This window comes from Chiloscyllium punctatum, unplaced genomic scaffold (genome assembly GCF_047496795.1).
Source record: "Chiloscyllium punctatum isolate Juve2018m unplaced genomic scaffold, sChiPun1.3 scaffold_91, whole genome shotgun sequence".
Lineage (NCBI taxonomy): Eukaryota > Metazoa > Chordata > Chondrichthyes > Orectolobiformes > Hemiscylliidae > Chiloscyllium > Chiloscyllium punctatum.
Window position 1 is genome coordinate 203,853 of NW_027309825.1, and position 68,208 is coordinate 272,060.

The window sequence follows — 68,208 nt, forward strand, 5'->3', positions numbered from 1 at the left end:
CCAATGAAACGAACCTTTCATTCTTTCACAAATTTCTGCTGTGTGTGAATCATACAACGATCCATCATCCAGCGTGATCACTGACGTTGCCAACTATATAAGATCGAGCAACTTCCTTCAGCAATCACAGCTTCTGTACACAGCCACCTGTGCTGTGCCCAGTATCATTTGTTGCCCCCAGGTCGCAGCACATTTTTTCTTCCTGAGTTTATGAGCTTTGTTCCTGATCTGTCTGATCTGTTTAATAAACCTTTTCTGTCACTTCATCCCATCCCCTCACACTTCTGAACTTATGAATAAAATAAGGCGTTAGACGAAAAGTTAAACCAAATGGAAGTATGCTATTCAGCCCAAGGAGTCTGCCCCACCATTCAACGAACTCGTGGATGATCTGATTTGGAGATGCCAGTGTTGGACTGGGGTGTTCAAAGTTAAAAATCACACAACACCAGGTTATAGTCCAACAGGTTTAATTGGAAGCACTAGCTTTCGGAGCGATGCTCCTTCATCAGGTGATAGTCACCTGACTATCACCTGATGAAGGAGCGTCGCTCGGAAAGCTCGTGTGCTTCCAATTAAACCTGTTGGACTATAACCTGGTGTTGTGTGATTTTTAACATAGTTGCTCTGCTAGTCTTGAATCCCTTTCTGCTCACTTAGCTCGACAAAGTTTCATCATCTTTCTGATTAACTATCTGGCACAGTTTGAAAATACCCAACCACACAGTCTCAACAGCGGTTATTGGAAAATGCCACAGATTCTTTGACCCCTGAACGAAGGAATTACTCCTCAGTTCTGAATTGAATGGGCAATATCTAATTCTGAGATTATGACCTCTGGTGCTCTCCTCAGAGCACAGAGCAAGCCACCTGCCCGTATCTACCCTGTCAAGGTCCCATTTATAATTGTTATTATGTGATTATAAAGTTCCCCTCCTCGTCCTTTGTTTGAAGGAGAATAATCCCAGCCTCACCAATCATTTCACGAAGTTCTACTGTATACAGAGTTAGCAACATGTTAGTAAGTCTGTGCTGTACCTTACATATTATTAAGACAGGTGGAAAAATTTCGGCGAGGAAACGGGTTGATATTTCAGGCGCCGACGGGAATTGGAACTTGAAATCAGAAAGTGATTAGAATTGGATTGACCCACAGGACCAAATACAGCGAAGATAACTCTGACAAATGAGAATCTAATCATATTTGATTGACATTCAATGGCTTCAATGTAACTGAATTCCTCCGTGTAATCGTCCTGGAAGCTAGTCTTTAGGAGAAATGGAACCTGACCGCCCATATAAAGAAGTTGAAGACAAAAACCTGTCCGTGGGTCGACTTTGTTTGATTATTAACTCAACTCTTGTCTCCGTGAAGCCTACATCGTCTGCAACACACAAATTAGATGTTGAACAGAACTCTCTCCATTTGCCGAGGGGCGTGTAGCTTCAATACCACTGAAGGAACTGGGCACCCTCCACGACAATGCAGTCACTGAACTGTATATTGTTCAACACCTGAATATTTCATCCATTAACTGCTAAGGCACAATTGTAGCAGAGTGCACCACATAGAAGATTCACTGGAGTAAGTCATCTAGGCTTTATTGACAGAACCTTCAAAGCTCAAATGTTGTACTGACTATAAGGACAAGGTTGAAGATGCACTGAACCTTCACCATTTGCAAATTACCCTCTAAGGTACATACCAGCATGACCTGGAGAGGAATGAGTGGTAAATTCATTGAGTGGTGCAGTAGTTTGATGGGCAAAGATTGATACTTCAGCCCTCTATCTTTCATCTTTCAATGTTTAAAAATGTAGATTATTGCATGGACCAGACTTGTGCTCGTTCCTTTAGTTGCTTCCTAAACTGGCAGTTGCTAAAGATCGAATATCATCCACAGTCTGTGGTCAACAGCAGAAAATATCCAAAAAACATCCCTAACAACTTATCTCCCTGTCTAACATTCTTCAGGGATCTGTGAATGTCCACTCCAAGATCTCGTTGTTCCTGTACACCACTCAGAATCCTCACTGTTATTGTTACAACTCCCCAAATTCACTACCACTCATTGGTCTGGATTCAATTCCATTCACTATTTTTCCTTTCCACCTGATGGATACATCCCTGCGGCCCCTGACATTACCCATCATAGTCAACTACACGACTATGTATCATCAGTAAACGTCTAAATCATTACTCCCAAAAAACAGTTTGAATGATTGATCTACATCAGGAAACAGTGGTACTTCACTGGGAACAAGCATCCAAACATGGTTCCTTGCTGCATGGGATGAACAACTGCCATGTTCCAATCTCCAAGGGTTGCTAGCCCAGTATCTCACCACTACATTTGCAGATGACACAAAGATTGGTGGAGTAGCCAGAAAACAGAGGGGACTGTCAAAGAATGAAGGGGAATATAGATAAACAGAAGAGTTGAGCGGAGAAGTGGTAAATGGCGTTCCATCCAAGCAAATGTGAGGTGATGATTTTGGGAAGTCAAATTCCAGAGCCAGGTATACGATAAACGGAAGAGCCTTGGGTAAACTTGATGATAAGGAAGATCTGGGAGTTCAGTTCCTTTGTACCCTGAAGGTGACTGCACAGGTGGATAGAGTGGTCAAGAAGGCATATGGCATGCTTGCCTTCACCGGATAGGGCATTGAGTATAAGAGGAGGCAAGTCCTGCTAAAATTGTACAAGAGTTTGGTTCGGCCGCGTTTAGAATACTCTGTACCGTTCTGGTCGCCAAATTACCAAAATTATTTGGACGTTTAGGAGAGAATGCGGAGAAGGTTTACGCAGATGTCGCCAGGTATGGAAGATGCAAGCTCTGAAGAGAGGTTGAGTAGGTTACTTCTGTTTCATTAGAAACAACGAGATTGAGGGGACCTGATTGAGGTCTACAATATCATGAAGGGTGAGAGAGATAAGCACAGACAGGATGGATAGAGATAAGCTTTTTCCCAAGATGAAGGATTCAATAATGAGGGGTCAAGCATTCAATGAGAGAGTTGAAACGTTTAAGGGAGATAGACATGGAAATTATTTTACACAGAGGGTGGTAGGTGCTGGAATGCATTGCCAGCAGAGGTAGTAGAGGCAGACATGGTAGATTCATTTCAGGTGCGCCTGGACAGATGCACAAGTAAGTGAGGAGCAGAGGGATATGGATGCTTAGAAATTGGACGACATGTTTAGATAGTTTATTTGGATTGGCTCAGGCTTGGCCGTCCAAAGGGCCTATTGCTGGGCTGCACATTTTCTGTATTCTTTGTTATTCTTTGTTCACTACACGACCAACTGTGCATTACAGGTGAAGTATTGTTACTTCTGCAATCATAATTACTTATGCAAGGTAAATGAATTCACAGCAGTGCACAATTGTTTCAATCAAGAGCTGAGTCCACAAGAATGATACCTATGTGAAGGAAATATATAATTGTTTTCATATTAGCTAAAATGTGCATACAAGAATGAAAGGTGCCTGCAAACAATGGTAGATGGTACAGACAAATAGTTAAGGTGCCGTGAGGATATAGGTTAAGCCAGATATGCTTGTACAAGCAGTAGTTACAAGCATTTGTTTCCCATTTCTGCAAAAACAGAAAACAAACCCCAATTAAAAAGTCGTAAGATTCAATATGTTTGGGGAAAGGGAGGAAATGTCACAAGTGGGTGAAATAGATCGCAGTGAATGAGGATATACCTAACAGTAGACCACAGCCAGGATGTGGTGAAAAGGCCAAGTAAAACCTGTACTTTGTTATGCACAACGCCGGATAAGGCAAGAGAGAAGCAATAGTAATGGGCACCGGGTTTGGAGTAGTGACTCCTATGTACTTGCTAAACTCTGCGTGTCTATTTCAGGCACCACGATTGCAAGCATATAATAAACATACTGATTGCTTCAGATCTTGTCTCGCACTGAGATTATTGAAGTTTCTCACAACTGGGGGATTGTCCGGGATATTCTTCCATCCCCGGGAGGAGTGGCTGGCCCTGGACACTGGGAAGATGCCCACCATTCACAATTGAGGAGCAGTTTCTGGTCCCGGTTTTGTCCGCTCCCTTGGGCGACTGGTACGAATCCCACAAGAGAGATATCTGAATCAGACAGTGAAAGGAGGTCGATAAAAAAACTTGAGAAAAAAGGGGCCAGGCAACTCTGTGCACAGACAACGTCAGAAAACTGACTTTTAAGTATTGCCTTGGTGGCCGGGAAAAGGGGTATTTAATCGCTGAGGGACTGGTGAGGGCCCCGGGAAATGGGGGGTAGACAGAGTAAGTCGAACTGTCATGGAGTAAAGGAAGAAAACGTCCCTGGTAACATTCCTCCTGAAAGTCCGTTGGGGAGGATGTTGCGGGAATGGACAAGTAAGACTTGTACAAGGGAAAAAGATAAAAAGAAAATGATTAAATATTTTTGTTTAGTATGGACCAAAGAACCAATTCTTCATCCGGCTGTCTTCTGGCCAAAGTATATTCGGATGACGATTGTGTATTTCAGAATTTAGATTTGCATGCGAATAAAAAACAAACTTTTAGTCAAGAGGAGGCGGACTATGTGTCCTGTTGGAAGGGCAGTTTGGGAATGATGGTAGTAAAGACAAAGGATTCCCCCTCTGCCCCACCCAGTCCCTGGGATCCATTTGCCTGCTTGCACTCTCCCCCTCCCCGCCCCCCCACGTACCATAAAATCAGATGAGGTGAAAATGGGGGAGGAGGAGAGACAGACCGACAGGGACAGGTAATGGATGACCCTCAAGAGGAGGACGAAGGGGCGGTGGACGGGGATGTTGTTTTTCCCGACCCTCAATCCTCAGCAAAAGAAAGGGAAGATAAAGTAGATGTAGAGAAGGCCTCTGGAGTATCTGAACCAAAGCCTAAGGGGGAAAAACAAAAGCAAAAAAAAGGGGAAGAACGGGAGGTACCAATAGGGTACAAAGAGGTTGGGTTTGTAAGTGCCCCCTTCACCAGTGGGGAGGTCAGAACGTTTAAAAAGGAGATGAAGGTCCTGGTTGAGTATCCGGTCAGGTTGCCTGAAAAAATTGATCAATTCTTGGGGCCCTGTCTGTATACGTGGACTGAGTTAATGTCTATTTTGAATATACTATTTACTGGGGAAGAAAGGGGACTTTGCCAGGAGCAGCCATTAAAATATGGGACAGGGAACTTCCCATTGGGGATGGGGATACTGGACAGGAAGAGACGGAGTTTCCCCTCAGAGACACCCAGTGGGAAAATAAAAACCCAGAGCATAGGGAAGAAACGAGGGAATTGAAAGACCTGATGCTAAAAGGTATAAGAGTGTCAGTTCCGAAGTCACAGAATTTGAATAAAGCCTTTGAAGTTACAGAGGAGAAAGATGAGACTCCCTTAGCTTTCTTACAAAGATTTAGAGACTCAATGCAGAAATACTCTGGAATGAATCCTGAGGACCCAGTGGGTCTTTTCAAAGTACATTTTGTGACAAAGGTATGGCCAGACACAGAGAAAGACACTGAAGATAGAAGGGAGGAGCGAAACACCATTAGATGAATTGTTAAGAGAGGCACAGAAAGTGTAGATTGGATAAATTACATTTTCTATAATCAACAGAAATTTATAAATTATACAAGTGATGCAGTTGAAGGAATATCAGAACAGCTTGATGTGACAAGTAGGATGGCATGAGAAAACAGAATGGCCCTTGGTATGATTTTAGCAGAAAAAGTCTGTGTGTGTGTGATGTCAGGAGGAAGCTGTTGCAACTTTATTCCTAATAACACTACACCTGCTGGTTAAATTACTCGGGCATTAAGGGGATTGACTGCCTTAGCAGAGTAACTGGCTGAGAGTTCAGGAGTAGACACATCTCTCACGGGATGGATTGAATCATGGTTTGGAAAATGGAAGGGGGTGGTGGTTTCCATCCTTACTTCCCTGATAGCAATAGTCGGGGTATTGGTAGCCATTGGCTGTTGTATCATGCCCTGTATACGAGGACTTACCCAAAGACTGATTGAGACAGCTTTAATAAAACAAATGCCCCGAAAAGGCAATCAGGCAGAGGAACTTTGTCGATTAAATAATGAGGGATGAGTGAGACCAAGATGGATGAAATCTCCGGAATGATGCTTGTGAATTTTGGGGGCAATGCTTAAAAGAAAAGTGCAGAAGATAACAAATGGTAATTAAAGAAAAAGGGGGAAATTGTAGGATCTAGGTAAAGCAGTGTTACTTCTGCAATCATAATTATTTATGCAAGGTAAATGCACTCACACCAGTGTATAATTGTTTCAACCAAGAGCTGAATCAACAAGAATGAAAATTATGTGGAGGAAATATATAATTGTTTTAGTATTAGCTAAAATGTGCATACAAGAATGAAACGTGCCTGCAAACAATGGTAGATATTACAGACAACGAGATAAGGTGCTGGTGGGATGTAGGTTAAGCCAAATATGCTTGTACAAGCAGTAGTTATAAGCATCTGTTGCCCACTTTTGCAAAAACACAAAAGCAAACCCCAATTAAATGGTCATAAGGATCAATATGGTTGGGAAAAGGGAGGAAATGTCACAAGTGATGGATTTAGATAGAGGTGATGGAGGATATACCTAACAGTGGGCCGCAGCAGGATCCGGTGAAATGGCGAAATAAAACTTGTACATTGTTATGCACAAGGCCGGATAAGGCAAGCGAGAAACAATAGTAATGGGCACCCGATTTGGAGTAGTGAATCCTATACAAGATATGTATTTGCTAAACACTGTGTGCCTTATTCCAGGCACCACGCTTGCAAGCGTCCAATAAACATACTGATTGCTTCAGATCTGGTCTTGGACTGAAATTATTGAAGTGAGTGAGCTGTGTTTCTCACACTCTGTAATTTAACTTTACTGTGCTTTCTATTCACTCAAGTTCTCATATTAAATGCTCCTCGTTTTCTTCTTAACTTTGAGACAAATCTCAAAATTCCAGGCACAATAAAAGCGATATGAATTAGAAATTATTATCTGGGCAAGAGAACCAATAAACAGCTATATTGACCTCTTGAACATCCGAGATATTTGAATGAAAAAGCAATGCCTTTCAAAAAAATCTTTGGATGTCTGTATCCTTTTTCAATTCATTAATCCTGCAAATAGCTTATAATTGTCAATTGATCTCTCTTAATGAGTATCTAATCAATGTCATTGCAAACCACCGAAAAAATTGAAACTTTTATTTGTTGAAATGAAAAGATTCATTCTCAATTCGTTATTAAAACAATAAGTGAACCATATTTTACCTGTCCACTAAGGTCAAGTGACCTATCGCCCATAATTGAACATTCTAAATATTCCTACAGCTGGAGAAATCGGAGCTAAAAAGGCCAAACTAAATCAAACATTAGACAAAATAATCAGGTCTAGAAAACTGTGGAAAGCCCAGTCAAAGAGGTCACAAAGGTTCGAGAGATCCAATCACAACCAGCCCGAGAGTTGTGCTTTGGAGAGTTTGAAGCAGACTTCCGGACACCTTGACTTGCATCCAATGTCTGAGCGTTATACACCTCGCTTGAAAATTATGACAAGTGAAGGGTGTTTTGTACGAAACCCATTGAATGCTTAGAATCCAGAATTTTGGTAAAATGTTGTGAAACATTTCCCTGATCATGGAAATCAGCTCAACATTATTGAAGTCAAAGTACTCCTAATGGTCTTCAAGACCACCTAATTACTGTTCAGTGAAAAACACTTTGTACGTGTCTAATTGTTCTCAGGTTTAATTATCACAGCAAACATCACAGTCTCACCAGATCCAAAGATATGTAAGAGAAACCTTATTATAATTTAAACACTAGATCTTTTCCAGACCCATGATGACACCTTATTTCTTCTGACTGAGGATACTACGAGTAACATTTATCGAGATGAAGCTAGTCCTGAATATAGGATTTTTTTTCTGATAGATTTCCAATCCAAAACTTATGATAACAATGTAATTGTGGCTCATTCATTGTCAACAGATTCCCATTAAACGTATTTATCTGTTTATTCAGAGACACTATTGAAACAAATACGTTGATAAATGCTGTTGACTGTATGTTTCTGTAAAAATAAACCTTCCTTATTGACTTATTTTCTTTATAATTCTGACTCAAATGTCTAAATATTGATGATATGAAAAATTGCATGAATTAAATACAATGCAGAATTTGTTCTTGTTATATATTATAGTTCTCCAGAAGAAAAGTAGAGAAACCAAGTATAGAAATCTTGAAGATCTGATAATTTTGAATGACAAACCATTTCTGATCAACATCCACTGAATGTCTAATGTCTTTCCATATCATCATGCCAGAATTTGCAGTCTCAGCTGACAGATTAAGAAATATCTAGTCAACATCAAAGCAAATCCATTTAGCAATATTGAATCATTTACTTTGCCAAAGTTCTAAAATTAATTATCAATTCATTGTCATTCCAAAAATCACACAGCAATTCAGTTTAGGTTTTGTAACAAACATCGTCAAATTCACATTTTAATTTATTCCAGTATTTCTTAGTGTCAATATTAAAAAAAAGGATAGTAGTTCCCTTATTCCAGGATAACACAAACACAACCTAATTAATGATTCCCTATCCAACACTCAAAGATAATATCTGGTCCCTTCTCATTTGAATGTTCACAGAAATTATTGGATTAATATTCGTCCTTACATATTAAGAGACGTCTGATTATTTTACACTCCAACAAATGCTGTTCATTTTTACACATGACGGGCAGCTATATGAGATTTCTAATCATTTTTAAGTTTGCTATGAAATGTTTCTAAGATTAATTGTTGCTTATATCTAATATTTAAGAATTGATCAATTCCAGTATATCCAGCTTTAAGTGTGAAATTAAGGCTCAGTAACGTAAACGTATTGCATTGTACAGAAACCAATGATAGCGAATGGTGATTTTTATTTCAATACTTGAATCTTAGTTAATTTGCTGTCCTGGGCATGGCTTGCCCCAACCTGGAATAGAATGGTCCATATTGGCTCATACAAAATGCCTGACAATCAAAAACAGGCAGCCTACCTTAGAACTAAAATACAAGGTGTCAGGGGATGATAAACTAGACTAACATTCTGTTCCAGCCTTAAATTAAAAGAAAGCACACTACCAATTGACCTACTCCAACGCCAGGACAACAGCATTCCAGACATTTCTTAATAAGAGCATGCCGACCTGCAGACAAATGACCAATCCTGATCTTCATAAATGAAAGGATTATTGTCGCAGGAAATGAATACACAGCAGCTGCAGGGTGCAGCCCAGTTACCTCACTAAGCAGCTATCATGACAACAGAAGAGTTCATTTGTCAGATATAGTTATTATTTTACAGTTACTCAGAATATTAAACAAAGGTTCTAATTACAGATTCTTGAGTATAATAGGGGAAATTTGCAACATAAGTTTGATACATGTAACCAATGCCTACTAAAAACATTATAGAAAAGCATTTAGACTGAGATTTGAAGTTAGCTAGTTTTAGGAATTAACTTCACGGTATGATGTTGACTGCCCATTAATTATAAAGTCCTGACAGAAAGAGTAGCTGTATAATTTTGCACAATATAACGAACTTTATAACATAAGTCATATTACTAATCTTATGGCAAGTAAGCTAAAATTAACTGTCTTTTCTATTTGTTTGTACATATATAATTAAGACAGTGAACAATATGAGGAGTAATTGGCTTTCATAAAATAAAATATGATGAATAGCAGAATTCAAAATGTCCCAACTGATAAGGTATCCTGAGAGGCGCGAGGGAGTTCAGGAATAACTTTGGAATCTAAGTTAATAAGATGCATGGAAAGATCCCAATAGGAATCTGGGGATGTCCATTAGAATGCCCATCTGCGATTATGTATTTCAATTGGGTGGCTGGATGAGGAGAGAAGGGCTGTAACCACATTGCATGTGGCCTTTGTGATGCAGAAAGTGCATAAAAATGCTGCTTTTTTACTGTGCATGTTACAGTGTGTTATGGATCTCCCTTCCGAGATTGGCCTCGGGGGATGATCCCTTCATTAACTAGTTGCTGCATGAGTAAACATCTTCCACATGCCTGAGCTCAGCCTGCCTCCTGAGTCCTCATTCTCTGTCAGGGAAAGCACTTCTACACTATGATGACATTTCAATTCAATACAAACTTTTATTGTGTGTGAAATGATTACATTCAGAGTGATTTAATTTTCATGATAAAATTGCTTTACATTTACTTTGTTTGGTGTACAAGAAAACGTTTTGATTATATCCATTTGTTCTTTTGTTCAACCAACACAAAGTTTTAAATTATTGTAAAGACTACAATGGGGGAAACGGGAACGAGTCTTCAGCTCAAATGTCATATGAAATGACTGTTTCCTTTTTTCAAACAATGTGCCCTCCAAAATGATTTTTATTTTCATTATAAGAAAAAATTGCTTGGACAATTGTTGACAATTTTCCTTTTCCTCCCATATTAGGTGTCAGTGAACAATAATCACAAAATTATGAGAATTCCTTTCTGTATCAAATGTCAGTGACTCTATATTTTGTTCACAATAATAGTCACTTTTATGGCCTAATTCTTTTCCTCCTAATTCTGAAATAAATATCGAAGCATTTATTGTGGTAAAAATTACATCAACAAAATTGGCATGACTCTTCAAGAAAACCATTGGAAGCATATAAATCTTGCATTGCCTGCATTTTTAAATAAAATCATTTTTTTTCAATTGTTGCTGAATGATTTTTTTTACATCATACAGCTAAGTGTTATGCTTTAATTTTCAGTTTCTTAATCTTAATGAATATCCAATCAACATCAAATCAAAGTGTTTTCAAAATATTAAGTCAATTTATCTGTCAGGATTCTAAAATCAATTTATCAATTACAATAATTGCACAGAAATTTAACATAGACTTTGTAAAAATGCAGTTTTTTTAAAAATTTCATTCATTATTTTTTATTAATACCAATTTGTTCAGGCCCATACACATACCAAACGACCAATAATATCCCTTGCAAAATTCTTTGTAAATGTCTGATTTTTGCTCAGGTGAAATATAACAATTATCTCAGCTTTTGAAATTCAGAGAGCTCCAATTGCTTTTCCCTGCAATATTACTCTTCATTTCTACATATTACTCAGTCTAATATCAAGATGGGATATCTCATTATTCTCAAATTCACGAATATGATTTTTAAAATCCGTTTGTTGCTAATATATCTTATATCTAATAATTGTGCAATCCAGTAAGGGCTACAAATGTGGAATTATGCTTCAGTACAATAAATACTGCAAGGTCATTACAAAGTACAATCTCTCAATCATTGTGAAAATTGTATTTATTTTAAACTTGCAAACATTTTTTAAATGATTTGATTATAATTTATTTCGATGCTGACACTTACTGTATATACAATCACAATATCAGTAGATTATTTGGAGGTATCACCGTCCATTCCAATAATCACAGTATCTGCTATATTCTTTCTTCTGGTCACTCATAGCAAAATGTATCTAATTCCACTCAATCAATATGCCTCAGAAAATATTTGAGAATGTTGTGGTCATAAAGCTGAAATATACAAAGTCACGATAGTCATTAATTTTCTCTTGTTCTGTAGATCTTAGTTAAAACAACACAGAATTTTATGTTCCTGTGCTATAAATATGAGAAAAGATCACTTACATATCAGTAAAGTAAACAAATGTCACTTTCTATTATTTATCAATTAATAATTATTGGTCAGTTTATGAATTGTGTGAGATTTAATTTTAGTTTTCCAGTCATCTATTTACATTGAATGTGATATTGAAATGGTGAGAAAATATCAGGGTTTGTTCATTTGAAAGTTCAATTTGCATATCTCTCACTTATCCCGTTGATTGCATGATGGTTTAAGAACGTTTCACTCAGCAATCCTCGAAAAAATCAAAAACTGTCTGATTTTAAATCAGATCATTTGCACCCAATTATCACTTTGTTCTTAATTCATACAAATACCTCAATTTTATCGAACCCAATGTTAACACTATACAATACACACAAAGCAACACAAAGACTTCCATCGCCATCTGATTATTTTTCAGTAGAATAACCTGAGTAAGTACCTTATTGCTCCTGAAACCAATGACAACAGTAAACATTTGTTTACTATTCCATGCAACAAGTGCAATTGATATCTTCTATTTCAGTTCAGTAGTTAAAGATGATTTATGTTGCTTAAAACAATGCTTCTACTTTATTACGGATATTGACTGTAATACAATCATGCAAACAACAAACGTTTGTCATTCTAAAAATCTTTAAGTTTACTTATTTTAAATTTGTTTGCAAGAGATATTTCAAATTACAACCATTGTTGTTGCATAATTCAGCAATCCTAAATTTGAATTTGGGAAAGTCTTCATTTTTGCAAAACGGAAGTAGTTTTCAGTTTATATAACACATTAAATAACTTTTTTTTTCCAAATCACGCGCTCTGCAAAATGATTATTGGTTTCATTTAATTGTAAGAAAATAACTGTTTTGAACATGTCGATTCTTTTTGTCTTTTCTATACCAACATTATTCATCACTGTACAATAATGAACAATTATGATAATTCCTTTATGTACCAAATGTCATTGACTGCATCATTTGTTCACTTTCATGCTCACTTTCATTATCTATTAACTTGCTTCCAAATTCTAACACAAATGTCTGAACTCTGATCATAACATTAATCATCTAAATTAAAATAATATGTCTGTATGATGAAACCATTTGATAGAAATTCATATTTCTTGTGTTACCTTCATTTTTTAGCAATGAAAGAAAAAAAGTTTCCATAATCACTGAATGGCTCATTTTTTCTTCAATTCATAAAGCTAGTTACTATATTTAATTCCACAATTTACCAATTTTAATAAATATCCTATCAACATAACAGCAAAGTGTTTTTGATATAATGAATCATTTTAATTGCTCATATAACAACATTATCAAGTCATTGTCATAATAATAATTGCACAATTGTTTGAGAAAATCTTTTGAACAAGTAAAGTGAGATTCACATTTTAATTTGACCAATTGTTTCTAAGTACCAACACTGCAATATGAAACTTTATTTTCAGGTCAAGTTTCCCACAATGGATCCAATGACTTCTCATCCAACATTAATTGTGAATGCCTAATGTTTGCTTATTTGAATGATCTCCGTAACCACAGACTTTAAATTCACAAACCGGCAATTACTTTTCATTGCAATAATTCCGGTTTGTTTGCACATATTCCTCAGTCACATAGCAAAACGAGATTTCTCATTGTTTCTAAATTCATTTGTCGAATTTTATAATTCAGTTGTTGCTCAAACCTAAAAATTATTCAATCCAGTACATGCTATGAATGTGGAATTATGGTTCTTTACATGAATAACTATTGTAAGGTGCAATCTCTCAATCATTGTTAATATTAATTCTTATTTTACCTGCGGAAACATAGCTGAATTCATTTAAATATATTTCACTTTGATGCGAACATTTACTATATTTCTAACCATAATAAGATTTAAGTATTTTTCATGACACAATATCATGTAAAATTCCTGCGTTTTGTTAAGTCAAATGAAAAAGAATTAACATTTCTATTTTGTTTCATTAGCAATGACAATGCATTTTGCATTTTTCGAAGTTGAGCATTTTTGCAAAGAAGGGATATTGCCTTCAGCTGAATAATAACATTGAATGACTAATTCACAGAATCTGCTGTTTATTCTCTTCGAGTTCCCAAGCAACCAAATGAATTAATTCTGCTGGTTCTAAATTCCTGGAAAGTATTTGATATTGTTGCAGTCTTAAAGCTGAAGAAGTCAATCTAATTTTATTGATTTTTTTAATTGGAAAAAGCTAATTCAAACATTTCAGGCACATCAATTTCTATTCTGCAGTGTTACAAAGATGAAAAGCAAGTAAATTTCTTCATCAGTGAAATAAACAAATGTCAATTTCCATTATTCTAAGTTAGCTAATTCCCAAATTTTTAATTAAACAATGCAATTCACGTAAATATTGTTGTGCCCGTTGATCACATTAATTTTCTCATTATTGTACATTAATGCTTTGTCAGGGGTTTTTATTTTTTGTTTTCCATTCACCTATTCATATTGAATGCAAGATTGATATGCTTTGGCAACATCAGAGAGTGTTCATTTGAAATTTGACTTTGCACGTCTCTCACTTAACTCACTTCTTGCATGGGGTTGGGCATTGAGAACAGAGGATCAGTGGTTAGTACGCCTGTCTTACAGTGTTATGCACTTGGGTTTGATTCCATCCTCGGCCACATGTTTGCGTGGAGTTTGCATGTTCTGGTTTTCTCCCACAATCCAAAGATATGCAGGTTAGGTACATTGGCCATGCTAAGCTGCACGTTCTGTTCAGGGATGTGTAGGTTAGGTACATTAGTCAGGGGTAAATGTCCAGTAATCTGAGAGCAGAATGGTGCTGAGTGGATTATTCTTTGGACCGTCAGTGTAGACTTGTTGGGCCAAATGGCCTGTTTCCACACAGTAGGGATTCCATATAATTAGAATTGTGTTTTGCTAAACAAAACTGACAATTTTTTTAAATGTTGCATTTAAAACTTATCTTTAACTGTCACTTGTCAATCTTGTAAAATATCTCAATGTTACTGAAATCAATGTTCAAACAAAACACTGCACATAAAGCCACACAAAGATCTTCACGACCATCTAATTACTGTTCAGTGGAATAATCACAGTAAAATTTTATTGTTACTGAGATCAATCCCCACTATCACAGTAAGGATCTGGTTATCATTCCCTTCAATAAATGTAATAGTTGTCCTCTGGTATTTCAGTTCAGTCGTTATACACCATACTGGTTGTTCAAAGCATGGTTATTCTTTATTATGAATGGCCAAGGGTTCTAACGGCAAGAGATGTTGTTCGATCTGATTTGTTGCATGTTCTCAAACAAGTTTTCACGATAAATATTGTAAAAAAATTTGCATTTATTTGGTCTTGTTTAACTGCTGATGCTAACATTTTCAGTTCATGTTCATTAAGCATATTTGGAGAAAGTGAGGAAAGCTGTGGTGTTGGAAAAGTGAGGGCACATTCAAAGAGCAGGAGTATCGAAAAGATTCCTGATGAAGGACTTATGCCCAAAACGTCGATTCTGCTTCTCCTTGAATGCTGCCTGACCTGCTGTGCTTTACCGGCACAATGCTCGTGCCATTAGAAATATTTGACTGAATATTCAGAGACAATACTAAAAGTTACCTCTGTCAATTTAATTTACTGTGCTTTCTATTCACTGAAGTTTTCATGTTAATTGCACCTCTTTTTCTTCTTAAATCTGATACAAATTTTAAAATACAGAACACATTAAAATTCACATGAATTATAAATTTACATTCTCGACAACAAAACCAATGGAAGGCGTGAAAGAATGCTTGAACAGCCTACATATTTGAATGAAAAAGCAATTCCTTCTAAAAAATGTTTCCACGTCTGTATCTTTTTCTCAATTCAATAATCCTGCAAGTAGTTTATAATTGTCAGTTGATCTTTCTGAATGAGTACCTAATCAATGTCAATGTAACAGCTGAAACATTAACAACAGATGGATAACTGGATGTTAAAGACCTTATTTGAAGCCAACAAATGTTTGGTCTTTACTAGAATTCCACCAGAAAACATTCTTGAATCATAATAAAAGAAGTGAGATATGTGAGAGATGTGCAAACCTTATTTTTAAATGAACAAACTCCAATATTTTCAAAGCATTTCAATCTTACGGTCAAAATGAACAGGTGAATGGGAAAATAAAAACAAGTTTCTGACAATTCATAAACTGAACAACAGTTACAAATTCACTTTCATCAAAGGACAGAGTAATATTTAGATGAATCACAACATTTAGTTACAAAGTAGATAATCAGCTGACTGACAAGTAATAGGTGGTAGCATTCGTTAGTTTACTGAAGAAGATATCAACTTTATTTCAAATTTATAGCACAAGAGAATAATGTTTAAAGTGTTTCAATTGTTTGGACTTGCCCCTTTGCAACAAAAAAAGATCAATCTCATTACTTAGACATCGTAATCTTTAATTCTGCAGCATTTTCAAATACTCTCCAGGAATTTATAAGCAACAGAATTAGATACAGGTCTCCCCACTATCCGACAGTAGAGCGTTATTATGAAACCTTACACAAACTGAAAAGGGGTAAATCGAAGAAGCATTAATTTATATGGGAAACACCTCCCCTTTTTTCGTAAAAGTGAAAATCCTCTTCAGATTTATTTCAGTCAGAGAAAACAGGGACAGATGTAAGTCTTTTGTAAAAGCAAAGTGGCTAAAACGAATTTTCCAACACATATTTCTTGGTAACCTGACTCAAATAAGTATCAGATTTTGTGATTATTGATATAATAGATAAAAGCAGATCTAATGTTGGATTGAAAAGCAGTTCAATCTGTGCTTAGTTACTCTCTAATCAACATTCAGATAGCTCTTGATATATTTGTGGTGAAGGTGTGATTTGAAACCTTCCCTCGGGTCTAGTAATAGAGACACTGCCACAGCTCCACAGGCTCCTTTCATAATGTTCCCACTCAGGACGGTCAGAACTGCAATATTATGTTTAATGTGGTTACACAAATGAAAACTAATCAGCTGTTTATTGTAGTAATTCGATTGGGAATTAATTCGTTGGTTTCTGTGTGTAATGGACTGGAAATTAAACAATATTTTACAATAACAATAGAATAAATGAATGATAGTCTTAAATAAAGAGGAATCTCATGGCAATTCTTTGAAAGACAAATTGACAAAACTGCATGATCATTGTACTTTAATTTTAAATATACATCAGTCATTCAATGTGAATTTTCAGCTGACGACAAGTTCCCTTCCTTTCAACAATGTACAACTTCCACAATTTCAAAATGAACAGTCATTGATAAAGGAAGGAACAAGGAGATGTTAATTCTATTTTCTTCACATAAACGTGTGATTAATTTAAGTAAGTTTCATATATGTAAAAAGGAAACTCTTATTGTTGTCCTAAATGCAATAAATGTTAGCATGAAGTGAAATATAATCAAATGAATTCAACTGTGTTTTCTCAGTTAAAATACCGTTCAATATTCAAAGTAGTCGAGTGATTGTACACTGCAATATCTTTACAGTAATTCAGTGCTGAGACATAATTCCACATTTATACGCATCATAGTGAAGCAAACTTGTGCCAGGAGTCTGAGCAGGTTGGGGAGGTCTTTAATGAGTACTTTGCTTCTGTATTCACGAGTGAGTGGGACCTTTTTAGTTATGAGGACAACATGAAACAGGCTGATATGGTCGAACAGGTTGATGTAAAGACAGAGGATGTGCTGAAAACATTTAAAAATAATGGGGATAGATACGTCCCCTGGGCCATAGTTTGTTATGAGAAGGGAGGCAAGTGATTGCTGTGTTTTGGCAATGATCTTTGCATCCTCACTGTCCACTGGAGTCATAACAGATGATTGGAGGGTGGGAAACGTTATTCCCTTATTCAAGAAAGGAAATTGAGATAATCCTGGGAATGATTGATGAGTCAGTCTTACATCAGTTGTGGGCAAATATATGGAGAGAATTCAGAGAGACAGGATTATGATTCTTTGGAAAAGCTTAGATTGATTAGAGATAGTCAGCATGGCTTTGTGAGTGGCAGGTTATGCCTCACAAGGCTCATTGAATTATTTGATGTTGTGGCAAACACATTGGTGAGGACAGAGTAGTGGGTGTGGTGTATAAGGATTTTAGCAAGGTGTTTGATAAGGTACCCCATGGTAGGCTCATTTAGAAAGTAATGAGGCATGGGATATAGGGAAACCTGCCTGGTTAGATAATAAATTGGCTGACCCATAGAAGACAGGGTGAGATTGCATAGATAGTTTTCAGCTTGGAGCACGGTGACCAATGGTGTTCTGAAGGAATTAGTTCTGGGATCTCTGCTCTTCGTGATTTTTACAAATGACTTGGATGAGGAAGTGGAAGGGTGTGTTCGGAAGTTTGCCAATGACACGAGGGTTGGTGGAGTTGTGGATAGTGTGGAAGGCTTTTGTACGTTGCTGGAGGACATTGACTATGCAGAACTGGGCTGAGAAGTGGCAGATGGAGTTCAACCTGGGAAAATGTGAAGTTATTCATTTTCGAATTTCAAATTTGAATGCAAATTTTCAGATTATTTGCAGGATTTTTGACAATGTGGAGGAACAGAGGGATCGTGGGGTGCACGTCCATACATCCCTCATAGCTGACATCCAAGGTGATAGGGTTATTATGACGGTGCATAGGGTGTTGGCTTTCATTAGTGGCGAGATTGAGTTTAATAGCCACGAGGTTATGCTGCAGCTCCGTGGATCCCTGATGAGACTACACTTGGAATATTGTGTTCTGTTCTGATCACCTCATAAGACATAGGATGCGGAAGCTTTAGAGAAGGTGCAGATGATATTTATCAAGATGTTGCCTGGACTGGAAGGCATGTCTCATGAATAAAGATTGACAGAGCTGGGGCTTTGGTCATTGCAATGAAAGAGGATGATAGTTTACTTGATAGCTTTGTGTAAGATGATGAGAGGCATAGATAGAGTGGATAATGAAAGACGTTTCCCCACAAAGTGGCATAATTTTAAGATGAATGGGGGAAGTTGTGGGGAGATGTCAGAGATAGTTTCTTTATAGATAGTGGTGAGTGTGTGGAATGCACTGCCAGTGGTGGTAGTACGTTCAGATTCATCAGGGACATCTAAGCGACTCTTGGATAGGCACATGGATGATAGTAAATGAAGGGCATGTTGGTTAGTTTGATCTTAGAGTATGATAAAAGGTCTGAACTACATCGTGGCCAAAGGGCTATGCTGTACTGTTCTATATTCTATGGATTGAAATGAACAATTATTATATATTAGCAACATAGAGATTTTCAAAATTCTACTGGCATACTTAAGAATAATGATAAATTTCATCTTGCTATTTGACTGTGCTATCTGCAAAAAATGAACAGGAATTGTTGCAGGGAAAAGTAAATAGGATTTTCTAAATTTATAAGGCTGGGATTACACAGATCATTCAAATGAGCAAAAGTCATATTTTGAACAGTGCGCATTGCATCAGAAATAATGGATTCTTTTGTAGGTGTGTTGATTGGAAATAAAATGGAGTTTTATATTACTATATAGGTACTATGGAAGATTGGATTAAATTCAAATATAAACATCACTGTCGTTGTTAGCAAAACTAAACTAAAGCATACTATAATTATTGTCGTACAAATGCCTTAACAATTACTGCTAGAATCCTGAAAAAAGGATATATTGTACCAATTTTCAAACAATCAATAAATTAAATTGTAAACCTCAGTATACTTGTTACCCAGACCAATTATTCTGCAATTGTTGTAATTGTAATGACGTTATAACTAATGCTAAAACCTAAACAGATAAATTGTTTCAATACTTTGTCAGCATGTTGCTCTGAAATTGATTGGATATTTATTAAGATCGGTAAACTGAGGGACAAAATATAATAGCTCACTTGATAGAATTGAAGGAAAAAATGAGACAGTGTTTATTGAACACAATGGATTTTGTTTAAAAATGCAGTTGATGCAAGAATAATATATTTTCCTCGATTGGTTTTCTAATAGAGACATGTTTTTTTTAAAAAAATTGTCATGATTGTCAGAGTCTGCAAAGGGGAGAGTGAGAGAGAATGAAATTCTAAAAAAACAAAAAGGAAAGGAATTGGCGAGCAGAGGATCTCCAACTGTACTGTCTCACCCTGCCAACATCTTCTTGGGTGAGCTGGAACGCAGACAAGTCAAGCAACAAGCCGACACAGTCATACGCACAGAATCATAGCTTACAATGTCCTAGACACCATCGTCACCATCCGTGTATGTCCTGTCCCACCGGCAGGACATGGATGTCACTGAAATACTGGAACATGCAGGGTAATGGACTAAGATGTGCAGAATGTGATCAATGTGATTTATTTGACATTTCTCCAGAAATTTAAACTCCAGTCCAAATTGAAAAGTTACTAGCGTCATCAGACTTGAACTACAAATGCCAGAAAAAAAATTATCAGAAAATGACAGCACACTTGGCCAATCCTGGGTAAGTGTTGGCTGAAATACAACTCCCCAGGCGTTACAGCTTTTTTACTCATCATTGAGAGCAAAGATTTCAGACTGAACTCTGCCCTCTATGCTTTTATAATCTGTTTTTTAACATATTCCTTTGGCAGCTGCACACCTTATTTCCTTGTTTCTTTCCCAGCTCTAACTCCATTCTCCATGGCCTTGAGGGACGACCATTTCTGCTGTTGAACCTCTCCTGCCTTCCCCCGTGTGACAGACTGTCTTTGTGTCCTTGTCTCACCCCCACCTTGCTCACAACCTCTTACATTTCTGATGGTTCCGAGACCTCTGTAACTTTCACTGCGCCCCCTGGGTCAGTGGCGTGAGTTTTGAATTCTCTTCCTCCTAAGAAAATCAGAACTTTTTCCGGTTGCAGTGTCCCCCAGATTTTATTTTGAAAAGCAGAGCTTTTGTGTCAGAGTCTAGTATTTGTGAGCCATCTTCCACAATTCTCAGCATTTGTATGTAATTTGTGACCTTCCCACAGATGTGTAACGTCACTGGATTGGCCATGCTAACATGGTCGCAGTGTGCAATTTAGGTGGGTTGGGCTAGCCATGGTTAATGTGGGGTTATGCGGGTAGGGTGGGTGAGCAGGTCATTGCAGACTCGATGGGCAGAATAAACTCTTTCTGCACCCACGGGATTCTGTGATTCTAACTAGTTTTGATTGTTGTTCATTCAACTCAGATACATATGATTCCTTTATGATTCTGTGGGTGCTCACTCACTCATTTCCTTCAGTTTTACATCAATTTCACACTGTATGTGAGGGTGGGAATGGATTTGTAAATATAAATACTCCAATCAAAACCCCTCACAGGTCAGGAACTGTTTCTGCTACTTTCATCACTCACAAGGAAGAGGAAAATAAAGGTTCAGTCACAAATCTCACAGGAACATAGCGATTATAATCACCAGGAAAGGCTGAACAGGTCGAAACGCTTTTCACAAGAAAAGAGGAGCCTCAGAGACAGCCTGGTACAAACAGAAAGCATTGTGTCTGTGTTTTCAGAGTTTTGAGGTTGAAATCTTTGGGTTGGAAGCATGTTTCATTGCCCCAGATCATCAAAGGTGATATCTAAATGTGCATCTTTCTTTCTATCTGTCTGAGTTAACAATCAGTTGGACAGGTCAATGTCTGAGTGTCTTACCAAATCCCTGATTGAAACTGTCTCCGCCCACAAACTCAGCTGCCTCACCACTCACTGGGTCATGGAGAAACTCTGCTGTTACAATGAGAACTGTCTTTGCTGTCACCGCTCCTCATGCTTCCACCTAATCCCCACTTCCCTTCATTAAATCCCAGCTACCTCTAGTCCACCCATGTGGACATGTTGAAGAGCATGACAGGAGATTGGATTGAAACCAAGAGTTCAATAGCCAGAATGAAATAGGAAGAAGTCAATAAAAGGTGATTGTGGATCCTAGGGGATACAGACTCCAGGATTAGTCTTTGTGGGCATTCCTGCAGTAATACACGACAGTATTCAATGATGAGAGTTAAACCCGGGTGGCAGGAGAGGGAGTCACTGAACATTAGTAAGTTTATTTCAAACACAGGAGGTTTGTTCAGTCAGTAACAATGTGTTCGATATGGAGGTGAATTGAGCAGTGACGGGAAATGTTACCACAAGCTGACAATGGAAAACTTTCCTTGGAACAGGAGGAGGCCATTCAGCCCCTCGACTTTGCTCTGCCATTCATGATGATCATAGCTGATGTGTGACATAACGTACAATTTTCAAAACCCTCTAATTTCATCAATAAACTCCTCTGCAACAGACAAGATGAGAATTGGAAAACGAAACATCTGCACATGCTGGGAAAAACTGAAAAAAATAAAAGAAATTGCTGGAAAAATTCAGCAGATCTGGCAGCATTTGTGGAGAGTGAACCTTTCAGGACCAGTGACAAGTCAGGTGACCAGCCGCAGCTGACCATTCTGCCTGTTCTGGAACACTCTCTGGAACAAGTTCTGGTGTGAGATTGTCAATGATAACTGAGAGAAACAGGAGGACGGGCTCAATCAGAATAAGGAATTCACTTCACCCGAACAGTGGGACACTCACCGACACAGTCACACTGCAGAGAGGCATTTCACCTGCCCCACGTATGAGAAGGGATTTACTCGACCTCACAATCTGCTGAGGCAGATCTCATTCAGATGCTCAGTGAAGAGAAGGGATTCAGTTATTCATCCCACCCCCTGAGACTCCAGCGTGTTCACACTGGGTAGGAGCTGTTCACCCCTCTGTGTGACAAGAGATTTGCTGCGTCTTCAACACGATTGAGAGCCCAGTGAGTGCTCACAGGGAAGTGGTCATCCCCCTGCTCCATGTGGACTGCAGGACTCTGATTCTGATGTTACTGTCCATCAGAGTCAGGAGTGGACCTTGTACATGATGACACTGTTGGAGTATTGATGTTGTTATTAACCACATTAACTGGGCTGGAGGTGACTGAACTTACATTGCCACTTTCTGAACCTCAGGATGTCTCTCTGGGCAGTAAGTCCCCACAAACAGCAATGTGACAATGAGCAGGGATCATCTGTTTTGATTTAAATTGTGATTGTAGCACAGCTGCTTCACAGCATCAGGTACAAAGTTGGAGTCCAGCCTTGTCCAACGGCCTGTGTGGAGTTCCCACATTCTCTCCATGATAGTGTGGGTCCCCTCCAGGTGTTCTGGTTTCCTCCCACAGTCCAAAGATGTGCAGGTTAGGTGGATCAGTCGTGCTAAATTGTCCACAGGATCCAGAATTGTACAGACTAGGTGGATCAGCCATGGGAAATGCAGTGTTACAGTGATGGAGTGCTCTGGGCGTGATGTTCTTCGGATGGTCGGTGGGGTTTGATGGGCCAATGCTCTCCTTCCACACTGTAGGGATTCTATTCTATGATTGAGGATAAAGGCTACACAGAAGGGTGTCCTTGGAAAAGGAGCATGTGGTGTGGATCAATGCTCTCGATGCCTTTAGATAGAAGTGGGCACCGCAGGGGATATAGTGCTTTATCTCCATCGCTGCCCCCTCCCCACAACTCTACTTTGATTTAGTCCCTTCTCATTCTGACACTTGTAATGGTTTGCTTGGCCCGAAATGGGCTTTGTTTGGAAATATTCAATTGGTTACACAAATGGTTGACTGCTGGTGATTATATGTCTAGATTAGAGTGGTGTTGGAAAAGCACAGCAGGTCAGGCAGGATCTGAGGAGCCGGAAAATCAACATTTCAGCAAAAGGCCTTTTCCAGCATCCCTCTAATCTAGGCTCTTGTTTCCAGCATCTGCAGTCCTCACATTTGCACTGCTGGTGATTATATGTTAACCAAAAGCAAAATGGCGTACTGATGATTTTGATGGTGGGTAGATTGCTGTGCTCACATTTCTGGGTCGGAGAAATGGGGAAAAAGAATGCTTCACAGCTAACAGAACGAGAACTGAAAAGCAGTTAAATCAAACCAAAGGTTCAGACAGGGAGGGAATATTTCCCTGGAGTTTGAGTAGCTGGAAAGTGATTGTGTCCAGGAATAGACAGGATTTTGTTTTACAAGGGTTGAAAGTTTTAAAACTGTTATATTCAGACAGTTTACGTTATTTTCTTTAATTTTATTTGCTGCAAAATAACTTTTACAACATTTTAAAACCAAAATTTACAAACCTTTTGTTAAAGATAAATGTTAAATAAAATCCATCAAACCATCCCTCACTGAAAACTGTTGTGGAAGTGCAATCTCCTGGAGAATCCCTGCGAACTCCTTCCTGCCCAGGCTCCATGACTATATACAGACCTGGGGGATAGCAGCAGGAGGAGACCATTCAGCCTTTCAATCCTGCTCCACCATTCAATGGGAAACAGCTGACCATCCAGCTCAGTCTCCTGCTGTGTTCCAATCCCTTTTCATGACTTTACCTTGAAGAACTATATCTAAGTCCTCCTTTGGCTTCACTGCCTTTTGTTCCAGTGATGTTGCTGTGTTACTGTGTGGTTGTAGGCAGGGGTAATGTGATGGTGCTACCTCCTGGAGGATGCACTCAGCGTCCCTCATCATCCTGCAGGAACATCAACTGGGGTTCAGCAACTAGAGATAGAAACCATTTCCAGGATATGGGCATCACTGGCTCAGCCAGCATTTATTCCCCATCTCTAGTTACCCTTGAGAAGATGGTAGGGAGCTGCTGTCTTGTACAATTCACAGTCCATTTGGTGCAGAGAGATCGAAAATGCTGCGATGAGAGTGTTGCAGGATTTTGGCTGAGTGATTCTCTGTCTTTGCTTCTTCAAATGCTGGTTAACTTAATCATGATCTGCACATGACTTTGAGATTTCAGTCTGCAAATCTTCACCATCTAGCACCCTGTATAAAGGAATATGTACATGTTAGAAATTCAGAGCAGACAATTCTACTTACTCTTTTTCCCTTTCTTCCCTCAAAGCTGTAACCCTCCAGCCCACTTACTCTCTCCCACCATTCTGACTCTGCTACCCCCTAATGTACACCCTCCCCATTCCCATGGAGTAACTGATAAACAGATCCATGCCACCACTTCCCGTCCCTGGTTAGACTCTGCACCCTTTCTGGGTTCACTTCCTTTCCCTTCAGTTGCTGCAAGTGAATAATGTAACAGCAGAATGAAACAAAAGGAAAGAAAGGGAGGTGGCAGATCCTGGACAGAAGAGGAACCTTCAATCTGGGAGAATGGATCAGATCCTTCTTCGTTCCCCATTAGTTGATTCCGACCATTACAATGAATTGGGGATGGAGAGTGGTCCTACATGGATGTAGTGATACTTTGACCCCCTCCCCCAACAGATCAATACTATGAGTAAATACGTTCCTCCTCCAGCCAATCACAATGTGAAAAACTTTCCGCAAAGCATATTTACCCAAAGCACATGCTCCAAAACCCGCACACATTTTGTACATGTACAGTGCCGTGTTTCCCCACACACGTGTGGTCCCTGCCTCAGGGATTGTGGGAGTTGTAGTCCCCATGACGCCATTGGAGCCCTGTCTCTGGAAAGTCAACGAAAAGTGTAGACTGGAGGGTGTTGTGTATCTGATCCCCATTCAGACACACATAACATTTGGATTGTCACTGGGTTTTATTGAAACATCTGCTTCCACAACCTGATTTTCTGATGTAAGGAATATAGATTCAGCCAACTGGGGTGTGGCGAGAATAATAGGAGCAGGAGATTTTAAGCAGAGGTGACTCAATGGTTAGCATTGCTGACTCACAGCGTCAGAGACCTGGATTTGGTTACAGCCTTAGGCAACTGTGTGGAGTTTACACGTGCTCCCTGCGTCACTGCGGGTTTCCTCTGGGTGCTCGAGTTTCATCCCACAGTCCAAAGATGTGCAGGTAAAGTGGATTGGCTATGCGAAATTCCCAGTGCCCATACCTGTGCAGGTTAAGCCATTAACCATGGGAAATACAGGGAATGGGTGAGTGTGAATGGGATGCTCATGATAGGGTTGGTGTGGACTCCATGGACGATTACCCTATTTCTGCACGGTAGGGCTCCTATTCCATTCTCATATAGAAGAATGTACCTATCTCAATGTGCTGTGTATCTGTGGAATTCCCTATTCAAAATGCGGTAGATGCTAGGACAATGAGCAAATTTACTGAAGAAATACAGATGTTGAATTTGCAATGAATTGAAGGGTAAGAGAGAGCAGGCAGGAAAATCCAGCTGAGACCGAGGTGAGCTCAATCAGCATGGTATTAAATGGTGGAGCTGCATTGCCTCTCCTGTGCCCAGTGCTTATCTTCTTGCGGTAATAACGGAAAAGCTGAATCCAAAACTCACCACCTTCACCAAAGGAGATTTTTGGAAAAAGCAGGATAGTCAGGTGGATTAGCGTTTCAAACTTCGAAAGTAAGGAAGCATGTGGGAGAAAATGATTTTTCAATTTTAAACTGAGGTGAGTTAGACCGGTTATAGTCCAACTTATTTAATTGGATCATGATGAAGGAGCAACGCTCCGAAATCCAGTGTGCTTCCAATTAAACCTGAGGGACTATAACCTGGTGTTGTGAGATTTTTAACTTTGTACACCCCAGTCCAACACCGGCATCTCCAGATCATGTAAACTGAGGGGAGACAGTGATTTATGGTTTTAGACTGTTCAGTACATTCACACCGTCCAGAATACTCTGTTTTGAACATCTATCCTGTACTTTATTACAAAGCCAAGGTCTCTGACAATGAAAACCAAAACATCCAGGTAACATGGCCTCACCTCGTAATCTGATAAAAGACTTGTGATAAATCTGGTTGAATTTAGAATACAGTTGGAAAGCGGGAAGATTAAATCCAATCCCAAGATCCTGTGTTTAAACAAAGGAGACTACAATAGGATGAGGCAGGAGTTGGCTAATGTAGACTGGAAGCAAAGACTTTAGGGTGGGACAGTTGACAGACAGTGCGGGAATATCAAATAATCTTTCAAACTGCTCAGCAAAATTATATATCAGTGAAAAGGGAGGACTGTAGGAAATGGAATAATCTGCCGTGGGTGGATAAGGAAATAAGGGAGTCTATCAAACTGAAATAGAAAGCATTCAAATTGGCAAAGACCAAGAAGAAACTAGGAGATTAGAAAAACTTTAAAGATCAACAGAAAGCTGGATGGGATTGGGGGAGAAAAGTGATGAGTAGCTATCCCCAGGGCTGGAATAGCAGTTTACACTGCTAGAGGGGAACCTATTATTTGGGGAACATATGGCCTCTGTAATTGTTGAAGCACTTAACTGTTACCATAGAGATAATCCTGATCAAGTGCAAAATCTCAGCACACTCCAAAAGCTTGTACTTCCAAATAAACCTGTTGGACTATAACTTGGTGATGTGTGGCTTTTAACTTTGCCCACCCCACTCCAACACCAGTTCTTCCACATCAGAATCCTGATAGACAGCCCCACGGAAACTGAAGTGCCTGTCAGATACCTGGCTGAGCCACAGGGCCGTGAGGGAGGGGTATGTGGTTTAACCACAAAGTGCTGAGCTGAACTCGACTTTTTTAACTGCCATTGCCATGGAGATAATATTGAGAGACAGCGTCCATTCAAAACACAAACCACAAAGGTATAAGAATGGGAGCGGCACATCGGACAGGCGGGGAGTTACCTGATGCTGCCTGGAGGTGTTCTGCATGTACACTATCCAGGTAACTGCCATGTCTCATCAATAAAGACTCAAAGAAGACCTCTCAGAGTTCTGTGCCCAGTTATTCCTATCCAGCAGGGTTCAGGAATATGAGTACACAGCAGTCAGTCTTCACAGTGGAGGATACGAAGAACATGCCAGTAATTGATAAGGAGACTGAGGAAGGTGAGGACCAAGGAACAACCATTATCACGAAAGTGTTAGAGCTGGGCAAGCTAATGGAGCTAAAGGTAGACATGTCTCTTTGCCAGGATGGAATACATCCCAGGGTACTACCAGAGGTGGCGGGAGAAATAGAAAATATATTTGGAGTCAGAGTCCTACAGCAGAGACAGGCCCTTTGGCCCAATCTGGCCCATGCCGGCCAATATGTCCATCCACGCGAACCCATTTCCCTGCACTTGGCCCATCTGCATCTGACCCTTTGCTATCCATGTATTTGTCCAAATGTCTTTTACATGTTGTTAATGTACCCACCTCAACCACTTCCACTGGCAGCTCAGTCCATATACATACCACCTTCTATGTAAAACAGTTGCCCCTCAGGTTCCCTTTCATAATTTCTCCTCTCACCTTAAACTGATGCCCTCTACTCCTTGATTTCCTGGGAAAAAGACTGAGTGCATTCACCTTACCCAAGCCTGTCACAATATTATACACTGCCAGAAATAGATCTCCCCTCTGTTTCCTCTGCTCTAAACAAAAAAGAATCCTCGCTTGTCCAACCTCTCCCTCTAACTCAGACCCCTGAGCCCATTTCTTCTGCACCTTATCCAGTTGAATAACCGAAATCTTCACTGCATTCATCACATTTCCAGTGTCTCCCCACGGCGCTGGAACAGACGTGACATCGCCAACGGATTACAAGCCATGATCGAAAATTAACCCCATTACAACAATCCCGTTTTCATTGTATTTTCCATGGTGCAGGTATCCTTCTGTCTTTCTGGTTGCATGGTTAATTAAAAACTTGTCCTCATACAAAACAAATCTGTAACTTCATTATTCCTGGGAAATGTGACATGTATTTTCAGACTTTTAAAAACAAATGAAAGCTCTCTCCACATTCACCACGCTGACATGGACTTGGCTGTGTCTCAGTAATTTTTCCAGTCACATTGACACTTGAAATATTCGCCCACGGACAGAATACACACCTTTCTTTCCACATGAAAAGGCCAATGATATTCAGATCGGCACGGATTAAGTAACTGTCAAAACTGAACATGAAGTTCAATCTGAATTTCTCATTCACAAATCTGCCCTTTCAGTACCCTACAACAGAGAAAACAAGTCACCACCATTAACACAGGATGGAAATTCATAAGACAATTATAGTATTAAATTGTAGTTTCTTTGTTCCCCCAAAGCTTTAATTCTCAGTCTCACAATTTCTCCCTTCTGTGAACTGAAATCCAAACCAATCTCCTCACCCCTTTCCTCCACACCCAGTTCTAATGCTCTCTCCTCTCGTTGAATTCAGCTTCTTAGCTCCTGCCTGCAGACTAAGGACCAAAACAAAGGTGTGGCACGATGGCACTGCTGCCCCACAGCGTCCGTGTGGAATTTGCATGTTCTCTCCGTGTCTGCATGGGTTTTCTCCGGGTGCGCCGGTTTTCTCCCACAATCCAAAGATGCATTGGTCAGGTGAATCGGCTAGGCTAAATTGCCCATAGTGTTATGTGCATTAGTCAGAGGGAAATGGGTCTGGGTGGGCTACACTTCCGAGGGTCGGTGTGGACTGGCTGGGCCGAAGGGCATGTTTCCACACTGCAGGAAGTCTAATCTAATCAAATCAATGAATCTGACTCGGAGTCTCCTGGGTGTTGGTGAATCCTCCCCCCACCTCCCAAGGTTTCCTAGTCAGACCAACATTGATTTTTTTTTTCCAATCTGGAACCTCTTATTTATTTCCTCCACACCAACCCTCTGATAAGAACCATCCTGCACACACTGGACAAATCACATCTGGTTGAACTAAAATGAACCAAATTAGAACTTTAATTGCAGGCCTACCTTTGTTCCTTTCCATAACATTCCTGAATCTTCACCTGAGTTCTGATAACTTTCTGCAAAATGCTCCCCCCACCGATACGCCGACCACTTGTCACGATACCAGGGCAGGGACCAGTCCCCTGGGTCCTGTTCTCAGAGGGAGGAAGGGAGGGAGCAGCCAATGACAGATTAATCCCACACATCCAAAGCCTCCCTCGCTGGCACTGACCCATACTGCACATACGCCAACAATTGGCCAGCACTGCGCCCGTGCACAGGTCTCCCCTCCTACAGAGCATGCTCCAGATCACACAGGTGCCTGGGTGATTGACAGCAGCTGTGCCCAATAGAGTGGAGGGGGAGGGGCTGCAGGACTGGAACAATGGGATTGTAAACAACGAATGAATGTGGAGGACACTTGGGGATGGACAGGTCAGTGAGGGACAGGAGCAGTGCAGCAGCAGGAGGGAATACTGGACAAACTGAGCAATGGGAGAGCCTGACAGGAGAGAAACTACAGGATAGTTCTGTTTGGAGACTCAGGCAGGGACAGCTGGGAGACAGTATGGCCTGGTGGCTTGGGCATGATTTCCAATCAGCCTCTTCAAAGCCGCTGTTACCAAACTCTGAACCCGATTCTCTTGGTCCAGAGGTAAGGACACTACCGCCATTTCTTGGTGGGCTAGTGGAAAGAAGGGAAGATTTTCTCAATCTCACTCACATGGAAACTCCATGAGCTCCTCCCACTTACTGTCTACGGTGGGAATGGAGGAGACAGAGCAACTGGAAGGGGGTTAGGGATATAGGGACTGCCTTTCAAAAGGAACTCATCTGTGTTGGTGTTATTAACAAGACTCAGTACACAGTCACCAACACAAAGCTGGTGTATGTGAAATTTATCCAGAATATTAACACCCATAACTGGGTGACGCAGACCCCAATGTACAGAGTTAAGTCCGGGATATTAATAACGGCTTTGTGTGTGAGAAATCACGTCTCATGAACTTGATTCAATTTTTTTGAAGTAACAACAAAGAGGATTGATGACGGCAAAGCGGTAGAAATAATCTACATGGACTTCAGTAAGGCATTCAACAAGGTTCCCCATGGGAGACTGGTTAGCAAGGTTAGATCTCATGGAATACAGAGACAACTAGCCATTTGGATACAAAACTTGTTCAAAGGGAGAAGACAGAGGGTGGTGGTGGAAGGTTGCTTTTCAGATTGGAGACCTGTGACCAGTGGGATGTCACAATGTATCGGTGCTGGATCCTGAAATGTTCATAATTTATATAAATGATTTGGATGTGAATATAGGAAGTAATGTTCGTAAGATGACCCCAAAATTGGAGGTGTAGTGGACAGTGAACAGGATTACCTCAGATTATAATGGGATCTTGATCAGATGGTTGAATGTGCTGAGGACTGGCAGATGGAGTTTAATTTAGATAAATGTGAGGTGCTGCATTTTGGAAAAGCAAATATTAGCAGGGTGAATACACTTAATGATAAGGTCCTCGGGATTGCTGCTGAGAAAGAGACTTTGGAGTACAGGTTCATAGCTCCTTGAAATGCAGAATCACAGGTAGATAGGATAGTTAAGAAGGTGTTTAGTATATTTTCCTTTATTGGTCAGAGCACTGAGTATAGGAGGTGGGAAGTCATATTGCGGCTGTACAGGGCCTTGGTTAGGTCATGCTTGGAATATTGCATGCAATTCTGATCTCTTTCCTATCAAAACAATATTGTGAAACTTGAAAGGGGTCAGCAAAGTATTACAAGCATGTTGCTAGGGTTGGAGGATTTGAACCAAAGGGAGCGGATGAATACACTGTTTTCCCTGGAGCGTCAGATGCTGATGGGTGACCTTATAGAGGTTGATCAAATCAGTAGGGGCATGGATAGGGAAAATACACAAGATCTTTTCCCTGCGGTGGGGAGGAGGCATGATGGGGGATGGGAGACAGAGGGGAGACACCGAGAGGGGGAGGGTGACCGTTATTTTGTAGATTACAACACAACCCTGTTCCTGTTCTCTCCCTATCCCCTTCAATCCCTCTGAAGGGCTCAGAACAAGTGTACAGTCCCTGGAAAGTAGAGCTTCAGGGTGATCAAGTGCTGAAGGTCAGCTACCTGACCTGCTGTGCTTTTCCAGCGCCACACTTTAACACAAGCTGGAAGAACAACACCTCATTTTCTACTTGGACATCCTGAACACCTCTATCAAATTCAATAATTTTAGGCCCTGAACTCTCCAATGTCCTAGCGCCCTAGCCTCTTAACCCACACACCAGTCCTTGTTATCATAGAGCATGCCATTACACACTACCTATGGTTCGCCACTAACAGTCCTCATAAACAGCTATTCACCCTCCCCCAGCCAGTTCGTTATCCACTCCGTTGTCCAACTGCTCCCATCTCTTTCTTTGGACTCTATCCCCACATATCATGTACTCCTTAACCCCTACCTTCTGCATAAAAAGCGACATTTCTTTCAGTCACATCGGCTCTGAGGAAGGCTCAGCGAATCCAAAATGTTAATTCTGATTTCTCTTCTCAGATGCTGCCAGACCTGCTGAGCTTTTCCAGTACCTTTTGGTTATTGTGAGATTTACAGCATCCGCAGCTCTTTTGGTTCTAATTTACCAGGAATTTCTAATTCAGGTCTAGCCACCTAAAACCGTGTGTTTATCAACATTCCCAGTCCATACAAACTCAATTTCTCTCCCAATCTCTGCTGTCTCTCTCATTCCCTTCACACTCACGGAGTACACCCGCACCATAGTGACAGTGCACCTGCACAGTTTATGGTCACATGTTGGCCCACTGGACCCACCCCTCATTCACTCCCATTGTCTGGAGGATCACATCAACTCTCCTATTGGTCTGAAGCTGCCATCAATCTCACCGGCCCCATTGTGACACGAGTTGTGCGCTCCTCCCAGGAGTATTGGAGGCTGAAGGGTGACCTTATAGAGGTTTATCAAATCATGAGGGGCATGGATAGGATAAATAGACAAGGTCCTTGCCCTGGGGTGGGGGTGTCCAGAACTAGCGGGCATAGGTTCAATGTGCGAGGGGAAATATATAAAAGGGATCAGAGGGTCAACTTTTTTCACAGCAGGTGGTGTGTGTATGGAATCTTCTGTCAGGGGAAGTGGTGGAAGTTGGTAAAACTAGACCATTTGGCATCTGGATGGGTGTATGTATTGGAAGGGTGTAGTGGGATGTGTGCCAAGTGTTGGCAAATGGGACGAGATTAAGTTCGGATATCTGGTCAGCATGGACTAGTTTGACCAAAAGGGCTGTTTTCATGCTGTATATCTCTATGGCTCTGCACTGGCATGAGCTTCAACATTCAGTGAAAGGGGGCAGTATCACAGAGTAGAGGGACTGGGGGCTATTCAGCCCATTGGGGCTGTACTCTCTCTCTCTGGAGATGGTGCCAGTCTGTCCCAACTCACCTCCCATTTGCCTGTAAGAAATCTGCTCCTAGTTGAAATCACTGCTTAACTTTCTGAGTTCCAAGGAGAATTATCCGACCTTCTGCTAACTCTCCACATAGAGAAACGTATCTTATTTTAATGTTTCAGTGTTATCGAGATGTACAGCACAGAAACCAACCGTTTGGTCCAACTTGTCCATGCCGATCAGATATTCTAAATTAATCTCGTCCCATTTGACAACACTTGGCCCATAACCTTCTAAACCTTTCCTAATCACTTACCCAATCTTTTAAATGTTGCCTTTTAAATGTTGCAATTGTTCCAGCCACCACACTTTCTCTGGCAGCTCATTCCATACACATAGCACGTTCAGCTTGAAAACAATGCCCCTCAGATCCCTTATAAATTGTTTTCCTCACTCCTTAAGCCTGTGCCCCATAGATTTGGACACACCTAACCTGTGAATAAGATCCTGGTTGATCACCCTATCCATGTCCCTCACAATTGTATCAACCACTGAGGTCATCTGTCAGCATCCGATGCTCCAGGGAAAACAGCCCCAGCCTATTCAGCCCATCCCTATATAGCTGAAACCCTCAACCCTAGTAACATCTTTGCACATCTTTTCTGAACCCTTTCAAGTTTCACAATATCATTCCGATAGCGGGGAAACCAGGACTGAAAGCAAAATTTCAGAAGTGGCTGAATCAATGTGCTGAACAGCCACAAAATGCCGTCACAACTCGTGTACTCAATCCACTAACCAGTAAAGGCAAGGATACTAAACGCCTTCTTCACTACCCTGCCTATCTATGACTCCACTTTCAGGAACTATGAACCTGCACTCCAAGATCTTTGTTCAGCAACGCTCCTCAGGACCTTTCCATTAAGTATATTAGTCCTGCCCTGATTTGATTTTCCAAAATGGAGCACCTCACATTTTTCTGAATTAAACTCCATCTGCCACTCCTTAGCCCATTTGTTTGAAGTCCCATTGTAATCTGAGGTAACCTTCTTCCCTGTCCACTGCACCTCCAATTTTGGTATCTATGTAAAGTCACTGACCATGCCTCCTATATTCACATAGAAAACATTTACATAAATGAAGAAAAGCAGTGGACCCAGAAACGATCCTTACAGCATATTGCTCATAGAACATAGAACATTAAAACACAGTACAGGCTCTTCGGCCCTCAATGTCGCGCCGACCTGTCATACCAATCTGAAGCCCATTTAACCAACACTATTCCATGTACGTCCATTTGCTTGTCCAATAACGACCTAAATGTACTTAAAGTTGGTGAATCTACTACCGTTGCAGGCAAAGCATTCCATACACGGACTACTCTCTGAGTAAAGAAATTACCTCTGACATCTGTCCTATATCTATCACCCCTCAATTTAAAGCTATATCTCCTCGTGCTCGCCGTCACCATTCTTGGAAAAAGGCTCTCCCTGTCCACCCTATCTAACCATCTGATTATCTTGTATGTCTCTATTAAGTAACGTATCAACCTTCTTCTCTAACGAAAACAGCCTCAAGTCCCTCAGCCTTTCCTTGTAAGACCTTCCCACCATACCAGGCAACATCCTAGTAAATCTCCTCTGCACCCTTTCAAAGCTTCCACATCCTCCTTATAATGTGGGGAACAGAACTGTACACAATACCGTGCAGCCTCACTAGAGTTTTGTACAGCTGTAGCATAACATCATGGTTCCGGATTTCGATCCCCCTGTTAATAACAGCTAAAACCCTGTATGCCTTCTAAACAACCCCGTCAACCTGGTGGCAACTTTCAAGGAAATGTGTACCTGGACACTGAGATCTCTCTGCTCATCTACACTACCAAGAATCATACCATTAGCCCAGTACTTTGCATTCCAGTTACTCTGACCAAAGTGAATCACCTCACACTTGTCCGCATTAAACTCCATTTGCCACCTCTCAGCCCAGTTCTGCAGCTTATCTAAGTCTCTCTGTAACGTACAACATCCTTCGTCACTATCCACAACTCCACCAACCTTCGTGTTGTCTGCAAATTTACTAATCCATCCTTCTACGCCCTCATCCAGGTAGTTTATGAAAATGACGAACAACAGTGGACCCAACGCCGACCCTTGCGGTACACTACTGGCAACTGGACTCCAGGATGAACGTTTCCCATCAATCACCACTGTCTGCTTTCAGCGAGCCAATTACTGATCCAAACTGCTTTATCTCCCACAATCCCATCCTTCCGCATTTTGTACAATAGTCTACTGTGGGGAACCTTATCGAACGCGTTGCTGAAATCCATATACACCACATCAACTGGTTTACTCTCACCTATCTGTTTGGTCACCTTCTCAAAGAACTCAATAAGGTTTGTGAGGCACGACCTACCCTTCACAAAACCGTGCTGACTATCCCTAATCAAATTATTCTTTTCTGGATCATATCTCTTATAACCTTTTCCAACACTTTACCAACAACTGATGTAAGGCTCACTAGTCTATAATTACCAGGGTTGTCTCTACTCCCCTTCTTGAACAGGGGAACCACATGTGCTATCCTCCAGTCTTCTGGCACTATTCCTGTAGACAATGATGATTTAAAGATCAATGCCAAGGCTCGGCAATCTCTACCTTGGCTTCCCAGAGGATCCTGGGATAAGTTCACTGGGCCAAATGGGTTTTATCTATTTTCACACTCTGCAAGATTTCTAATACCTATTCCTCATGAGCCTTAATCCCACCTAGTCTAGTAGCCTGTATCTCAGTAATCTCAACAACATTGTCATTTTCTAAAGGGAATACTGTTGAAAAATATTCATTTAGTGCTTCCCCTATCTCCTCTGACTCTACACACAACTCCCCACTACTATCCTTGATTGGCCCTAATCTTATTCGTCATTCTTTAAATACCTATAGAAAGCCTTAGGGTTTACCCTGTTTCTATCCGCCAACAATTTCTCATGTGTCCTCCTGGCACTTCTGAGCTCTTTCTTTAGGACTTTGCTGGCTATTTTGTAACCCTCAAGCGCCCTAACAGACGCTTCACATCTCATCCTAACATAAGCCGCCTTCTTCCTTTTGAAGAGAGATTCCATTTCCTTTGTAAACCACAGCTCCTGCACTCTACAGCTTCCGCCCTGCCTGACAGGTATATACTTATCTCGGACAAATAGGACCTTTTTCTTGATCTTTGAGGGTCCCTATTCTCTGCCTGGTTACTCGTTTATCCTTAGTGTATTTCTGGAATCTCTGGATTCTCTGGGAACCTATTTCCCAAAGCTCTCTCATGTCCCGTTTTTGCTCTCCTGGTTTCCCTCGAGGAGACTCCGACTGCCCCTATACTCCTCCAGGAATTTACACAAACCCAGCTGTCTGCACCTGCCGTATCGCTCCTTCATTTTCTTGACGAGACTCTCAATTTCTCTCGACAGGCAGCATTCCCTACACTACCTATTAAGGCCTTAACAGGAACATACTGTCTGTGTACTCTCGTTGTTGCAGGCCTATGGACGCAATGGCAGATGAGGACAAAGAAGCAATCATTCTCAGTAAAGAGGTGGTGTTGGGAAAGATAACAGCCGAAAGGTAGATGGGTCTCCTGGCCGTGATGGAGTGCATCCCAGGGGACGTTAACAGATGGCAGTGGGTAAATAGCAAATGCACTCGTGATAATTCACTAAAATTTGCTGGACTCTGGGACAGATCTGACAGATTGGCAAGCTACAAATGTGATGCGAATATTTTAAAATGGACCTGTTAGCATAACTTCTTTGGTGGGGAAAATGCCCGATCTCTTAAGGAAGAAATAGTGAGCTATGTGGATAGAAATTATCTCATTGAGCAGACACAGCATCGATTCATGAAAGGTAGACTTCACTAAGATGAGTGGTAGAGCAATGTGTGCCGAGGCCACTGTAAGTCTGCACAGGGATACAGATAGGCTATGTGAGTGGGTAAGGATCTGGCAGATGAAGGACAAGATTGGGAAACGTGAAGTCATCCATTTTGGTCAGACTAACAGCAAACTGATGATGAAATGGTGAAAACTTGCAGCATGCTGCTGTGCAGAGGGAGCTGGGTGTCCTTATGCACGAATCACAGCAAGTTGGTTTTCAGGTACAGCAGGTAATTAAGACAGTGAAGGGAATATTGTCCTTCATTGCTAGAGGGATGGTTATGCTGCAGCTGTACAGGGTGCTGGGGAGGCTACACCTGGAGTACTGTGTACAGGTTTGGTCCCCTTACATTATCAAAGATGTACTGACACAGGAGGGAGTGTAGAGGAGGGTCACTAGTTTCAGTCAGGATTTCAGAGGGTTGGCGTATGCAGAGAGATTGAGGAAACTGGTAGTATGCTCATTGGAATTTCGAAATATGGGAGGTTGGATGGGAAAAAAAATAAAATTATGAACGGAGTAGATAAGATACAAGCAGGGAGGTGATTTCCGCTAGGGGTCGCTTAAACTAGGGAGCAGAGCATCAAAATAAGGGGGTATCAGATTTAGGACTGAGTTCAGGATGGACTTCTTCAGCTAAATCTGTGAATCTGTGGAATTTGCTGCTGAGTGCAGCAGTTTAGGTTATCGACTTGACTATCGTTAGGTCAAAAGGTAGATTTGTGAACAGGAAAGGAATTAAGGGTTATGGTGAGAGAACAGGAAAGTGGAGCAGAGGCCATGAAAAGATCAGCCCTGATCTTATTAAATGGAAGAGCAGGCTTGAGGGGCCATGTAGCCTACTCCTGCTCCTCTTTCTTATGTTCTTATGTTCCCACTTTCCAGCCTGGGAATAGCAAAGGAATACCTTGTACTGTCAAAATTCGCCTTTGTCCAATTTAGAACACCATTTAGATCTGGTCTATTATTTTCTGTAACTATTTTAAAACTAGTAGAATTATCAAAGAACCCTGACAGTGTGGAAGTAGGCCATTCAGCTCATCACAACCACACGGACCCTCAGAGACTCCTACCTTACCACTGCATTCCCCATGGCTAATCCACCTAGCGTGCACATCCCTGAACAATATGGGCAATTCAGCCTGGAATATCCACACAACCTGCATATCTTTAGATAATGGGAGGAAACCACAGCAAACAGACGAAACCCACGCAGGTAATAACAACAAGGTGATCATCCCTTTCTTATTTCCCAGTTCCACCAAAATAACTTCACTGGACGTACTCCCAGGAATATCCTCCCTCAGCACAACTGTAATGCTACCTCTAATCAAAAAGGCCACTCCGCCCCCTCTCATGTCCCCCTTCCTATCCTTCCTCTTGCATCGATACCCGGGAACATTACGCTGCCAGTCCAACCCATCTCTGAGTAACGTTTCTGTAATACCCATGATATCCCAGTGCCACGTTCAAAACCATACCCTGAGCCCATCTGCTTTCCCTGTCCGGCCTCTTGCATTGAAGTAAATGCAGCGTAACTTGTCAGTTCCACCTGGTTCTGTGCCTTGCCCTTGCCTGTCTTGACTGTCTGACTTCTGAACTGTACCAGCCTCAGACTTACCTCTTTTCTCACTATCTCTTTGGGTTTACCCTCACTGGATTAATGCCACCTGAGTAACACTAGCAAATCTCCCTGCCTGGATATTAGACACTTTCCAATTCAGGTACAATCCATCCTTCTTATGCAGGTCAACTCTACTCCAGAGGAGCTTACAATGATCAAAAGATGTGAATCCTTCTGCCCTACACCAGCTCCTTAGCCAATCATTCATCTCCTCCATCCTGCTATTCCTACTCTCACTAGCATGTAGCACCAGAAGTAATGCAGATATTATGGTCGAGGACCTACTTTTTTATATTCCAGGCTAATTTGCTATATTCTCTCATCAGGACTTCATCTCTTCCCCTTCCTATGTCATTGGTACCAATGTACAATGACCTCTCACTGGTCATTCTTCCCTTTGAGAATATTCTGCTACCTGTCCGAAACATCCTTGATCCTGGCACCAGGGAGGTACCACCCCATTCTGATGTCTGTCAGCTACAGAAAGGGCAGTCTGTGCCCAACTACAGAGTCCCTTATCATCCTTGAGCGTTTGGAATCTGATATACCTCTCATTATAGTCGAGCCAGTCTCAGTAGCAGTAACTTGGCTGTCAGTGCAAAATTCCCCTGAGAGTCTATGACCACCTACATTATCCATAATAGTATACTTGTTTCAGATGGGGATAGCCACAGGAGACTCCTTCTCTACCTACCTCCCTCTCCTACCTTTCCGAGAGGTAACCCATCTACCTGACTGTATCGGCAGTTTTTCGGCCTGAAACTGCCACCTATCACACATCCTGACTTTTGTAAATTCTTCATTACCATTAAGCACCGCTCCATCTGATCCATGTGATCCAAGAGGATTTGCATCACTTCCTGTAGGCTATCCTCAGGATCATTCAAACTCCCCCTACTCTCCTCCAGGAAGTGCACATCACTGTACGAATGGCCATCTCTGCACCTTAATCTGTAGACCCAGAAAAAGGCAGAGTCTTACAGCTTTACAAAAGACTACTCTCAAATACATTAGTACCTGTATTTTACATTTAAAACATTCAACCAAAAGATCATAACAGAGGCACTTAAACTAGTAAACACTCACCCTACTGAATGTTGCAGATTTGAAAAAGTAAAACAGAGTAAGATTTACCTTTGAAGAGACTGAAACCCACTGAGCTGATCCCCGGCTGTGAGTCACAGACATACAGCACGGAAACAGACCCTTCAGTCAAACTCGTCCATACCGACCAGTTTTCCGAACCTAATCTCGTCCCATTTGCCAGCACTTGGTCAATATCCCTCTAAACCCTTCCTATTCATATACTCATCCAGATGCCGAATAAATGTTGCAATTGTACCAGCCTTCACAACTCCCTCTGGCAGCTCATTCCATAAACACAACACCGTCGCATGAAAAAGTTGCCCCTTAGGTCCCTTTTATATCTTTTCCCTCACGCTAAATCTATACCCTCTAGTTCTAGACTCCCCCACTCCAGTGAAAATCCCTTGTCTATCTATCTGATCCATGCTCATGATTTTATAAACCTTTGAGATCACTCCTCAGCCTCTGACGCTCCAGGGAAAACAGCCCCAGCCTGTACAGCCTATCCCTATATCTCAAATTCTCCAACCCTAGCAACATCCTTATAAATCTTTTGTGAACCTTTCAAGTTACACAACATCTTTGTGATAGGTGGAGAACAGAATTGCGCACAATATTGCAAGAGTGGCCAAACCAATGTCCTGAACAGCCGCAACATGACCTCCCAACTCTCTTACTCAATACTCTGACTAATCAACGAAATCATACCAAACACCTTCACTATCCTATCTACCTGCACCTCTACTTTCAAGGAGCTGTGAACCTGCACAGCAAGGTCTCTTTGTTCAGCAACACTCCCCAGGACCTGACCATGACGTGTATCAGTCCTACTAAGCTTTGCTTTTCCAAAATGCAGCACCTCGCACTTATCTGAATTGAACTCCATCTGCCACTCCTCAGCCCATTTGCCTATTTGATCAAAATCCCATTGAAATCTGAGGTAACCTTCTTCACTGTCCACTACACCTCCAAGTTTGGTGCCATCTACAAACTTACTATCTATACCTCCCGTGTTCACATCTAATTCATTTATATAAATGATGAGAAGTAGTGGACCCAGCACGATCCTTGTGGCATTCCACTAGTCACAGGCCTCCAGTCTGAAAAATAATCATCCATCACCACCACCCTCTGTCTTCTGCCTTTGAGCCAGTTCTATATCCAAATGGCTACTTCCGTGAGATCTAACCTTGATAACCAGTCTCCCATGGGGAACCTTGTCGAACACCTTACTGAAGTCCATATAGTTCGCATCTACTACTCTTCTCTCATCAATCCTCTTTGTTACTTCTTAAAAACCAGATCGAGTATGTGACACATGATTTCCCATGCAGAAAGTTATGCTGACTATCCCTAATCAGTCTGTGCTTTTCCAAATACACGCAAATCCTGTCGCTCAGGGCTCCCTCCAACACCTAGTCTAGCACAGCATCTGTAGTTCCTGGGCTTGTCCAAACTGCCTTCGTTAAATAGTAGCGCCGTATTAACCAACCCGCAGTCTTCTGGCACCTCAGCTGTGACTATCAATAATACAAAAATCTCAGCAAGAGGCCCAGAAATCACTTCCCTCGCTTCCCACAGAATTTTAGGGTACAACTGATCAAAGCCTGGGGATTGATCCACCTTTATGCGTTTCCAGACATCCCGTACTCTGTAGTATGGACATTTTTCAAGATGTCACCATTTATTTCCCCACATTCTACATCTCCCGTGTCCTTCTCCACAGTAAATACTGATGCAAAATATTGCATCTTGATAAAACAAACGAGGGCAGGACTTACACTAGTTAAAAGTAAGGCTTTGAGTAGTGATATGGAACAAAGAGACTGAGAGGTACAGGTCTTCTTAGTCTGTGTCACATGTAGACAGGGTGATTAAGAAGGTGGTTAGCACACTTATCTTCATTGCTCAGACCTCTGAGTACCAGAGTTGGGAATTTAGGTTGAGGCTGTACAGGATGCTGGGGAGGCCTCTTCTAGAATACTGTGTCCAGTTCTGGTTGTGCTGTGATAGGAAGGATATTATTAAATTGGAGCGGATTCGGAAGAGCCTAACCGGGATGTTGCCATGAATGGAGGGATTGTGTCACAAGGAGAAGCTGGATAGGCTGGGATGCTTTTTCACTACAGCGTAGGAGGTTGAGGGATGACCTTAAAGGATTATAAAACCATGAAGCGTGTAGATAAGGGGGAGGGGGGGATTCAAGACCTGGGTGCATACAATTTGAAAATAGAGGAGAAAAGTTTAAAAAATAAATTGGGGATTTATTTTTACCTTTACATGTGTGAAGTGAACTCCCAGAAAAAGAAGCAGCTGTGAATACAATTACAATGTTTAAAAGACATTTAGACAAGTCCATAAATAGGAAATATTTGGATGAATGTGGACCAAGCGGAGGCAGGTGCGATTAGATTAGTTGGGAATTATGGTCAACACGGACTGGTTTAACCACAGGGTCTGTCTCTGTTCTGTATCATTTTAGGACTCAAACTCTCGCTATCTCTGAATTCCTCCATGCTCACAACTCCCCAGATCACTGTCACCTCATCCAGACTAAACTCTTCCTTATCTCTAGAAATCCTCTCTCGCCTCAGAACCATCACTATCTCTGGTATCACAAGCATCTCTGTAACATCCTCCAATTGCCTCCCATCTCATCACCCACCCTCACGATCTCTAATCTTGACAACCCCCACAAATCTGTCCTTCTCCACAGTAAAACTGATGCCACTCGTTTAGTATCCCCCCCAACAACCCCATCTCCTGCGTCTTCACACATAGGCTGCCTTGCTGATCTTTGAGGTGGCCTATTCTCTCTCTAGTGACCCATTTGCTCTTAATGTATTTGTAAAAACCCTTTCCCTATTCGCCAAAGCGGTCTCCTGTCCCCTTTTTGCCTTACTGATTTTACTCTTAAGTATACTCCTCTTGCCTCTATACTCGAAGGATGTTTGTGATTTTTGGATTGGAATAAATGCAAAATATTACATCTTGGTAAAACAAACGAAGGCTGGACTTAGACTGATTAAAAGTTGGGCCTCGGATAGTGATATGGAACAAAGAGACCGAGGGGTTCAGATCTTTGAACTATGTGTCACATGCAGACAGGGTGGTTCAGAAGGGGTTTAGCACATTTGCCTTCATTGCTCAGATCTTTGAATATAGGCGTTGGGACATTATGTTGAGGTTGTACAGGATGTTGGGGAGGCCTCTTCTGGAATACTGTGCCCAGTTCTGCTTGTGCTGTTATAGGAAGGATATTATTAAATCGGAGCAGGTTCAGAAGAGATTTACCAGGATGGTGATGGGAACGGAGGGATTGAATTATAAGCAGAGTCTGGATAGGTTGGGTCCTTTTTCACTGGAGCACAGGAGGCTGAGGGGTGAACTTATTAGAGGTTTATAAAATCCTGAAGAGTTTTGGTAATGTGAACAGCAGGTGCCCTTTCCAGGAGGGGGCGCGATTCAAGATTGGGGACATCCTTTTCTCAAATTAAAAAGTAAGGCTTTAAAAAGAAGTTCCAATGTTATTTTTTGTTTTTGCACAAGAGTGGTTCACATGTGGAATAAACTTGCAGAGGACGTGGTAGATGTGAATGCAATTACAATTTCAGGGTGGCACAGTGGCTCAACGGTTAGCACTGCGACCTCTCAACACCAGGGACACAGGCTCAATTCCTGTATTGGGTGACTGTCCATGTGGAGTTTGCATATTCTTCCCCATGACAGTGTGGGTTCCTCCAGGTGCTGCCGTTTCCTCCCACAATCCACAGATGTACAGGGTAGGTGACCTGACCGTGCTCAATTGCCCATAGTGTTCAGGAATGATTGGGTTGAGTGAATTAGTCGGGGTAAATGTAGAGCAAAAGGGTAGGGGAATGGGATTCTAATAGGAAAACAACATTTGGACCCGTATATCAACAGGGAATGCTAGGATGGACTTGGACCAAGTGGAGGCAGGTGCGATTAGTTCAGTTCGAATTTATGGTCGACACGGACTGGTTGGACCACATGTTCTGTGTCGATGCTGTGTAACTTTATGACTCGTTACCTCTGTAAATTCCTCTATGTTTGGAACTCTCCCTATCAGTGCCATCTCATCCAGCCTTACAAATATTCCTCATCTCTATAATTCCACTCCAGCCTCAAAATTCAAAAACCTCTATCACAAATATCTCTATCTCTGTAACATCCTCCATCCTCACAATCCTTTCCAACTTGCATCTCCTCCAGCTTCATTATACTCCCCATGTCTAATCCCCTCCAGACTCTCAAAGCTCTGCTATATGTGCCTTTCTTTATTTCCAGCTTTCAGGATGCCCAATGTTTATTTCTCACTTGATGATTGCCCTTTACAATTCCTGCGCTGAGCTTCTGAATTTCCTCTTAAATCTCTGCGTCTCACTTTCCTCCCAAGAAAATCGACCAATCATGTGTCATCTATTCTAGTATCACCGTTTCTGACCTGATGTCCAATGGAGCCTGTCATATTCCTATAATAAACATCTCAGCGGTCTACAGAACAGAAAAACGCTCTGGTGGTCCATCGAATCTGAGAGAAAGAAAACTACGACTGAAAACTACCACCATACTATTATCCTCCTCTATTTTCCAGTACATGTGGAAAAGTGTCATCTATCATGGCATAGCAAGTGCACACTAAATACATCTCAAATGATTTCGGGATTTGTGTCTCCCACCCTCACAAACTGTGAGGTTTAGTGCAAGTGTTGCTCGATGATGACATCACCCACAGGAACACAGAGCAGCTGGGTCTGTGCAAACCAGAGTTTGCCCACACATTGGGAAGGATGGCAGGGTCCCTGAGAGGGGGCACAGGAGAGTTACCAGGATGGTTCAAGGAATGGGGGATTTTAGTTGCAGGGACATGGGTGTTGTTAATACATATCAAGAATATCCATCTACAATAGATGGACTCTTGTTCTCAACCTCTCCCCTTGCCTGGGCTGTGGTAACCTTCAGGTTAAACCACCACCAGACATCTCTCCCTAATGAGAGAGCAGCCCTATGGTCTGGTAGGACAATGCTGACTTTACCTTTTACACAGTGATGCCACTGTGCATCGGAGGTGGAGAGAGGGAATGCTGAAGGTGGTGGATGGGACACCACTCAGGCACAGTGCTTTGTCCTGGAGGATGTTCGCTTTCTTTAATACTGTTGAGGGCTGCACTGATGAAGGCAAGTGGAGAATGTTCCAACACGATCCTGATGTGTACCTTATAGAGAGCAAACAGACACTGGGGAATCAGGGGTTTGGGGAAACTGAGGTGTTCTCGTTGTAGCAAAGGAAATTGAGGGGAGCTGAGAGACAAGTGCTTACAAAACATATACAACAGGATGTTAAACCTTGCACTCATCAACTCATCATAAAAGGATTACTGGACACATATTGAAGATTTTGGGGAGATCTATTGAGGGACGGTTTGATTCAAAGGAGAATTTTTATGCAGAAAATGGAATTGAGCTGGAACAAAATACTCACACACAGTGCAAATATCCAGGTCCTGAGGTCCTGATGAATGGAGTAATTCAATCAGAGTTTGGCATTACAGTTACTGAGATTGCCATCTGAATATCCACCTGTAGTATCCTGTAATACAAATTTATAAAATCTGTCACTGTCAGTTCAGGTTAGAAACTCACACCATCCCCTCCTCCTGGTCCAGGATGACTGTACATATTACCCCTTGTGGAGGTCAGTAGTCAGTTCAGGGGGAAATCTGTGTGGGTTTCTATGATTTTCCAACTTGGGACTTCATGTGACTGAACAGGGCAGATCTTTGACACATGGGACAGAATGTTCCAAGAGTCAGTGAGATTTGGAGAGCAGGATTTCCTTCCTTTTCTTTCCTTCCGTTCTGCCGCTGTGCCTCATCAATAAGACATGGGGGGGGGGGGGGGTGAAAGGCTCATGCAGCTCGATGGGCAAGTTGTCTCCATTCTGACCAAAGGGCAGCAAGATCCTCCCAGTCATTCCAAAGAGTCTCTCTGAAAAGACAGCAACTCAGCATGCTTCCCACTGCCTGGTGCTCCCTGGAAAGATTTAGAAGAATGAGGGGGGAGTCTCCTAGAAAATGTAGAACAGTAAAATTCCAAAAGGATTATAAACAGTTTACAGAGATGGATTCGGAGAAGTGGACAAGTTGGTAAATGGAGCATAACTTGGGATAATGTGAAGTTGTTCATTTTGGAGGAGGTAATAAAAGAACAGAGGACTATTTAAATGGTGGAAACTGTAGAAAGCTGCAACACAAAAGGGACCCAGGGGGTAACTGTGCAGGAAACACAGAAAGCTAGCACACAGTTACAACAGGTCATCAGGAAGGGGAATGGAATATTATTCCTGATTTCAGGGGATTTGCAGTATAAGAGTTTGGAGTATATACCTGAGAGCCACTTTATATATGCGAGTGAGACCACATATGGAGTAATGAGAGAAATTTTGGTCCCTTTATTTAAGGAAATACATCACTTCATCAGAAGCATTCAGAGAAGATTTACTGGGATGATCCCTGGTTTGCAGGGACTATCTTTTAAGAAAAGGCTGAAGAAGTTGGGACTGGACTCATTGGATTTGGGGGAGAATGAGAGGCGATCTTATTGAAACATATAGGCTTATTAAGGGGTATGTCAGGGTAAATACTGAGAGGATGTGTCCCATCATGAGGGAACCTAGAACCAGATTCTGGGTCAGTTGCAGAATCAAGGGTTCTGTTTTAGATTTGTCAACTTTAATGCAACACAGACATGGGTAAGGGGTTTCAGTAGCAATGGAGCTGGGGTGAGGTGGAGAAAAGCAACATTTTAGAGATTGGAGTTCCTGGTGTTTGCAATTGTGTAGATGTCTGATCAGAAGGTTACCTTGGGGTCAGAACATGAGAGCAATATTGTTAAGTTCTGCCTCAGGCATTTCCCAGTAAGAGGGAGGGGCTGAGCAGTAAGGGAAAGTAATTTGTAATAGCAACTGAAGGCAATGGGTTTAACCATTGCAGTGTTTCAGTGGAGGAAATTGCAGCCAATCGAGTGGTTAGCAGTTTGATGAATGAGTAACAGTGGAGCAATGGAGAGGGATGATAGGGAGAGAGAGCTGGGCATTGTCAGTGTACATGGGAAACCAATACGATGTCACCTCCTGGCAGTATGTAGGTGAGATACAGGAGGGGACAAAGATAGATCCTGGATGGACACCACATATGAGGAATTCAGAAAGGAAAGGGAGAGTGGAGATGGAGCAGGATTTTCCAACAACCTTGAGGTCAAGTATTAGTTCTTAGCAGAATTGGAGAGAAGGACATAACCAGAAAAGACAGACAGAACAACGAAAAATATTTGTGAATGGGTGAGGGGGAGTGATGAGGAGGGGCCCGACTCCAAAACTGCTATTTCTACATCAGTGACATCACCCAACTCCACCCTAGTCTCAGCTCATTTACTGAAATACTCGTCCATCCCTGTGTTATCTCCAGACTATGTTATCCAAACACAGTCCTGGCCAGCCTCCCACATTCAACTTATATATAATCCCAAGAGTATCGAAAACCCTCCTGCCCGAGTGCTCACTTGCACCAAAACTTGTTGATCCATCAAAAGGCTCCTTCCAAGCAACAATTTAAAATTCTCTCCCTTGATGTAATTCCTGGCTGTGAACATCCCTGTCTCCCTGCACCACACAACCTGAGAGACCTCGACAACTCATTTTCTTTCAGACTCCCAAAGATGTATTTATGTATTGCTTCACCAGTCTGGCTGTTTCGACACGGTCAAGGGAACAAAGTCTGGAATTCGCACCCTGACCCTCTCAGACTTGCTTTCCTCCTTTAATGTATTCCTGAAAACCTGCTTATTTGGCAATACTTTTGATCACCTGACCTAATATCCCCATCTGTGGCCTTATGTCAGAAATTCTCAATTTCTGTGAAATTATAAAAATGATAAAAACACAAACCGTTGTTGATTTGCACACACATTGTCAACTCTTCACTGTCACTGAGTGAATAATCTGTAACATCTCTTACCCAAGTCACCACACCAACTGCAGCTGTACAAGGAAGTCAAACATCACCCTCTCCACAGGCAATGGGGCTTTGGCATTAATCACTGGTGTCTGTGGAGAGAGAAACACATAGTTGATATTTCAGGGAGTGCTAAATGCATTACAGGAAGTGAGAATGTTGCAGAATTTGATGGTCAGAAATGGAAGGAAAATGCACTCTTTTGTTGAAAAAAGGATTTATTCACTGGCAAAGATACTGTGGAAAATTTAGTCCGTTGAGAGAGCAGCACATTGTCAGGGGTTGGGCAGCAGAGGAAAATTAACTTACAAAAGGTCTGTGAAAGTAACAGTAAAACACTAAACAAGCCAAACAGCCTGTGCCCAAAGACTTTAACTTCCCTTCCCGCTCCACCAAAGATATGCAGGTCCTGGGCCACCTCCACCGCCAAATCCCAGGCATCTGATGCCTGGATGAAGAACGCCTCATCATCTGTGTTCAGATCCTCCAATCACATGGGATCAATGTGGATTTCACCAGTTTCCTCATTTCCACTCCACCCACCTTATCCCAGATCCAGCCTTCCAACTCGGCACTGCCCTTTTGACCTGTCCTACGTTTCCATCTTCCTTCCCACCAATCAGCTGCTGCCTGACCTGCTGTGCTTTTCTAGCATCACACTCTTTGACATTGAAAACATCCTGACTCTGACACTGTGTAAATCCTGCCCTACCACTCCCTGCCAAGGAAGGCTGTGCATGCGTCCCCCTACAGCTTGCCCCTCTCAAAGTTGGCAGCCACACACATGTCCCGTGGATCACTGCCCCCAATAAAGATGGCGGCGATCACTCACACCTTTCACCATTTGAAGCATTTTCCCGTTTGCCACAAACACAGGCCTGGGATTTTCAAATTTGTGTTTTCCGATGTGCACTAAGTTCTGTAAAATGTCTCAGCCCGTTCCATTAAAATTTCCTTCTCTTCCTGATCAATATGTCTTTCCTTAACCATGCCCTGCACCTTCACACATTTCCAATGCCTTGATCACAACATCACAGTGCTGCCAGTGAAGCTTATCACGTGGTATCACTTTATTCCTGATGAAGGGCTTTTGCCCGAAACGTCGATTTTGCTGCCCCTTGGATGCTGCCTGAACTGCTGTGCTCTTCCAGCACCACTAATCGAGAGGCTTATCACGTGGTTGAGTGTAGCCACGCCCCTCATTCACTCAGACCAACCGGCACTACCTTGTCTTTCAGCCCCGTCCCCATCCTTTTATTGGTCCTGCACTGAGATCAATCACCAGAGGCCCTTTGTGAGCTGGAGCATGCTCAGTGCTTCCTGCTTTTGCTGCTGTTTATCAGGTATAAGAGAGAGAGTGTTCATTCCTGTTTCTCCTAATGTCAGACATTAACAACAACGACCTGCATTGTATGGAGCCTTTCACACTGACAAATCTCCTAAAGTGCTTCACGAATGCTGGAAATGTTGATTAAAGAGAACAACTTTAAGATACATCTTTGAGGAGTATAGAGGGGGTTGGGAAGGATATTTAAGAGATTTTTAGATCAGACAAACCGTCTAAAGAGCAACCCACCCAGACCAATTCCCCTACATCTAACACGACGGGCAATTTAGCATGGCCAATTCACCTAACCTGTACATTTTTGGACTGTGGGAGGAAACCGGAGCACCCGGAGGAAACCCACGCAGACACTGGGAGAATGTGCAAACTCGACACAGACAGTTGCCTGAGGTGGGAATAGAACCCGGGTCTCTGGCGCTGTGAGGCAGCAGTGCTAACCACAATGCCACCGTGCCGCCCATCTGCAACTCTGTCCTCTGCAGCTCCAATCATGGAGTGATGTCTGTGGAGAACAGCTTACGACGGAGACAGTTAGTGGCTAACCGGAGTTTAGCAACCCCATGTCCTAGCCCCCCTACCCCACACACCAGTACTTGTTCTCACAGCCTGTCATTACACACTACCTATGGTTAGCCACTAACAGTTTCCACTAACAGCTAGTAGCCCTCCCCCAGCTAGATCGTTATCCACTCCTTTATCCAACCCTTCTTCTCGCTCTATTCCCACCTATCCTTTAATCCTTACATCCTCCCCTAAACCCTTCCCTCTGCATATAAACCAACATTTTTTTCTCTCAGTATCAGTTCTGAGGAAGGGACACCGGATCTGAAATGTTAACTCTGATTTCTCATCACAGATACTGCCAGACCTGCTGAGCTTTTCCAGAACCTCCTGGTTGTTTTTTCTGATTTACATCTTCCACAGTTTTTTGGTTCTAATTTACCGGGAGTTTGTAATTCAGATCCCACAGCCTCTGTCCCAGTCTCTGCTGTCTCTCCCAACCCCACCCAGTGACACGGCACCTGCACAGCTCATGGACCTGTGTCATCTTGCTGGCCACACCCCTCATTCACTCCCATTGGCTGCAGGACCACACAGACTCTCCTCCCATTGGTCTGGAGCTGCCGTCAATCAGCCGGGCCCCATTGTGATGAGAGTGGAGGGCTAATCCCTCTCTCTGCCCTGGGATGAGCTTCATCATTCACAGTGAATGGGGCAGTACCACAGAGCACAGGGCCTGGGGGCTATTCAGCCCATTGGGGCTGTACTCTCTCCCTCTGGAGATGCTGCAAATCTGTCCCAAATCCCCTCCTATTTGCCCACAGCCCCCCAAATCTTTCCTTAAAAATTAAAATTCCAAGTCTCTTTCAGAATACCTGCTGAATCTGTGTCATTCAGACTGTTCCAGATGCTCAGAACTTACTGAGTACAATAATGTTCACATTTTCACTTTGTATTATTTGACAATTACTTGAAAGTAGTTACTAAAAGTTATGACAGTGTTAACAATTCCTCTCTCTCCTCAAATTCAAGACCTTGGAACCAAATCTGCACCAGTTCAAAATCACTGCTTCACCTTCTCAGCTCCAAGGACAATTATCTGTGCTTCAGCTTGCTCTCCACAAAAGAGGAATGCATCTTAGTTTATTAATGTCATAGACATATACAGCACAGAAACAGAACTTCGGTCCAATTCATCCATGCCAACTAGGAATCCTAAACTACTGGAGTCCCATTTGCCAGCTATTGGCCTGTATCCATCAAAACCCTTCCTGTTCACGTACCCAATCAGATGCCTTTTAAATGTTGTGATTTTATCAGCCTCCACTACTTCATCTGGCAGCTCATTCCATACACACACCACACTCAGCTTGCAAACGTTGCCCTTAGATTCCTTTTAATCGTTGCCCTCTCAACCATGTGCTCCAGTTTTGGACCCATCTCACCTCAGGAAAAAGAACCCCGTCTGCTCACCTTATCCATGCCCCTCATGATTTTATAAATCTCCATGAAGTCACCTCTCAGTCTTGGACTCTCCAGGGAAATTAACCCCAACCTATTCAGCCTCTCCCTGTAGCCCAAATCCTCCAAACCTGGCAACGTTTTTGTAAATCTTGTCCGAACCTTTTCACGTTTCACAACATCCTTCCCAGAACAGGGAAAATCAAACTGAAAACAGAATTCGAGAAGTGGCTTAATCAATGTATTTTAAATGTTGTAATTGTACTCTCCTTCACCCCTTCCCTTGGCAGCTCACTCCAAACACGCACTGCCCTCAAACTGTCCAACTCTGGCAAAGTCCTTGCAAACATTTTCTGAAATGTTTCAAGTTTCACAACATCATTCCTGGAACAGGGAGATTGGAACTGAAAACAGAATTCCAGAAGAGCCTTAATCAATGTCCTGTACAGCAACAACATGACGGAGAGCATAACAAACGCTGCATTCACTCCCTTACCTACCTGTGACTCTACTTTCAAGGAACTATGAACCTGCACTCCAAGGTCTCTTTGTTCAGCAACACTTCCCAGGACCTTACCAGTAAGTGTATAAGTCCTGCCCTGATTTGTCTTTCCAAAATCCAACAGCTAACATTTATCTCAATTGAACTCTATCTGCCATTCCTTGCTCCACTGGCCCATCTGATCAAGATCCTGTTGTATTCTGAACTAACCTTCTTCGCTGTCCACTACACCTCCAATTTTGGTGTCTTGTGTAAAGCTACTAACCATATCTCATATATTCACATCCAAGTCATTTATATAAGGACCCAATAATTGATCCTTGTAGCACACTGCTGCTCACAGTCCTCCAGTCCACAAAGCAAATCTCCATCATCACCCTCTGTCTCCTACCATCAAGCCAGTTTCGTACCCAAATGGCTTGTTCCCCTTCATTCCATGTTATGTAACCCTGCTAACCAGTCTGCTTTGTGGAATCTTGTCAAATGTCCATATAAACAACGTTCACAGCCTGGTTTAATCAATTTTCTTTGTCACTTCAAAACATTCAGTCAAGTTAGTGAGACACGATTGTGCACGTACAAAGCCACATTGAGAACAGTCAATAATTATTCCTTACTTTTCCAAATAGATGGATATCCTGTCCCTCAGAATCCTTTCCAACAACTTGCCTGCCACTGACTTCAGGCTCACTATTTTCTTGTTCCATGGCCTCTCCTTACCACCTTTTTAAAATAATGGCACCTCATCTGTCGCTATCAATGATACAAATACCTCAGGAGAGGCCCAACAATCACTTCCCTAGATTTCCAGAAAGTTCCGGGATACATCTGATCAGGTCCCAGGGCTTTATCCACCTTGATGCAATTCAAGACATCCAGTAACACCTCCACTGTAACATGGATACTTTTCAAGTTCTCTCTGTTTATTTCTCCAAACTCTCGAGCTTCCATATCTTTCTCCAGTAAAAATGACGTGAAATATTTCCATATCTTTCCCACCCCTGGTGGTTCCATAGACAGCCTCGTTAATCTTTAAGGGGTCCTATTCTCTGGTCCAGTTAATCTTTTGTCTGTGATATATTTGTTTGATCTCTTTGGATTCTACTTAAACCATTTCCTGAAGCTATTTCATGTCAAACAGCATCAGCAGCAAGCAACAGAGCTAAACGATCCCACAACCAATAGATCAGATCGGAGCTCTGCAGTTCTGCCACACCCAGTTGTGAACGGTGATGGACAATTAAATAACTCACTGGAGGAAACATCACAGATATCCCCACCCTTACCGGTGAAGGGGTCTCACACGCCCACGCACCAGATAAGATGACAGCATTTGCAGCAATCTTCAGCCAGAAGTGCAAAGTGGGATGATCCATCTCAGCCTTCTCCAGTGGTTTCCAACATCACAGATGTGAGTTTTAAGCCAGTTTGATTCAGTGTGAATAACATCAAGAAATGGTTAAGTAGTGCAAAGGCTACGGGCCCTACCAATATTCTGGCAATAATACTGATGGTTTGAGCTCCAGAACTTGCCACCCACCAAGCTAAGGACCGCTCCAGCCCTGGCATCTAGCGATAATGTGGAACCTTGCCCAGGGATGTTCAGCACAAAAACACAGGGCAATGCAACCCAAGCAATTTCCATCTATCAGTCCACACTCGATCAGCAGTAAAGTGATGGAAGATGTCATCAACAGGGGTATCAAGCAGCATCTGCACAGCAATAGCCAGCTGAGTGACACTCATTTTAGGCTCCACCAGGGTCACTCAGCTCCCGATTGTGTTACGGCCCTGATTCACAACCTGACAACCAGCTGAATCCCAGAGGTGAGGTGAGGGTGACAGCCCAGTCCCACTCCAAGATCACTATTTCTAGCTGATTCTACCCTTGTCTCAGCTCATATACTGTCATCCACCTTGTGTTATCTCCATACGTCAGTATCCAAACACACTCCTGGCCAGCTTCCCACATTCAATCTCCCTGTAATCTTAAGAAAAACTAAATCTCTGCTGCCCAAGTACTCCCTCGTACCAAAACTTGTTGATCCATCACAAGGCTCCTATTCATAATCAACAACATAGAGCCACAGAGATGTACAGAATGGAATCAGACCCTTCAATCCAACCCGTCCATGCCAACCAGATATTCCAACCCAATTCCGTCCCACCTGCCAGCATCCGGCCCACATCCCTCAATTTAAAATTCTGACCCTTGATTTAATTCCTGATTGTGATCATCCCTAGCTTGCCGCATCAGACCTCCGTGAAGACCTCGACAACCCATTCTGTTCGAGACTCCCAATGATCTATTAATTCATTACTTCACCTGTGTGGCTGCTTTTACAGTTGCCAAAGCATCATTTTCTGAAATTCGCAGCCAAAACCTCACAGGTCTGCTTTCCTCCTTTAAGACATTCCTCAAAGCCTGCTTATTTGGCAATGCTTTTGGTCACCTGACCTAATACCATCAGTCTCTGACCTTATGTCTAAAGTTCCCAATAATATTTTTGTGAAATTATAAGCATGATGATAAAACTACAAACTGTTCTTGATTTGGACATTACCTTCAAATCATCACTGTTGCTGTAATGAATACTCTGTAATATCTCTTACCTAACCACATTGTGGGAGTACCTTCACCACACAAACTGCAGCTGTACAAGAAAGTCAAACATCACCCTCTCCACAAGCAACAGGGCTTTGGCATTAATCACTGGTTTCTGTGGAAGGAGAAACACAATTGATGTTTCAGGGAGTGCAAAACAGATTACAGGGAATGAAAATGGTGCAGAATTTGATAGTCCGAAATGGAAGGAAAATACACTTGCTTATTGGAAAAAAGAATTCTTGAGTGTCAAAGATTTTCCAGAAAGAAAATTAATAAGCAGCACATGGTCAGGGGCTGGGCGGCAGAGAAAAATTAACTTACAAAAATGTCTGTAAAAGTAATCGTAAAATACGAAACAGACCAAAAATACACCCATTGTTTGATACTGAGCAAGCTAGATATTGACAAAGTGCTCATAAGGGAGCCCAGAGATGAAGTAGAGCTGTAGAAGCTGTTATGATCCCACAGTCATAGAGACGTATTGCACCGACACAGACCCTTCGGTTTAACTCATCCATGCCAACCCGGTATCCGAACCTAGTCTATTCCCATTTGCCAGCACTTGGCCCATATCCCTGTAAACGCTTCCTAATCATATCATGTGTCTATATAGATGCCTTCAACAAGTTTTAATTGTACTAGCCTCCACCACTTCCTCTGGCAGCTCATTCCACCCACTGCATGAAAGAGTTGTTCTTTAGCCCCCTTTGAATTTTTGCCCCGTTAACCCTAAAGCAATGTCCTCTACTTTTGGACACCACTACTCCAGGGAAAACACCTTGTTCATTTACCCTGTTCATGCTCCTCATGATTGTATAAATCTCCATAACATCACCGCTCAGCCTATGGCACTCCAGGGAAAACAGCCCCAGCCTTTTATGCCTCATCCTGTAGCTCAAATCCTCCAACCCTAACAACATCCTTGTAAGTCTTTTTTGAAACCTTTCAAGTTTCCCAGCACCCTTCTGATAGGAGGCAGGCCAGAATTGCACACAATATTCCAAAAGTGGCCTAATGAATGTCCTGTACAGCAACATGACCTCCCACATCCTATATTCAATGCTCTAGCCAATAAAGGAAAATACACTGAACACCTTCTTCATCATCCTATCTACCTGCAACTTGACTTGGAAGTACTGTGAACCTGCAGTCCAAGGTCTCTTTGTTCTGCAAACGTCTCCAGGGCCTTTCCATTCAGTGCATAAGTCCTGGGCTGAAAAATGTATTGCTGGAAAAGCACAGCAGGTCAGGTAGCATCCAAAGATCGGGATAATCGACATTTCGGGCATGAGCCCTTCTTCAGGAATCCTGAAGAAGGGCTCATGCCCGCAATGTCGATTCTCCTGATCTTTAGATGCTGCTTGACCTGCTGTGATTTTCCAGCAACACATTTTTGAGCTCTGATCTCCAGCATCTGCAGTCTTCACTTTCCCCTGGAGTATAAGTCCTGCCTTGACTTGCTTTTCCAAAATGCAGCACCTCACATTTATCTAAATTAATCCGTATCTGATCAATATTTCACTGTAACCTGAGGTAACCTTCTTCCCTATGCACAATACCTCCAATTTTGATTGACCTGCAAACTCAGTTACGATAGCAAGTCCTTTAAATGAATGACGAAACAAATCCAGAAATAAACATTCATTACTCTGAGTTTGAATGTGCTCTGTGTAAATCCTGCCCAATGACTCTGTACCAGAGAAAGGCTGCACATGCGCCTGGCTGCACCTTGCCCCCTACAAAGATGGCGGCTGCGCACGTGTCCAGTGAATCGTTGCCCCGAATAAAGATGGCGGTGCTCACTCAGGCCTGCAGCCGCGCTGAGGCAATTTCCCTTTTACTACAAACACGGGACTGGGACGTTCAAATTTGTGTTTTCCGACGTGCACAACATGCTTGTAAAACCTCTCCCCTCGTAGCAATACAGTTTTTCTCCCGTTTCCCTCTGTTTATTTGTTTCTTTCCTTACCGTATCCTTTCGCTCCATAACTTCCGGAAAATTCATTACAGCGACTCTCCGCTGCGCGCGACGGTAACCACGTGGTTTAGTCGAGTTCTGCCCCTAGTTCACTTTGATTGATTGGAGGACCAACCTCCCCTGGTCCTCCAGTTCCGCCCACCGTCCTTTCATTGGTCCGGTGCTGACATCAATCACCCCTGGTCCCTTTGTTGGCTCGAGCATGCACTGTGCGTCCTGCTTTCGCTGATATGTTGGATAATGTGATGGGAGAGTTCCTTTATTCATGGAGGGAATTCCCTTCCTACTCATGACTGCATAGCTGTGATTGATGAATCAATGCCATCTGAACCAGTACATAAACACACCATTTTCACAGCATCTGAGATCTTCAGCACATTGTATCACACTCTTCTTTGGAGATAAAAAAAGCATGAAATGGAGCCTCAAGGAATCAGAACAGGAGTAGGGCATTCATTCCCTTCGACTTGTTCCCCCATTCTATCAGATCATGGCTGGGCCAACCCAGACCTCAACATCTCTTTTATGCTTGATCCGCATATCCCTCAACTGCTCAATATTTCAAAAATCTATCTGGCCTCTTTTAGAATAATTTGAGACAGAATCATAAATTCCCTACTGTGTGGAAACAGGCCCTTCAGCCCAACAAGTCACACTGACCCTCTGATGACTAACCCAACCAGATCCATTCCCCTTCCACATTTAACTTTCACAATTTTTTGGGCTAGAAAATTCTAGCCATTCACTGAGAGAAAAAAAATTCTTTACATTTTTTACAAAATGAATGTTCCCTTATGTAATGTTTAGTTTGAGACTTCATTGGTGCTAGAAGATCGAGTCAACATCTACCCTGTCAAGCTCCTCAGAACCTTGTTTCCATAAGATCACCCCTTATATTATGTGGGTGGCACAGTGGTTAGCACTGATGTCTCACAATGCCAAAGACCTGGGTTTAATTCCTGCCTCAGGTGACTCTCTGTGTGGAGTTTGCACGTTGTCTGCGTGGGTTTCCTCCGGGTGCTCCGGTATCCTCCCACAATCCAAAAAAAGTGCAGGTTAGGTGAATTGGCAATGCTAAATTGCCTGTAGTGTTAGGTGAAGGGGTGAATGTTGGGGAATGGATCTGGGTGGGTTGTGCTTCGTCAGATCGGTGTGGACTTGTTGGGCCAAAGTGCCTGTTTCCACACTGTATGTAATCTGTTTGTCGAGATTCTATTGAATAATGACCTAACCTGTTTAGCTATTCTTGATAGGTCAACCTTTTCATCCTTGAAGCGGCTAGCTGAATTTTTTTTGAATTGTCTCCAATACTGGTTTATCCCTTATTAAATATGGGAACTAACATTGTGTACAGTACTCCAAGTGAGGTCTCAGCAACAGCCAGTGTGGTTAACCAATCCTCACTCCATGCAAATAGGTTACCCCTGACACAGTGAGCTCCTGTATTATGCAATTAACTTTTCTATAGCACCTTATCATATGCATTTTTTAAAACCCAAATACAGAACATCATTGGATTGCCCTTTATCAGCCCTGCTTGTTATCTCCTAAATGAACTGTTGCAAATTTGTCATAGTGTCTCTTTCACAAAACCCAGTCTACAATGTTAAATGATAAGCTTTTCTAAATGTCCTGCTATTTATTACTTTAATATTCGACTCTGCCATATTACAAACACAGACATTAAACTAACTAATCTATAGTTTCCTGATTTCTGTCTCCCTTCCCTTCTTGAACAGGTGCATCAATCCACTGGATTTTTCCTGTATCCCCTGATTCTGGAATATTCCAATTGATGCCTTGAATATCTCTGCAGTCAGTTGCCCGAAAAGTGTTTGATCCAGGCCATTAGGTCCTGTCTGCCTTTAGTCCTATTAGTTGGTCAATACTTTGTCCCTTGTGACAAAGACTGATATAACATTTTTCTACTCATGATTAACTTGCTTATTTGCTACCTTTAGGATGATAACGGTATCCTCCTTCCTGAAGATCAATGTAAAATATAGGTTTAAATTATCTGCTGTTTCCTTGTACCCATTGTCAATTCCACAGTCAGAACCTCCAAGGGTTCGATGCTGACGTTAGATACTCAATTTTTATATACCTGTACAACTCTTGTCATTCATTTTTGTTTCTTGTCAATTTAATTACATGATCAGTTTTCTCCCTTTTTAGTCATCCGCGGCTATGTCATTCTTTTCCTTGTGGGTACTGCTCTTGACTGCCTTTGTTACCCACGGGCGGTTCACCTTTCTCTTCGCGTTCTCCTTTTTGCTTCAAATTAACTTTTGCTAAGAATTATGTAAAACAAAACTCATCATATTACAGTGACTGAGCATGTGATTTTTTTTAAACATTGGATGCCTTAATGTTCTCATTGGGTTTTGCTGTTTCAAAGAAGATCTGAGATCAGCTGCAAAGGAAGTGACAGCTGATTCGCTGTTAATTTCCAAAATTAATTTGAATACTTGCAAAAAGAAATTGTTTGTATTATTGTGAAAGCAGGGATCTAGCCAAATACATATTTTAAAAAGGTAGCACAGTTGTGATGGGTTGAAGAGGGGCCTCCGATTTCAAAAGCACAATGTGATCCAAGTTGTCTTCTAATCTGTGCTGTACTAATTCTTTCTGATTGAGATGACTGGGTTGGCATGTGCGCAGGTTGTAGCAGGATCTCTGACTGCCACAAACCGATCTGGGGGAACAGCTCCTGTGTCAGTGACAGTGCTGTTGGACTAATAGAGGCAACAACATTCAGACTTCACGAAGCAACTGCGAACCAGGGCTGCAAACCCACAATTCAAAGAACTGCAGGTTAGGTGAATTGGTTATGCTAAATTGCCATAGTGTCCAGCGATGCACAGTTTCAGCGCATTAATCAGGGGTAAACATTGAGGAATAGGTTTGGTTGGGATACTCTTTGCAGGGTTGGTGTGGATTTGTTGGGCTGAAGGGCGTGTTTCCACAACGTAGGGATTCCTTGCTATGAGTAATTTTGGGGATCTAACAGAATCCTGGAATTCAGAGGGTTCACTGTTAGTTAAAATAGTATTGTGCACTCAGCTTATGCTACCTTCTGAAGCAGTTTGAGGTCGACTGCTCTGTGCAATTCCACAGAACAGATGCTCTGGAACCAATCATGGAACAGCTATTTGAGACCTGATAATATGATTGAATAATGAGCTCAATGTAAAAGACCCTTTTGGTAAGATGCAATACAGCATGATAGAATTTAGCTTTAGGGTGAGGAATTTGACTCTTCAACTAGTATCTAAACTTAAAGGCAGTGACAAGGGGATGAGGTAGTAGTTCGCTAAACTGGAATGGGACTCTAGTTAGAATGTCAAAGCAGAAGAATATATTCAGTTATTTTATTATTCTCAACAATATATATTAACTTGTAAAAGAAATGCACGATGAACAGCGGTGCATAGCTGAGGGAATTATGAGTGACATCAAATTGAAAGAAAAGATGTACAAAACTGCAAAGATGATGGTAGACAAGAAAGTTTAAAAATTTCAAACTATCGAAGGATGAACAAAACAACAGATGGAAGATATTTTGTCCCGTGTCAGAGAGACTGTTGTAACATCTTTGCTCTCATTAATACCTTGCTTATTTTCCAGCATTAGGATTGTAACAGTATCTTCTGGCTTAGTAAGATAATTGGACAATTAACCCACCAGTTACTCAGCCTAAAACACAGTGTTCTTGTGATGCTGTGGTAGTGTCTCCAACTTTGAGCCAGAAGGCCTGGAAATGTCCCACCTGTTCCAGAGGTGTCATAATGCATTGAAATAGGTTGATTGCGAAAGCAATACTGAGACAAACTTCAGTAGTTGAATGGACAATGTTGATGGTCTCTGGAAATTCCAAACATGACTGTTTTGTATCCTCACCTGAGGCCTGATCTCAATTAATCTGCCTCATTTAAATGGAATTGCCTTTTCTTGTGTTGAATATAATTGAAGTTTGTCCTATCTGCATGCCCCCTTGTGCAAAACATGTTGCAATGTGTCAAAGAACAAGATTGAAAACTCAGATCAGCTGATAACCTGTTCAGGGGCTTAAACTAGTGGCCTTTTCCACTGGGACAGTAGGCGCTACAGAATTGATCCCATTTCCCATTAAACTGAGACAGGAGGTGGTGAGCTTGCTAGAATTTCTTTCACTGAAACATTTTTGAATTAAAATAAATTACTTTGGTTGAGGTGCAATTGAATTTCGACACTTAGTGGAGAGTATCGAATGTCATTTCTTTGTTTGTTTTATCGCAGAAGGAATGAGACCAGCCCAACCCCAGTCGAAACTGCGGAGAAACTGCCAGATATTAAAATGCGTAACTCCACCTCATTAGCCAGTCTGACTGAGTCATCCAGACTCAAACATCATGACTGGAGGTGGGCTTTTTGTGTTCACTGTGGATGCTTTTCCAGAGTTCAAAATTAATGCATAACCTATTTCTTGAGAACTGAAAACAACAAATACTGAAGATCACAGGAGGGAGCCGATGGCTGAGTGGTATTACTGCTAGACTGTTTATCCAAAGATCCAGGTTGCATTCTGGAGAACCAGGTTCGAATTATGTCACAGGAAATGGTGGAATTTGAATTCAGTGAATATCTGGAATTAAGAATCTCATGACCATGAATCCTTTGTCGGGTTATGGAAAACCCATCTGGTTCACTAACGTGCTTGAAGTAAGAAGCTACCATCCTTACATAGCTTGTCCTACATGTGACTCCAGACACACAGCAATGAGCTTGACTGTTAACAGCCCATTAGGCAATTAGGGATGAACAATGAATGCTGCTGAGCCAATGACACCCTCATCCCATGAACTTCTTTTTTAAAAAATTGCTGGAGAGAGCAAGCTAACATTTTGAGTCCAGATGACACTTCATCAGATCTCTGATCGAGTCATCGAGACACATCGTTAACTTGCTTGGTCTCCATGGATGCTTTCTGACCTGCTGTCAACTGCAGCATTTGATGTTTTCAGGACAGATTCCACCATCTGTTGTTATTTCCTTCTATACTTCTTCATTATGTTGTTTATTAAATGTCCACTAAATTGCAGCTACTACTCAGCACCTTACCTACAGAGTACTGTGGCCCTGGTGTCTAAAGCCTCCATTAACTTTTTCAATTACACTATAGTTTCGGACAATTGCAAAATGCCACTGCGGTTGAAAAGAATAGAATCATAGTCATCAACATGGAAATGAACCCTTCGGTCCAACTCATCCATGTCAACCAAATTTCCCAAACTATGCCAGTGCAGTTTGCCTGCATTTGGCTCATATTCCTCAACCTTTCCTATTCATGTACCTCTCCAAATGTCTTTAAAATGTTGTAATTGTACTTGCATCTACCACTTCCTCTGGCCGTTCATCCCATGTCCCAACCAATCTCTTTGTGAAAACGTTGGCAACTGATAGTTTCACTGTTGACTACGGTGTGTGAATCACTGCGGATGATTGTTCGTTCAGGACCACCCCTGTCTGAGCACAGCTTGAATGTAGCTTGGGCCTCCTTGTGGGTAACCACATGCTGCTCAAGGCTTTGTGTTTGCATAGCACAGCTGTCTATGGGTGGGGTGTTGTGGAAGGAAGGAGGAGGCATTAAGGAATTAATGAATTTATGGAATGTGGATGTCACTGGCTGTGCGAACATTTATTGCCTCATTCTAATGCCCTTGAGAAGGTGGTTGTGAGCTCCCTTTTTGAATCACTGCAGTCTGTGTGGGTTGTAGACCTATTGGTAGTGCTGTTGGGAGGGAATTCCAGAATTTTGGCTCAATGACACTTCAGGACTGCTGAAAGATTTTCAACTCCAGATGGTAGTGGCTTGGAAGGGAACCTGCAAGAGGTGATGTTCCCATGAAACTGCTTCCCTTTTCCTTTTATTTGGTATTGGTCATAGGTTTGGAAGATGCTATTGAAGTGTTATGAATTGATGTAATGTATCGTGTAGATAGTACATAGTGCTGCTCTGGGCATCAGTGGAGGAGGGAGTGAATGTGGTGCCAATCAAGCAGTCTGCTTTTCCCTGACACTGTCAAGCTTCTTGAGTGTTCTTGGAGCTGCACCCAAACCTAGCCAAGTAGTGAATATCCTATTGCACTCCTGAGTTGATTCTTGTAGATGGTGGACAGGCTTCAGAGATTTGGAGGGTGGTTTACTTACCGTAGTTATATGGAAAGTCCACTTCAATTTCTAGTCAATAGTAAACCCCCAGAATGTTGATGGTGGTGGATTCGGTGATGGTGAGTTTGTAGAAAGAGGCTGCAAGGTTTTTGGTGAAGGAGCTTCAGGCTGAAAGCTAGGGAGGGGGGAATAAAGTAGAGGCTAGAAACGGATAGGAGGGGAAAGATGCTGCAAAGGAGACATCACGGTCTTTACTCTGTGCTGGGCCCAGCTGGTCTGCTGACACTACAGTAGAGATATTGTGCCTCACCTCACCAAATCAAACAGCCTCTGACCATAGTCTTTCCAATACCATGCCCATTAAACACCTTGTATTAGTCCATTCCTCTTACTTCCTCCTTTTGAAATAAGAACATTCGAGCATCATAATTAGGAGCAGGATTATTAATCCAGCCCCTTGTACCTGCTCTGCCATTTGATACAGACATGGTTAATCTAATCTTGGCCTGAACACCACTTTCCTGCCAGCTCTCCTTAATTCTTCAACCCATTACTAATTAAAAACCTGTGTGTCTCTTATTTAAATTTACTTCATGTCCCAGAATCCACATTGTTCTGAGGAAGTGAGTTCCCAAGATTCACCATCCTCTGACAGAAGTATTTCCTCCAACTTTCCTTTTATTGTAAACTTATGACAACTCATTGTAGATTGAATCATCTTCTCTGCATCTACTTGGTTAATCCCTTGACCATTTTATAGACCCTCAATGATACCACCTCTGATTCTTGGGCTGCAATGAATATGAATGAAAATAGTGGTTGTAGTTCAGCTTGTGACATTTTAATAACTGTGGCAGAGGATGTTTGTTCAAAACTGAGCTGGACAGTTAATGCTTTTCAAATAAGAAATAGTTGATGAGATTAAGTACATTAATATATTGGAGCTTTGTTTTTAGGAAGACTTACTGTTGGGATGATTTGGTTAAGGGAATATTGCAGTCAAAGCTGTGGAAGATTAACCTCCACCCATGTGTGAGGTAGTACACTGTGGTCAAAAGACTAAAGAGACCACTTCCTCTTTGGAAATATGTCCTTACATAGGGCAGAGGGATCTGGAGATAGGAATGAGTCACTGGCAGCAAATGGCACCGGTTTGTGAGGTTAGATGGAGAAGTAGGTCATGGGTTTATTTCTGGGGCGACAGAATGGAAATGTGTTCGATATGTGTAGGACCATGGACAGGTCACCCTTGGAGCACTGCACACAGTTCGGATCGGGGAAGGTAAAGAATAGTTACTGGAATTATATCCAAACTGAGTTTGAATTCATCAAGTAAGATTGGGCAGGGTTGTCTCATTGAAAAAGAGTGACATGGTCCAGTTACGTTTGATCGAGTAGACATGGAAAAGATGTTTCTGCTTGCGAATGACAGAATCCACTGGATCTGGGGATATAATTGCAATCACATTAAATCTAACGGGGAATTTGCGGAGGGCGACAAAGTGTTTATCCAGAAAGGGGTTTGAATTTGGAACTTACTTCATCAGGAATAATTGAAGCAAATAACAGATGAATTCAAGGAGGAGCTTGGAATACAAGAAATCGAAGAAAACTATATTGATGGGTTGAGGTTGAGAAGGAAGCCTGTGTAAATCACAAATACTGAGAACCTGTTTTTGTGTCCTGAAACTATACATCTGTGTTGTTCTGTGACATTTCTATAGGAGCAGCAGCAGCAGCAGTAAACAAGGCAGCTCACCCTTACCATTCTTGGAGAAAAGCAGAACCTCTGGCCACACAAAAGGGAAATAGCTCTATTGAGGAGGTGGTTCAAACAGTGGTCTACGTCTCGATCCGCAGACAAGTGTGCCTTCATTACCTGGTGAGAAAGGTGAATTCTTTAACCAGGAATGATGTTTTGTCCTTCCACTGATCTCATGACTTAAGCGGGGAAATGTGTCTCTTCTGTTAGATGATTTGAATCAATCAAATCTTTTGCTACGTTAGCACTCATTCCCTACCCAAAGGATATGTGGGTCAAATAGGCACATGTCCTGCACTGATTTATTTCAAGATTCCTTTATTCAGTCATGTGCTTAAGATTTCAATCCAACTTCCTTGTGTTTCCCTTGGATCTGTGGTTGTGTATAAGGAAACTTAAACAATGTCTGATTCAATATCAAAGTTGTGTTGAATCAATAATTGTAACCCCACTCTGCTCTTTGAGCAGATAATTAACCCAAGGATTCTAGCTCAGGCCTTAACTTCAAGTTCAATTTATAAACCTTTCAGTGAGCAATGCAAAATAACAAAGAAAAATGTCAATCATTTATTGTCTCTCCAGACTCTATTTCTGTTCCCACCGAGTACTCCCTTAAGTTCGACGAGTCAATGACTAAAGAAGAGATTGAAGAGAAATCACTCCGTTCCTTCTGCCATCAGAGAGCCATCACCGCTTTCATATGGGGAAGGAACACAGCCAGCAGCATGATTCAGATTAGGACATAGTGTGGGACCAATCGGCTTCTCCAATGGATTTGGGTGAGTGGTGGTACCAATTACTGGGATCTCAGTGATTGGAATAGTTGCTCCTCTCCATGTTCGAGGTATCTTGCCATGAGATTCAGATGGAGAGAATAAGGACTATATGGTGAAACGGGTGTGAGCCAACAGTTGGGCGGGGCCTGTGTTTTTGAAAAAAAAGCGAGTACCACTCGGTAACAATGTGCCCAGAGTTTATCAATCATGAAGGAGAATAAATATTTCACATTGTTAATCTTTGTGATCGAGTTACCATGTGGTGAAGACAAAGATTAATATTTAATGGGATTCATTGCTTCCCCCAATCAGATAAACACAAGGCAAATTTGACTCTGAAGAATGTCCCCGAATTTACACCTTTCAACTGTCCATTAAAGGTAATAAGATGCAAAATATGCCCTTGCAGATGAATTTGATTTGAACAAGAGACATTTGTGTAGATAATAAGACGTATTCTTATTGGAAGGATATGGTTAGTGATATCCTGCATGGATCAATGTTGGAGCCCTATTTATTCACTATTGATAATGAAAGGAAAACCACATTCAAAATTTGGGGCCACTCTGCAGATTACAGCGATTCCAAGTGTAGGTAGATGGAAGCATAGCATTGGAAAGCAATCTTAATAGATTCAGTTAATGAGAAAAACAACAACAGATGAGTTTGTGTCGGCAAGTGAGAGGTTGGATCAAAATAGGATATTTCTTGATTGTGAAAATAGAGAGAGAGTGATTGATCCAGCTGTAAAGTTTATAAAAATGTCACAGACAGGTTCAGAAAAGTGATCAAGGGGCCAGTGGAATGTTAAAATTGATCTCTGCAGAAGACGAGAAACCAAAGGATTAGAAGTCATGCTTCAGCAAATCCAAACTTAGTTAGACCCAGCTGTCAGGGCTGGGCACCATGGCTTAAGGAGAGTATCACTCTGAGTGGAAGGGCAGGGTAGATTTACTGAAGTGATATTTGGATTCCAAGGCTTAATTTAAGAAGAAAAATTAAACAGATAAAATGTTAGTGTCAGAACATTGAGTTGTGATAACGGGGAACACTTTTATACACAGAAATGGATAAAGTTCCACTAACAGCGATTGATTGGAAATCATTTGCAAATTTTAAATCTGAGATTGGTAGATGTGGAATGAAAATGCTGAAGGATTATGGGACAAAGACAGGGATTTGTCATGATGATGAAGATTACCATGATTTGGGTGAATGGTGGAATAGGCTCACGGAGCTAAATAGCCTCCTCGTGCTCTGATGTTGATGTAACCATGGCTCCCTTATTGTCTGCAAGTTCAACTCCTGTTGTGTTTTTGGTTATTTATCAGAACCTGGCAGCAAGTTAGTGACTGGAGTCCTGAAAGAAAATTATCAGGATGAGGACCTTCGCCAGTCTTAAAGTGTTTCACAGATGATGAAATGACACAGCCAGCAGTCTCCTTCCATCTCTCCCCCACTCTCTGCCCCCTCTCTCCACCCCTCCCATCCCCCTCCCCCACCCTCTGGCACGCTCCCGGCACCCCCCTCTTAACACCCCACCCCTCTCCCCACCCCTCTCTTCCCCCCGCCCCCTCTTCGCCCTGTCTCGCCACCTTGCCCCCCAAACCCCCATTCGCCCCCCACTCGCCCCCCACTCGCCTCCTCCTCTCACCCCCCTCTTGCCACCCTATCGCCCCCCTTGCCCCCTTCGCCCCCCTCTTCTCCCTTCACCCCCCCTAGCACCCCCTCTCTAACCCCCCTCTTGCCTCCCCTCTTGCCTCCCCCCTCGCCCCCCCCGCCCCCCCTCACACCCCCGTCCCCCCCTCACCCCCCCCTCGCCTCCGCTCCCGCCCCCGCTCGCACCCCCTCCGGAACACCGGGCCATCCATTCGCCCCCCCACCCCCTTCTCACGCCTTCTCCCCCTTCCCCACTCCCTCCCACCCCATCGCTCCCCTTTTGTCGTCCCCCTCTTGTCACCCCCCACTTGTTGCCACCCTCTCACCCCCCAGCACCCCCTCGCACCAATTCTCCCCCCTCCCTCTACCCCCCTCCCTCTACCCCCTCCCTCTAACCCCACTACCTGCCCTCCCTCTACCCCCACGCTCTCCCCCTCCCTCTCCGCCCCCCCCCACCCCCCTCTACCCCCCTCTTCCTCTATTCCTTCTCCCTCGACCCCTTCCTTCTTTCCCCTCCCTCTAACCCCCCTCCCTCTATCCACCCTCCCCATCTCTCTCACTTTCTTTCTTGCCGCTCCCTCACAGCCACTCTGCCACTCTCGCTCATTCTCGCTCCCTCACTCCCACGCCTCCATGCTCCCACTCTGCCAATCTCGCTCTCTCCTTTCTCTCTCTCGCTCTCTCTCATATCTGCCCTCTCTCTCTCTTGCTCTTTCTTGCAGCTCTCTCTTGCGCTCTCTCTTGCTCGTGCTCTCTGTCTCAGCCCTCCCTCCCTCTCTCATACCACTCTGTCTCTCATCCCTCTGTCTCTCACTCAACCCCTGTTTCTCTCGCCCTCTCGCTCTCCCCATCTCTCTCTCTCACTCCTCTCTCTCACTCCTTCTCTCTCTCGCTCTCCTTTCTCCCCTCTCTCACACCACCTTTCTCTCCTCTCTCTCCCCCATCACTGTCGCCCTCTCTTGCCTCTCTCTCTTTTGCACGTGGCCCTCTCTCTGTTTTACACACACTTTCGCCCCTCTCTCTCTCTATATATATATATCTCTCTTTGTTCCCCCTGTCACCATCACTCACCTCTCTCGCTCTCTCTCTATCCTTCTCTATCACCTCTCCCTCTCGCTCCTCTCACTCTCTTGCTCTCTCTGTCGCCCTTCTCTAACCCCTCCCTTGCTCTATCTCAATCACTCTCTCCCTCACCCTCTCTACCACACCCTCTCTCCCTCTCTCTTTCCCTCGCTCTCTCACTGTCTCTCTCATATTTGCCCCCTCCTTCCCTCTTTCTTGCAACTCTCGCCCTCTTCCTCTCATTTTCTCTCACTCGTTCTCTCTCTCACTCACTCTCGGTCACTCTCTCCCTCTCTCTATGATGTCCCCTCTCTCCGTCTCGCTCCTCTCTCTCCCTCTCTCCCCACTCTATCCCACTCTTTCCCGTATCTCTCTCTCTCTTGCCCCACTCTTTCTTTGGCACATCTCTCTCTCTCAACACCTCTCTCCCTCATTCGCTCTTGCCTCATCGCTCTCGCATCCTCTCTTCCTCTGTCACCCCTCTGTCTCTGCCTCTCTGGGCCTTCCCTCTGTCTCTCGCCTCTTCTCTCTCTCTTTCACCCATCTCTCATTGCTCTACCTCTCTCTCGCCCCGTCTCTCGATCTCACTATCCCTTCTCTCTCGCTCCGACTCTCTCTCTCTCTCTCGCGGTCTCTCTCTCACACTCTCACTTTCGCCCATTCTTTCTCTGTAGCCCTCTCTTTCTATCCTGCCCCCTTCTCACTCGCCCTCTTCTCACTCGCCCTCTTCTCACTCGCCCTCCTCTCACTCGCCCTCCTCTCACTCGCCCTCCTCTCTCTCTCGCCCCCTCCCTCTCAGACTCGCCTCCCCTCTCTCTCTCACCCCCTCCCCCTCAGACTCGCCCCACTCCCTCTCTCTCTCGCCCACTCCCACTTTCTCTCGCCCCCTCCCACTTTCTCTTGTACACCTCCCTCTCTCTTGACCCCCT

At 42.4% G+C, this 68,208-nt stretch overlaps 1 long non-coding RNA gene across 7 annotated transcripts; it reads right to left on the reverse strand.

Moving 5' to 3' along the window:
- Positions 1–23,812: 23,812 nt before the first annotated feature.
- Positions 23,813–55,913, reverse strand: LOC140471505 (uncharacterized). 7 transcript variants are annotated; one of them, XR_011957057.1, is made up of 8 exons: positions 55,862–55,913; positions 53,898–54,004; positions 47,479–47,567; positions 44,946–45,053; positions 44,500–44,679; positions 29,418–29,543; positions 28,559–28,676; positions 23,813–24,582 (listed from the first exon to the last, which is right to left on the reverse strand). It is a non-coding gene; the product is annotated as an uncharacterized lncRNA (long non-coding RNA). The 7 variants fall into 7 exon arrangements; XR_011957058.1 differs by lacking the exon at positions 44,500–44,679 and having other exon boundaries at positions 55,862–55,911; XR_011957059.1 differs by lacking the exons at positions 29,418–29,543; positions 44,500–44,679 and adding an exon at positions 39,163–39,307 and having other exon boundaries at positions 55,862–55,906.
- Positions 55,914–68,208: the final 12,295 nt, after the last annotated feature.